Here is a 71,402-nt window from a genome sequence, read left to right on the forward strand (position 1 = left end):
AATAAAGTAAAGTAAGCAATTGTCTCTTAAAAGGTTCTCTGACACTGATTATTTGATTTTCAACAGCTGTGGCTACCAAACAAGAAATTCAATTTCTGGATAATGCAAATAACTTATGGAATTTACTTTTTCATATGAAGATATTTTCTGAAATATATTTTAGTGTCTCTTCAAATACTCTTTTTATTTCTTCTTAATGTCTTAGAGAAAAAAACAACAATATTTCTGGGGAAACAGAGCAAGAAAACTTCTATAGGTAGCCTTCTCAACAACAATGTTCTTTCATTATTATCTCCTAATCAATTGCTGAATTTGTCTACATCAGAATTACTACATTTGAATTACCTGGAAAAAAATAGTGGGAAATGTACACCATATATCTGATTTGGATAATTAAGTAATGATGTCTTTTCCATTGAATAGTTGTAATGGAAAAACATCATGATCGTTTGTAAATGTGGCATAGGTATTTGATACTTTTACTTATGTATTTAAATAATACACATATATTAAAATACAACATGCACAATGTATTAGCACATCCAAGTAATGTTACCTTCAAATATATCCAACATTTTTCATTTCACATATTCTCCACCACTACTAAGACCAAAGCACCTTCATCTCTTGCTGAGACTATTGAAACAGCCTCCTAATTGGTCTCTCTGCTTCTCCTTTTGCCCATCTGCAGGTGTGCCTCCACATAGAGGTTAGAATTTTTTTTTTAAAATGTAAGTCTTATTAATCCTCTTCTCAGCTCAAAGCCTCTAATGGATTTCTAATTTACTCTAAGTTAAATTCAGAGTGTCATAGATTACATGCCTCGATGTGACCAAACTTCCATCTCATAGCTCTGACTTCATGTCATGTTACTGTCAAGGATAACACAACTGGACATTTGTTAAAGCAAGCAATGAAAACTGATTATATTTATTAACTACTGATAGTAGGGGAAAGGGCTGAGCTTCATTCTCATGTGTGCAGAGATGATGGGGGTGTCTAAAGGGAGAATCAAGAGAGGCAGGGGCAAGAGTAGAGTAAGGAGAGTGAAAATAAACTACAAAAAGGAGAATGGGGGTTGATGGATTTGAAACCAGTCTGGGTTTGCTAATTGGCATTGCTGAAGTTAAGCTGGTATTCTTCCATCCCATCAAAGCAGGGAGACGGGAGCCATATCTTCAGGTATGGCTTGAACAAACAGGAAACGTTTTTACAAACTTGCGTTTTCTCAAGCAGGGACTTTAAGTGGTAGAATGTGTGAGAAAGAGAGGGGTTTTCTGGACTGATTCTAGTAAACTATGTCAGTGTTTGTTTTAGTCTTTAGAAGCCAAGATTAAGGCTTAGTTGAGACAAGGGTTGAAAGGAGCCTGGTTAATGTTTGGTGAAGAAGAGAATTTTAGTCACTAATCTTCCTATCCTCTTTCACCCACACTGGCCTCTGGCTATTCCTCCAACAAGCCAACCACACTACTTTGCCCCAGGTATGTCTCAGAGGGCTTTTGCATTTTCTTCCACCTGGAATACTCTACTCATATAGAACCACATGGTTTTTCCCACTCTCATTCAAGTTTCTGCTAATTTTTCATCTTCTGAAGTAGGAACCTTGACTATGCCAGAGTCATACCTTGCATATATCTTTGGTTACACACTGAACTTTTACACTCACACCTGCCTCAACCCATGATCAAGCCAACCTGGTCTCTTTCTGTAAATGAGATATGTTCACACTCTTCCCCCTCATTTTCTCACTCTCCCTTCTTATTCGCATTGCATAATTGCCTTCTGACTATATTGCATCTTTTTACTTCATTTTATTTTTTAATTGACAAATAATAATTATACATACTTATGGGGCACATAGTGATGTTTTGATACATAAGTGTATATAATGTATAGTGATCAGGTAAGGGTAATTAGCATATCCATCATCTCAAATATTTGTCATTTATTTTGGGAGAAACTTTCAATATCCTCCTTCAAGTTATTTGAAATGCTATCATTTGTTATTGTTAACTAGAGTCATCCTACAGTGGCTTAGAACACTAGAACCTATTCCCTTCTATCTAGCTGTAATTGTGTAATTCTTATTAATTGTGATTCCGATAGTACCACATTTTTGTCTTCCTTGACACACTCAGTCAGTGTGAAAATTTTTTAATTAATTTAGAATTTTATTTGATTAAAATTTACTCTATTTTTCTCATGTAAAATTCATGAGTGTATGATCTTAACTGATTTCCTCTCATAGAGTCCTTGTACACAACTGAAAACATGCTTTTAAGAAAGTAATTAATGACTAAATAGGCCTAAATGATTTTATCTAGTTATCATACTTACAATATCAAATACCCATCTCTTATTGGGTGTGTGATCAGGAAATATAAAAGGTTTTAGAATGGCCTAAGCATTCTAACAAAAATAACAAAAGTTAGACACACATATGTGGGTGTGGTTAGTGTGTATATATTGAAATATATTCTAGTTCTTATTATTATTATGATTATTATGGTTTAATTATATCTGATCTATCATTTTTAAATGTACTTAAGAAAATATGCTACTTTGAAAGTGCTATATGTAATTAACTAACAAAATGTTAGCACAGTAGTATATAGATTTAGTTTTATGCAATAAGAAAACAATAAAGACATCAAATGGTTCTGACTGTCATCATTTACTTTGAAAGGCAGTGGCTTCCTGAGATCCAGTCATCTTGCAACTTTCTACCTTGATTTTTCTCATAGGAAAAAAAAAATGTCATCGTGCCGTGATAATTGGCCTTCCCTGTCTTATCAAATTAATTCTAGTATGTGCCTGAGGCATTGCTACACTTTTCCTTTTCTCAGCCAATAGAAGGCATATGTAGATTTTTGCCCAAAATAGGCAGGAAGTAATAGATCCAGAGAAAGAAATGGGACATTGTATGAAACTAGAGCTTTTTATTTTTATTTTTTTCAAATTAACTCTTAGTGGTATCAAAATCCATGGAATATACTACAATACTGTAAGATTACATATGCCTCAAATGATGCCCAAATGAATATAGTATTGGCAAACTAAAATGGTTTAAAATTGATGGGACTAGACAGTCAACCAATTCCCCCACTTAACATAATGACTTCAAAGCCTCAGTTTTGACAGAGGGCAAGTAGACAAGAGCCTGGCACTGCAACAAGAGCATGGGGATCAGCTTAATTTTACTCTCTAACCAGGGATAGAGAAATAATTTTCCTAAAGATCCAGCATGACAAGGAGGAAACACAGTATCACAAGCTAGGAAAAGCCAAAGGCTTCTGTTTTGATCGCCTTGCCCAATTATTTTCATTGTTATAGTTTATGAACTTTTACTGTGGGTGCAAGCACCAGCTCTGGAGCCTGCTTTGTGAACTTGGGCAAATCTCTTAATCTTGATGTACATCTGCCTCTTCATTTATAAAATAAGTATAATGACATTAAAGTAGTTCTACCTTATTCATAAGAAATACCTTCCAAAGCTTCCAGTAGATGCCTGAAAGTAGTGATAATACCAAACCCTACATATATTTTATTTATTTTTTCCTGTACACATATACCAACGATAAAGGTTAATTTATAAATTAGGCCCAGTAAGAGATTCACGACAATAAGTTTGAAAATATTAAAAAATATATAATTTTAAAATATAACAATTATAAAATATACCACAATAAAAGTTATGTGAATGTGGAATCTCTCTCTCATTCTCAAAATGTCTTATTATACTGTGCCTCCAGTAACTGAAACTATAGGAAGCAAAACTGTAGGTAAGGAATCACTGCTGTACTTAATTCACTACATTGTTGTAAATATTAAAAGAAAAAAATATAGAATTGGTTTCTGGCTTAACATATATAAAGCACTTAGATTGGTGTATGGAAGCATCTTAAGTTTGTAGAAGAGTTCGCTGTTACGATTATTAGTCTCAAAATGTGTAATCATAGCAAAGATGCATATGATTGTATAGAGTGTCCAGTCAATATTCTCTCCTCAGGTTTCCTCATTTTCTAGGTCCAAAAATACAGTTTAATAATAATAAATTCATGTTTTTAATTAAAATAGCTCAATCTCTTGATCTTAAGCACTTCAGTAACAAAAATAAATAAATAATGGAGAAGCAGCAGCAGCAGCAGCCAAACTAACTGAGACTGAGGGAAATAAAATAGGAATTTTTTTTTCCTAAAGCAAATTTTAAAGTAAAATAGAACATGAAAAAGAAGCAAACAAATGCATAGCAAATGACACAAGAAAACAATATTTATTTTCTTATTTTTTAATTTTACGATGTGGGGTACAATTCAGGATGACCTATTACAAGTGGTTGTCGTACAGGTAAAGTTTGGACCTCCTTTTGGTCCCCACTTCACCTTATTGATGTCACAACCCTCACCCCCCTCCAGAGTATCACTACTGCCAATCCCTTTCTTATAGTATTATGGTAAATGTTCAGGATTCACTTATGAGTGAGAACATGTGGGACTCAATACTTTGGTTCTGTGATAGATCACTGAGTCTGATAGACTCTAAATCCATTCAAGTTGCGGTGAAGTTCATCTATTTGTCTTTCTTTTTGGCTGCATAATATTCTATTGTGTATATGTATCACATTTTTTTAAATACAGTCCAATTTCAACATAGGAGATTCCCTTATAGGAAAAGGAGTAGGCAACCAATTTCTGATCAAAGCCTCAAGCGCCCATGCCATAAGAGATAAGATAGACAAGTGGGACCTCATTAAACTGTAAAGCTTCTACAGAGCAAGAGAAACCATCAAGAGAGTGGGGAGACAGCCCACAGAATGGGAAAAAATACTTACCAACTGTGTATCTGACAAAGGCATAACATCCAGGATCTACAAGGAACTCAAATGTGCCAAACGAAAAAAAAAAAGCCTCATTAAAAAGTGGACAAAAAATATGAATACACACTTCTCAAAAGAAAACATATGAGCAACCAACAGACACATTCAAAATTGCTCATCCTCACTAATCAGAGAAATACAAATCAAATCCACAGTGAGATACCACCTAACCCCAGTAAAAATGACCATCATTAATAAAACAAAAAACAACAGATGCTGGTGAGGATTCAGGGAAAAGGGAAAGCTTCTTTCCACACCGCTGATGGGTATGCAAACTAGTTCTACCTCTATGGAAAATAGAGTGGTGATTTCTAAAAGAACTCGAAAATGACCTTCCATATGACCCAGCAGACCCCCTACTGGGAATATATGTGGAGGAACTCGAATCATTCTACCAAAAAGATACCTGCACACACAAGTTTATTACAGCACTATTCATAGAAGAAAACAATATTTCTTTTCAAAGGGAACCTTCCTAGAAATAACGTCAGATCTGATAGTTACATTTTCAGCTTCAGTATCATCAGAAAAAATTAAAGCAGAAGGTGTCAATATTCTGGTGTTTGCAAATGTCTAAGTGATAAATTTATTTGATAAAAATAAGAGGACATTAAGTAAAATGTCCCCTTTATCTAATACATGACAACGCTACCTTTGAGAGGAGAAAGGTCAACAATCAATTCTTAATTGATTTTAATTAAAATTAAACCTACTAAACAAACTTATGGTTTACTGGAGATACTATGGTTAAAAAATACACTATACTTGAGGTTTAGTATAGTTTTTGGCTACAAAGAATGCTATCATATAGACATAATGAATATGAGACACTGAAATATGAAATAAAATATGACAACTAAAAGAAGATATCTTCTTTACATAATGTCTTAACTTTAAAAAAATCTTTTTTCCTATTCTTCTAAAACTGAAAAGGCTTTTTAAAAAAGAATTTTTTTTTAATTTTTAAATTTTATTAAAGATGCAGGGTACGATGCAGGATTAGGTATACAAGTGGTGATCATACAGGTAAAGTTTGGGCCTCCCTTTGGTCCCCACTTCATCTGATTCGATATCAGTTACACTTATTGATGTTGTGTACCCTTCCCCTCCCTGGCAGCATCCCACTACTGCCAATTCCTTTCTTTTGGTATTATAGCACATATTCAGGGTCTACTTATGAGTGATTCAGGGTCTATTTATGAGTGAGAATATGTGGTACTCAGTTCTTTGTTTCTGTGACAGATCACTGAGTATTATAGACTCTAAGTCCATCCATTGCTGCACAGTCCATAGGTTTGTTCTTCTTTATGGCTGTGTAATATTCCATTGTGTATATGTACCACATTATTTTTTTATTTTTTTATTTTTTGAGTTTGAGTTTGAGTCATACTCCATCGCTCAAGCTAGAGTGCAGTGGCACACTAACGGTCATCCCAGCGTCGACCTGCTGGACTCCAGGGATCCTTCCACCTCAGCCTTCCAAGCAGCCGGAACTACAGGCATGCACTACCATGCCCAGCTAATTTTTTGATTTATTGTAGAGATGTGGTCTCGCCAAGCTTCCGAGATGGTCTCGAACCCGCAGTCTCAGACAATCCACTCAGCTCAGCCTCCCAATATGCTGGGATTACAGGCTGAGCCACTGAGTCCAGCTGTACCACATTCTTTTTACCCAGTTCAATTTCGATAGGCAGCACAATTGGTTCCATGTTTTTGCTATTGTGAATAGTGTTACAATAAATATGCATGTGCAGTTATCTTTTTTTATAGAATGATTCGAGTTCCTCCAAGTATATTCCAGTAGTGGGAATGCTGGGTCACATGGAAGGTCAATGTCTAGTTCTTTTAGAAATCATCACACTGTTTTCCAAAGAGGTTGCACTAGTTTGCATTCCCACCAGTAGTGTAGAAGTGTTCCTTTTTCTCCTCTTCCTCACCAGCATCTGTTGTTTGTTTTATTAATGATGGTCATTCTTAATGGAGTTATGTGGTATCTTTTGAGAAGTATGTATTCATGTCTTTTGCCCACTATTTAATGGGGCTTTTTTTTTTCCTTTTGGCACATTTGTGTTCCTCGTAGATCCTGGATGTTAGGCCCTTGTCAGATAAACAGTTGGCAAATATTTTTTCCCATTCTGTGGGCTGTCTCCTCGCTCTCTTGATAGTTTCTTTTGCTTTGCAGAAGCAAAAGTTTAATGAGGTCGCACTTGTCTATCTTATTTCTTATGGCATGGGCACTTGAGGTTTCCATCAAGAATTGGTTGCCAGTTCCAATTTCCAAAAGAGTATATCCTGCATTTTCTAAGGTTCTTATAGTTTGCAAAATATGTATTTGTTTTTCATTATAGAAATTTAGAATTCGATGAATTCTAACCACCTTCTAGTCTAAACTTTTATCTTTACACAATAGTTGAAGAAACTGAGGGCAACAGATATTAACAGATGTACACACTACACACTATAGTAGGAATGGACATAAGACAAAAATCCAAGTCTGTTGACGCAAATGTCAAGTTTTGTAGCATCCTACACTGGCTTACAGTATGTTTTAAGAGGTTGTTTTAGTACATTGTAAGCAGTTCAATGACAGTGAGAAAATATTAATAAGACACAAATCATTTAAAATACTATTAATTGGGAAATATGATAATAGAAGTGGTAATATAAAAGAATTGATTACAAGTTTATCACTTACTAGAAAATTTTTTAAAAAATTTTTCTGTTTAATCTAAAAATATTTAGAATATCAACAGCTTCTCTCATTAACAATAGCAACACCACCTACCAATGTTATTTCTAACTCTTTTGATATTATTCAAACTGAGGGTTCACTGTGTAAGGTGAAAATACAAAAAAATTGACAAAATTATGACAAGCTGTTTTATGTTTATTGCTATTACAGTAGGGGTATTTGTCAATATTTTTTCCTTAAAAAATTTATGGACATTTAGTTTCACATTATGTTTTTATTATTCTTAATATTAACAAGGATTTTTAGTATTAAAACAACTCTCACTGATACCTTAATTATCTAAAGATCAGTATCACTTTTAATTATTGTGTCCAACCATAGGCTGAGATCTGGTTTCACAGTTCTGCATCCATAAAAGCTTTAGAAAGGAGCATCCTAGCAGCCACTGCATGGGGCACTATGGTTTTGAACTTCTCAAAAAGTTCTACTCTCACCGAATTGTTGTTATTTTACATGTCTAGCAACACCCTATAAAACTCAGACTAATATTTCTATAAATAAAGTCACCAAAATCACCAACAAAATTCTTCCAAACTGAACCCAGAGAACATAGCAAAAGATTTATAAACCTCAACAAGCAGAATATTTCTTGGAAATGCAAAGTTTATTTAACGTTATTTAAAAAAAAATCAGTGTAATATACCATATTGTATTATAAAGGACAAAAACCATATGATTTCATCAATAAACACAAAAAAGTATTTTGCAAAATCCAATACACTTCCATGATTTAAAAAAAAACTCCAATAAATTCAGAACAGAAGGAACTTTCTCAACTTTATAACGAACTTTTAAAAATCCATAGCCAACATCATATTTAATAGTTAAAGACTGAATACATTATGATCAAGAACAATACAAAGGTGTCTGCTCTTTTCACTTCTATTTGAGATTGCAATGGCGATTCTAGGCAGGACAATGTAGAAGAAAATTTCAGGTTGCGTACCTCTTATCCAAAATATTTTGCACTAGAAATGTTTCTGATTTTGGAGGTTTTTCAATTTTGAAATTTTTGCATTTGCATACTAGGATATCTAGGGAATATCCTAGACATGTCAAGTCTAAACATGAACTTCATTTATGTTTTATATACACCTCATACACACAGTATAAAGACAATTTTACACAACACTTTAAATAATTTTTTGCATGAAACAAAGTTTGTATACATTGAACAACAAAAAGTAAAGGTACCACAATCTCAGCCACCCATGTGGACAATCTGGTTGCTTGACACCACCATCATTCCTGACTCTGAATGTATTTACCACCAATAAGAAATTATCTTCTTACATTTATTCACACATAAATACTTAATAGTAAAACGTATGACACACCATTAATACAGTGAAAAAATACAGTGTTCAGGGTAAGTAATCATCACAATAGCAATACCAGAATACCTGTAGCAGCTGTTAAACAACAGCAACCAAAAAATCTGGTTTTCTTTTTTCCTATCTACAATGTTATGTTTAGATTAAAAGGATAGTGCACATTGTAATTTTTTAGATCAGAGAAAATATTAGAAGCAGGCAAGGGACCACACAATGGGTCCTCTAGGAATGGGGAAACATTCTGCTGTATAGCTTTTAAAAAATATTTCCTTCAGGGTCATTTGCCTCATTAACAATATTTTTCATCTTAGAAATCTCTCTTTGATTTTATTAACTAGCATAATATCTCATTCTGTTATGAATGAATGTTCTAGTCCTTCAATAAGCTCATCACACATCTTCACAATGTAGCCTATAGGCACTATTTTTGCAGTGTTAACATCTCCTTCATCGTCACTGTTATCACAATGGCCTTGATGCAGAATCATTTCAGCTATTTCATCAATATTGATGTTAAAAATTTCTTTAATATCCACTTCTTCCCACTCACTGATAGACTATGAAGGTATAGTTTTTGAATATGTGAAGAAGTCAAACATCATTTTTTCCTTATTTGACTTATGGAATCCTTTAAAGTCACCATCGTGTTTATCATCATAAGTGAATGTAGTCTCATGTCAGAGGTTGAACCAGGCACGCACAACTGTTTTCAATTACTGTGTCATAAGCATTAGCAACAACATATATAACATCCTTCATACTAAACTCCTTTCAAAAACCTTCAATACACAGGCCTTGGTTTGTTTCTGCTAGCATACTTTTCCCCAAAAAAGTGTTTTCATATTTACTTTTCATTAATCTAAGGTCTCAATGCTAAATTAATGAAGTCACATTTGAGGGAAAATATATGGCATAGATGTTGTTTTTGAAGAGACTATCAACTGGAGAATAAGTAGAGCACTTGTGAAAAGATAAAACTTTACTATCCTCATCCATCCTCTATGAGTCACTGGCAAAAAATGTATGAAATCAATTAGAATAGATGGCCCTGGTGATACATCTTTATACTCATTATGTCTTTTTGTTAGCATAATAATGGACTAGTAAGTTCTTCTTGAAAGCAGAGAAGTTACCAGATTTTGCCTATTATAGCAATTTTACACTTATATGTGCCTGCTTCATTTACTATATCCCACCAGTTATTCTATCCTTGGTATCCAAAATTCCTGTAGGGGCTATTTTATCAGCTGTAGCCTATGTTTTTCTGGGCAATAATGTCAAAACAGTGATGTTTTATCAGCATTATAGAGATGCTTTGGCATCAAATTTTTATCAATAATAACCTCGACAAACACATCAATAAATTTATCTGCTGCTTCATGATCAGCAGATGCACATCTTTAAAAATGCACATCTTTAAAAATGTGATACCGTGTATTAGTTAAATTTCTGCATGTAGGCTGTTGAATATTCACAATTTTCTTCCATTTTCAGTTTATTGTGATAGATCTTTGCTTGCTTCACGATCAGCATACCGTCAAGCAGCATATGTTTACTACAAAGCTGACAGATCCACTCTTTCAACACACAATCAACATCTTCATGTTTAACTTCATGCAGTGTTTTTCCTATTTTTCATTAGCTTATGTTCATCATTTTCAGGACAGAGCTTCAACTGTTCATCCTTTTTTTTCTTCAGATCATATATAGTCATCATTTCTATACCACATTCTTCTGCAAAATGTTTCATGTTTACCTTATGCTCCAATTTCTCCAACAACTTGATTTTCTGTGCTAAAGATAAACATAAATGCTTCTTTTTCTTATCATTGATACCTATAGAAGTATCTGCAGGCAATTTCAATAACATCTTTACATCATAAAGATAAGAATAAGCACTAATGCTCAGTGAGTAATACATGTGGGTGTTGGTCCCATGTGGAGCATTGTGGGGAAGCTGCCATTGACACTTCCGGCTTGTATATGCGCCACTTTATTACTCTTTGTGAGTGTGCTTGCGTGGAGGAATATTGTTGTGCCTGGAAAAGACATATCACACCTGAAGGGAACTTGGAGGGTCTTTTTTCCCTTGCAGATGTTGAATAATCTGTGTGTAGTGTGCCTGTTTTTACTGTGACTCATCACATGTGGCAAACTGTGGAAATTTCCACTTGTGGCATGACAGTGCCCCAAAAACTTCAGATTTTGAAGCATTTTGGATTTTGTCGTTTTGGATTAGTAATAAACTGTAAAAAGATAATAAAGTTGGACAATTCCTTCACACCATACACAAAAAAATTAACTCAAAACAGAATACAGATCGAAATTTAAGAGTTGAAACTACAAAACCCTTAAAAGAAAAAAAGAGTAGTATATTTTTCTTACCTTGAATTAGCCAATGGTTTCTTATGTATGGCATCTAAAAGCACAAGCCATAAGAGAAAAAAATAATTATAATGAGATTTCATATGTTATAAATGGTTTGCTTCAAAGGATACCATCTAGAAAATGAAAAGACAAATGACAGAATGGTATAAAATATTTATAATCATAAATTTGATAAAAAGAACTAGTATCCAAAATACATAAAGAACCTGAAATGTTAACAATTAAAAAATTACACTTTTTTGAAGAATTTGGATAGACATTTCTCCAAAAATATATACAAATGGTCAGCAGACCCATTTATATTCAGTGGTCAATAAAACACCATTCATCATTAGGGAAATGTAAATTAAAACCACAGTGAGAAACTACTTCTTATTCACAGGATAACGATGCTAAAAAAACAAAAAGAAAGCGTGTGGGCAAATATGTGGAGTAATTATAATTCTCACGCACCATCGTAGGAATGTAAAATAGTGCAGATGTATTAGAAAGCTGTCATTTTCTCAAGCACTTAAAAGTAGTTACTATATGACCCAGCAATTTTATTACTAAGTACATACCAAAGAAAAATAAAACTGTATGTCCTCGCAAAAATTTGTACATAAATGTTCACAATAGCAGCATTATTTATAAAAGCAAAAAAGTAGAAAAAATGAAATGTCCATCAATTGCTAAATGAATAAACAAAAGTACTCTAGTCATGCAATGGAATATTATTCTTCCATGAAAGAAAAGTACTGGTGCATGATAAAACATGAATAAACCTTGAAAATATAATGCTAAGTGAATGAAGCCATTCACAATGGACTCAATATTATTTGACTTCTTTTATATGAAATGTTCAGAATAAGCAAAACCATAGGGACATAAAGTTGATTAGTGATTTCCACGTGTTGGGAATTGGATGATAAGAAATAGAGATTAACTGCAAATGGATTTGGGCTTCCCTTTTTGGATGATGAAAAACTTCTAAATGTATATAACGGTAATGGTTGCGCTGGATTTGTATGGTTCAAAAGAGTGAATTTTAGGGCATGTAAATTATATCTAAATAAGTTACATGTATATTAATTACATGAAATATAGCTTCTTTTAAAAGCTATAATGTTTTATTAGTGGAAAATATCAGAGCTTGAATCTAAACACAAGCCAATATGATTCTAAAGTATTCCAGATTCACAGCACCAAATCATCTTCTTGGGCGTGTAAGATAAATATAAAAGCCAAGTGATAATCTATCAGCCCAAATAATAAATAATACATCACGTAAAAGTAGTCACAGTATTTGTGCATATGCATCCACATTCCTCAACAACTATTAGTACTTGACAAAAAAAGTATTCCAAATAATAGTATTAATAATGGGAAATAAAAAGAAAGTTAAAGCCGGGCTCGGTGGCTCAGCCTGTAATCCTGCGCCTTTGGGAGGCTGAGGTGAGTGGATTGCCTGAGCCCGCGGGTTCGAGACCCGCCTGGGCAGCGAGACCTCATCTCTACAAAAAATCAGCCGGGCGTGGTAGCGCATGCCTGTAATTCCGGCTACTTGGAAGGCTGAGGCGGAAGGATCGCCAGAGCCCAGCAGGTCGAGGCTGCGGTGGCCGGGAGCAGCCACTGCACTCCAGTCTGGGTGACAGAGTGAGACTTCCACTCAAAAAAAAAAAAAAAAAAAAGAAAGTTTAAAAAAAAAACACACATATCGAAGGAGTAAAATAAAAACTATGAGACAATTCCTGTTTCCTTACTTGAATCTAGTATAGACTAGCAAACTTTGAAATAAAGATAAATAGTTTGAATCAAATATATTACATTGCCTGGCTTGATAATTGTCTTTATTAAATATCTCTAATGCTGATCACATTTTAAAGGATAATTTACATCTTTCTTCAATCAGTCTCTTATTTTTTTCTTTTTTCCTTTCTTGCATCTGCACATGTGCACAGAGACAGTCGAAAAAGAATTTTTAGATTCATTATTTTGTTATATATTTTAATTAAAATGTATACACATTCTAATAACAATTGTTTGACATTTTGTATTTGATAAGACTCCAAATTTTTAAAAAGTGAAAAAATAATTTGCATAGGCATTTACTGAGATTGCAGGAAAGGATGAAAAAGATCAGAAGTTTATATATTGATAAGTTTAATGTAAAACAGTGGTCCCTTTTTGAAAAAAAAAATGTAAGCAACATTTAGCTGTAAGATTAGAACTCTAAACTGAACAGATATAGAGGCAATTTTTGCCATCATTATCTTTAGTACATTTCTCTAATAAAGTGTTTGGTTTAATAAAAAAGTTGTCGAATAGCTACCCAATTTCAAATTTATATGAGAATAAAAGGCTGAACCTAACTCCATTCTCAGAAAATAGCCTATGCAAATAATTAGCTGTCTGTTCAAAAAGACCTATATGTCCCAAGCCACTGACTTTTCACTTACCAGAAGGCTGTCTTAGAAGATAAATGTTCACACAGGGGACCTGGAATCAAATATTTTGGCATTTCAACCATAGATAAAATTAGAAGATTTAAAAACTTAAGGAAAAAAAGTAAGCCATTTTGGAGACATCTCACAATATAATACCCAGAACAGGTAAAATAAAAGCAAATATGCTGCTTCTTCAACTTAAAAATGCAATAATATAAAGATCTGTAACTGTATCCTTTAGTTAAAGATAGTTGCATAAATTGTCTTATCATTTTGTCTTAAAATTTGTTTCAGTTTTTGGCACACATTGAAAACATGCTACCAGTAATTTATTAAGGAAATTGATAACTACAAGCTTTGCCCAAGAATCATTTTTTGGAGAAGTTGTCTGGTTGGTTTAAAGAACTTTATAATTATTTATGTTTCTTTTTGTGTATTTCAATGTGTTGATTCATTTTTTGCTTATTGAAATAAAAATAAGCTAAGCCATGACTTAATAAGTGAACTGTTACAATTGCTTCTATCAAAAATATATGTATGTAATTTTATAATTACATTTACTTAAAAACAATTTTAGCAACAGTTATTCTTGCAATTATTGCAATTACACTTCAAACAAGTTACAAGTGTACAAGATAAAAGCATAAATAGACAAAAAATGGAAATTCACCAAATATATAAGAAGTAGATTTTAGAATTAGAATGTGTATCCTTAGACCAGCCTACCAACAAGATTAGAAGGAGGATATTGTGTAATTGAGAAAACAGATGTTATATGGAAGGCTCATAGTAGTAAAATGAAGATATTTAATGGTGGCATGGCCTTTATTTAATCTTGAGTATACATTTTCTTGTGGATCTTATTTTTTCCAATTTAGAAAACCAACTTCATAGAATCTTGTTAAATAATACCAGGTAAAATATCATTAGTGAAAGTCCACAAGATACCTCACCACAGAGGAAGTATCCCAGGGGTAAAAATTCTGAGAGTCTAACACTGCATTATAAACTCTTTAATAAAAATTTAGACTTTGCTAAGTAAAAAGTTGTTTCTCCCATTAAAATTTTACTTGTAAGCCTTTAGGACAATCTGCTTTTATTTTCCTTAACTATATTACAAGAAGAAAATAAATGACAAATTAAATTATTGTTAAAGTTAAAATGCATATTGTTTTGTTATGATGGATTATGGGGTTGTTCTTTTTTACAGATGGAAGAAATATGTATAAAATCACTAAATTTGAAAGTTTTAGTTATGTCTAAACCGTGAAACCAACTAAAAAGTTTACTTTAACTTCATATCTGAATATTTCCCTTTCTTCCTTATAATTTTATTTCATGAAGAACTATTACAACAGATTCAGATGAGTAGCCATTGTTCCACAGTTTTTAGCTTGACATATATAGAGAGTGTTAAGCAAAGCAGACTGACTTCATTGGAGATGTTCATTCTAACATGTCTGTATTATTTACAAATATGATAAAATTTTGAGTAGTAAATAGTATCCATATAGAGAATTGCTACAACTTAAACAACAACAACAACAACAAAAACCACTGGAATCTTTACTTAGGTGATCAGTCTAAAGAAATAATCACAAGAAAAATTATTTTTAAAAAACACTTCTAATTGGTAAAATGTTGCATCCAATGTTTAACACTTTAATGTACTCTTTTAAAACTATGATTGCATTTACCTTCTAAATCTCACACATATTTTACCCATTATGTAGCTTCATCAGATGATTACTATGGAGAAGATAAGAGGAAGGATAAAATTGTGGAAAGAGTGTAGAACTACTATTAAAAATAACTGGGTTTCTATCTTTACAAAATATTTGGCCATATGGCTGAGTCCATCTGCGCTTGGGCTGATTTGTTAGTTGTTCTTCAAATAGTCTTTACAATCCTTTTCCAGAGATGTCTATATTCTACACAAATAATTCAAAACTCCAGGTGCAATTCCCAATAGAAAAGATATGCAGTCAACATAAGTACCAACCAACAGGGGAATTGGTTATGGTGTTAGCGCGCGCACACACACACGCGCACACACACACACACACACACACACACACACACACACAGCCATAAAAAATAACAAAATCGTATCTTTTTCAGCAACATGAATGGAGCTGGAGATCATTATCTAAGTGAAATAACTCAGAAGTCACATGCTGCATGTTCTCACTAGTAAATGGGAGCTAAGCAATGGGCACACATGGACATATGGACTGAAATAATTGAGGACTACGAAGGTGACAAGGTGGGAGGGTGGATGAGGGCTGAAAAATTACTTAATGGTTACAGTTTTCACTATTCAGGCGACAGGCACACTAAAGTCCAGACTTCACCACTACTCAATAGATGTATGTAAACAGCCTACATTTGTACCCTCTAAATATGTAAAAAAAAAAAAATTTAAATCAATAAATAAGAAAAAAAAGTGCAGCCTTCAAAGTTAACACTATGGTCATAGTTTCATACTCAGCTTCCGGAGCCCCGGCGACATATATCTTCTCTTACATGTCTCAGAACACAAGGAATTCTCAGCCATCTTAAATTTGCATATAATGTCCCTCAGCATAAACCATTCTTCTTTCTTCTCTGTCCTACAATTTTTTTTTTAACCTAAAGGTTCAGATTCCCTCTGCCCTGAATTCCTTCACAAGCCCAATCTAAGCAGAATTCACTGCTACCTTTCTTTATACACCCATCACACTATCAGAGGTGAGTGGGAACCAGTTTAAACCCACTTGTGAGAGTTGATTATTAAATATTCAAGAATTTCAAGTCTTTTTTTAAACTGCCAGCAGCTTGAAATCAGCCATGGAAAGTGTTTACAACACAGACAATTTTATTTATTTATTTTTTTTGAGTTGGAGTCTCACTCCGTCACCCAGACTGGAGTGCAGCGGCCGCTCCCGGCCACCGCAGCCTCGACCTGCTCGGCTCCGGCGATCCTTCTGCCTCAGCCTTCCAAGTAGCTGGAACTACAGGCCCACGCTACCGCGCTTGGCTAATTTTTTTTGATTTATTGTAGAGATGAGGTCTCGCCAAACTGCCCAGGCAGGTCTCGAACCCGCGGGCTCAGGCAATCCGCTCACCTTGGCCTCCCAAAGCGCGGGATTACAGGCTGAGCCACCGAGCCCGGCTACAACACAGAAATTTAAAAATCAGTCCTCTTTCCCTCAACCTCCCAGAAAACCAATTTTTCAACACACCATTGCTTTGCACATAATTTTATCATAGTTCATGTCCTCTTCCCATTTATATTACAGTGAAAAAGTTCATCTCCCCTGTGAAGTTGTGAGCTCACTGAGGGCAGAGTCAATATCTTTATTCATTTTTCTACCTCCCAAAACTTTGAAAACTATTTGGCAAATGGAAGATGATCAATAAACAACCCTTAAATTAAAAGTAAAAATAAAAATAAAAAAGCTAAGTTGTTATTCGGACTCATTTTTAATGAGAAATTAGGCTCATGACATAACCACTTTGGAAATGTTTCCAATTCTGCAATAGACAGAGAAATATACCTATGTTAACCAGGTTCTGTAAAAATGAAATGAGATGATGGCTAAAAAATTGACTCATAAATAATGAAAATCTGTTTTTAAAAAACTAGGAGTTATTGGTATTATGACTGTGATTGAGGTATTTTCTCAGGTACTATTAATATCTCCACAGTATAAAAATCCACAAAAGGTACTCAGAAAATTATATGAATAGGAAAGATTAAAATTAATAACTTTTTAATTACATGTCCCTTAATAAAAATAATCAACTTATTTATTTATGACCAGAGAAACACTATTTTAGGCCAATGGTTTTGAAATTGAACTCCTCAAATTCTGTGGATTATGTAGAAGCACTTTGGACCACTAAGTGAAGAGGTACTGTTTTAGAGGGAGGAAGTCAGGATGATCGTGTGGTACTCTTACAGCATTTGAGTCTGGACAAGTTCAGTTTCATCTACTTTTTAAACAGACTTTTTTTTTTTTTTTTCATGGACGAAAAAAACCACTGCAAATATTCTTTTTTTTTTTTTGAGTTGGAGTCTCACTCTGTAGCCCAGACTGGAGTGCAGTGGCCGCTCCCGGCCCCCGCTGCCTCGACCTGCTGGGCTCTGGTGATCCTTTCGCCTCAGCCTTCCAAGTAGCTGGAACTATAGGCGCACACTACCACACCCGGCTAATTTTTGACTTATTGTAGTGATGAGGTCTCGCCAAGTTGCGCAGGCAGGTCTCGAACACTCGGGCTCAGGCAATCCACTCACTTCAGCCGCCCAAAGCGCAGGGATTACAGGCTGAGCCACCGAGCCCGGTTTAAACAGACATGTATATGGGATTTCCTTCAACTACTGTTTTCCACAGCCAAATTAAAATTTTTAAAGTTTAAAACAGTGTCAACTTGCACATCAGTTATAATATCACTTTATTATATTATGCTGTATATTTTAAATCACTGCAAATAAATAGCATATCTTAAGACTTGATTGGGAGTGATGTTATAGTAAATTTGGGTTTTTCTACTTTGGAAATGTCTATTTTGAATTTACAATCAAATTAGAAATCACAATTTCAATGTCTGTTATAAAACATGAATTAATAAGTTTATTCAATATGAAACCAAAATTTAGTGAAGAGTAGAACTTTCTTTTTTTAAAAACTTTTCATTGATAGTTTGTTAAATTAGGACACGCCTACTGTCATAAGGAAACATCTCTGTCTTTTTACGTGGCAAATATAAAGACTGAAAAATTGATACTTCAAATTTATAAATAAAGCAGGGAAAAGTTAGGCAATAATGAGGAGTAACAAATATTAAACATGAATTAATTGATGTGATCTTATCTAATAACTAGTTTTTTTCTGACCGAAATTTTTAAAACTATATATTTTAGGCCGTTGAGTTAAAGAATCATTTAGATCTGTATATGTTTTTAATACTTCACCAATTTCTATTAGTTACTTTTTAAAAATATCACATGTGACAAAGAATAGGAAAACTGAATTCAGAGTAAAATCTTAAAACCGTGTGATGTTCATGGTACATATTAAAGCAATAATATAGCTATAGCTCAAACAGAAGAGAGACAAAGTCAATACAAGAAAACTCATTAAATCCTAAGTTAAATTAATTTTTCTGCATGGAAGAGGAACAATTAAGAGCAGTTTAACAATTCTGTGAGTTGAACCTTATAAATACTTATTGATCTGCTGCAAAAGCATTTTTACATTTTAGACTTAGGTGCTATGGGAATGAGAGAATGGAAGAAAATGACAAAATGAATCTACGTAAATAAAATTGATTTTTAACATGAACAATAGATTTAGAGCAGTGTGATTTTTCACTAAAGCATTAATTCATAACATGAAAATTATGGACTCTTTTTCCTTAAGCATGTACACAAAATCAATATTGCTCATAAATGTCAGAGAATCCCCTCCTGGACCTGGTTTCCAAATGACCTAAATGGGTTTACAAAAGACTAGAATCAGGAACCTCCAACATTCTGTTTCAGAAAAACAATGCTGCTGACCTGTGTTTTTTTCTTCCACAGAAGCTGAGAATCTACGTTTTTTTATGGGCAGCATTTTGATTTTTAATTGTGGCAACTAAAACAAACATCTGTATGAGGCCACTCTGCCCCCCACTTTTGTGTATAACACTTTTTGAAATAAAAGCAAAGATTGTTTACATTTTGCTGGAAAATGCTACCCAAGGCTCAGAAGAGTTGCTGCCCAGGCTCCCTTCACTGTCCAGGTCCAGGAAGACTCTGGTTCATAAATTGTCTCTTCACAAAGGAAATCCACCACTTGCTGGGTGGATCATTCTGAGGGTCAAACCCTTTCTCACAAAGTCTCAGTTCAGTCTCTTGCCTTCGTTGTTGCAAGCAGGCTCACATCACTTCATCCTTTGTTTGTTTGCAGGTTTGGCATAAATTCCATTAAGTGGAAAACCAGGCTCTCCAGGAATGGAAAAATTAATGATTCGTATATATTCCTTTGTCATCTTGGCTTGTGGAATTGCACTTGTGGGGTTTCTCTGGATGCTCTGAAATGTAGAGAATTATATATATCAAGGTCCTGTCAGCTTGATTCTAAATTCATAGTTTTTGAAAAAGACGTTGGCCTTGAATTAATAGATGACTTCGTCCACTATGTAGGTCATCTTTTGTCTCTTTAGGGGTAGATCCATTGAACCAACTTCTGATAGGTACAGTGCCGTGTTTCCAATGAGTTTGATGTCGTGAGAGAAAAGTGGTAAGTCAACATCTTGATGAAACCAAGTGAGCAGGAACGGGTTAGAGCATGCAGCATGAGGCTAAATAATTTACTCATTTTATATTTCTTTTTACATTAGCTTTTTTTTCCTGAGGAAATAATTTCTGACTTCAAGTATGGCTAGGTCTTAGGCTGTTAAACACCAGTCCTTATTTATGTATTTATTTATTCATCTACTCACTTATATTCTCAGTTAAAAAAGAATATAAATAAAAGACAAATTAGTAGCAAAATAAATAAACAGGTAAAAATATAACTATGTGCTGAACAACATTCTCAGCTTCTCTACCTAGAATAATTTAGATTAAACAAAACAAACAAAACCAGAATCTCTTATATGTGGTCCTAGTTATAAAGTTTTCTTTTATATATAGATATATATATATAGATAGATAGATATATAGATATATATATATAGAGAGAGAGAGAGAGAACACGTTACTCCTTCTTACCTAGAGACATCTAAAATATCCTATCAGTTAGACATTATCAGGAGACTAAGGGTCTTAAGAATGCCTAAGAAATAAACTAACTCTAAAAATTCTTTTGTAAAAATCAGTTAGAAATAAATCTTAAGTGCACATTTTTCACTTATACTATTGATGAAAAAAACATTGAAATTAATCTGAAGGGCAAAATGACATATTTAAATATGTTTTTAAATCAGTTTAAATAAGAGAACTTTTCAACAAACTTTACCTGAATTTTACCAATTTTAACCAAGTTAGTTGTATATAACATAGGAGAGATGTAATGGGAGATTTAAACAGCTTTTTATTTCTCCCCATACCTGTGTGGAGCCCAAGAAATTTAATAAAATATTGTTGTTGCAGCTGCTGTTTTTTAACCTTATCTCACTGCTTTGAATAGCTATTTCTCCAAAGATTCCACTCTTTATGTCTTTGGTCGGATCATAAAGACCATAAAAAAGATCAATAACTACACAGTTACTAATATTGAGACAATTTCAGGAATATTCAAAACATTTTAAGACATAAAAATATTCCACAATGATTATTTAAAATGTTTACTGTGTTTTCTATGTATTGGCTCTGCTTTTGGAAATTGACCTAATATATTTTAAATTGTATTTTAACTTTACATTGGAAGCAATTTCTTAAAAATAATAAAGATAATAGTATGGATAGAATGTTTTTGTTCCCTCCAAATTTTGTGTTGAAACTCAATCCCCTCCAAAATGTAGGTGTTTCCAATAAGATAATATTAAGAAGTGGAACATTTAAGAAAAGATCGGGCCATGGGAACAACTGTCTAGTTAATAGGATTCAGGCCCTTCTAAAAGAGGCGTTATGCAATGTATGAGGAGCTTGCCTTTCTGCACTCTGCCATGGGAGGACACTGCAAGAAGAACCTCACCAGATGCTACTGTTGATTTTAGACTTCCCAGCCTCCAGAACTGTGGGAAATAGAGTTTGTTTCCATAAATTATCCAGTCTTAAGTATTTTGTTGCAGCTTCCTGAACAGATTAAGACATATCTATTTGTTTTTGGCATTTCTGAAAAAATTTAAATATTTTAGATATACCATTAGTCTAAAATAAAATGATATTTCTGGGTGGACCTGCCCTTCTGACTAGTAAGATTAGCTTACTACATAGAGTATAAGTCCCCTTCACACAAACAAGTTTCATTCAAGAGTGCATTAGTGAGTCCATTTTATTTGTAAGTCCAACAACGTTAGCCTAGGTACCCAATTTACACAATCAGCTATACACTACCAGCTACATAGCTGCTGCTTTTACATTTGTTCTGGACTTCTGGGCTTGAAATAAAGACACTGTACTACTGTGCTCTATATAATACAGTACAGTACATACACAAAAGCACAGTCACTGGTAGAGGATACGCACATGTGACAATGTATGCCAGGCACGCAAATTAACTTATGTGATAGGACATGTAAAAACATAGCCATATCTTTGAAAGTTTGCAACTTGAAGATTATATGTAGGGGACTTACTGTATACACATTAGGTTGTATTTGATTTTCTTTCAACAAAATGAGGTAAAGTTTTCTTTGTAAAATATTGATTTGTTGAATATTATAAGAAATTTTACTGAGAAACTAATAATACATTTTAAATAAAATTTAATTTTACCTTTTTATCATATATTAAATGTGAAGGACTTCTCACACATTATAATTTTAAATAAACTTTTAATTTTAAAATAAGTTTAGATTTACAGAAAAGTAGTAAACAAAATTGATAGTTCCCATAAACCTCACAACCAGTACCCCTTATTGATAGCATCATTTATGATAGTTAATAAAAATACTGATACATTACTATTCAATGAAGATTATGCTTCATTCATATTTTCTTAGTTTTACCCAATATCTTTTTCCTCTTCCAGGACACCATTCAGGATACCATACTACTTTTAGCCATTATGTCTAACCGAACCTCCTTTAGGCTGTGACAGTTTCTCAGAATTTTTTTTTCTTGATGTGCTGGATAGTTTTGAAGAATACTGGCTAGGTATTTTGTATAACTTTTTTCATTTGAGATTTCCCTAATGTTTTTCTAGTAATTTTACAGTGATTATGGGTTTGGGGAAGGAAAAACCCAGCAGTAACACATCATTTTCATCATATTGAATCAAAAGTACACACTATCAACATGACTTATCACAATCTATGTAATCATTGATCATCTAGCTAAGATAGTGTCTATCAGGTTTCCCAGTTGTAAGTTTCTTTTTCTTTCACTCTTTACTTACCATAACTTGTGGAAGCCTTGACCATTGGGTGCCCTGTCAGCTCCTATATTCCTTTCCCTGCCTCCCATAACTGTGAGTGTCTGTGTGTTTGAACATTTCCTTCCTTTCTGACATTACAGAATGTTCCAGGCTCATCTTATGTATTTCCTGCCCTAGTTCTAAAATCAGTCATTTCTCTAAGAATCTCTTTTGTCCTGTAATTGGAAAATGGTATTAGAAACCAAGTACTGGATTGTAGGTTTGCTTTTTGCTGCTTTGGTTTGACAGCTTCTAAGTCCTCTCAGCTGACAGAGCAAAGAAATATGTGCTTGTATACTAACCACCATGTATACACATACCTATAAATAGGTGTATATATGTGTATAACCATCTGTATCTATATTAAGCTGAACATGATTTACACTGATGTCTCCAACTCAAATCCATTACCACATGGATCATTCTGATCTTTTTGCTTGCTTAGTTGTAACTTTTCTTGACCTCCCATTCTGGCTTTCATCATCTGCCATCCATTTAATTATTCAGTTCATTTTACATGTATAGTGGTTTCAGAGTTGCAAACACGTTTGCTCATGGAAAACAACCTTAGCAACTATAGTACAATCATTATGTACAGTTTCTTTTGCCTTTAGACATATATACTATTTACTTTTATTGTGAATCTTGTTATTTTTTAAAAATTTTAGATTAAGGGGGTACAAGTGCATGTTTGTTACATGGGCATTTTGCATACTGGTAGGAATTGAGTTTCTGGTGTTTCCATTTCCCAAATAGTAAACATTTTACCTGATAGATCATTTCTGAACCCTCATCCTCTTTTCTACCTCTCCTTTTTTGGTGTCCTCAGTGTGGATTTTTTCCATCTTTATGTCCATTTAACTCCCACATTTAAGTGAGAACATGCAGTGCTTGGTTTTCTGTTTCTGAATTAGTTTTTTTAGAACAGTGACCTCTGGATCCATCCATGGTGCTTCACAGAACATGATTTCATTCTTTATTATGACTGCGTAGTATTCCATGACTTATATACACCACATTTAAAAAAATATTTCAGTGAGTTTCTTTTTAACAACAAATAGTGGGAGTTTTAAAACATTTTTATCCACTCTGACAAGCTCTGTTTTTTAATTTGCATACTTAGAGCTTTCACATTTAAAACTGTTTATTGATATGGTTAGATTAATATGTACCATATTTGAAAATGTTTTCTATTTATTACATTTGTTCTTGGTTTCCTTATTTTCCACTTGTTTTCTGTCTTCTTCAGTTTTAATTGAGGACTTTATAGAATTATATTTTATTTTTAGCATAATTAGACATTTAAAGTATTTTAGTGGTCATTCTACAGTTTACAATATATATTTTTCATTCATCTAAATCCATCTTCAAATAACACTACATCACTTTTCATGTCATGCATGTACCTTGTGACAGAGTATTTCCAATTCCTCCATCTTATCTCTTGTAAGATCACTGTTCGTCCTTCATTTCACTTATTAATATATTCTAATCACTTAAAACATTGTGGCTATTGCTATTTTGTCTCAAACTGTTATCTTTCATATCAAATAAGAATATGAAAAATAAAAGACCTTGCTTTATATTCATTTATTCCTTTTTTGATATTATTGCTTTCTGTAGATTTAAGTTCTGATTATTTTTTGATCATTCTTTTTGCTTGAAGATGTTCTTTCTCAAAATTTACTTATATTGTACATTGAAAAATTATAGTTATGGGGCATAAAGTGATATCATGATTTATTAATACAATGTAGAATGATTAAATCAAGCTAATTAGCATAGCCTTAACCTCAAACACGTACCCATTTTATAGTGAGAACATTTAAAATTGACACAGTGATTTTGAAGTGTACATGTGAATATACAGTTTTCACAACACCATTTATTGAATACACTATACTTTTCACCTTGTGTATTCTTGGCATCTTTGTCAAAACTCAAAGGACATGATTGGATTCATTGCTGGACTCTGTTCCGTTTCATTGTTCTAACCATCAGGTTTTGGACTTTTCTTTGATAGAAGGTTTTTTTAATTACTGATTTAATCTCCTTACTCATTATTGGTCTTTGCAGATTTTCTATTTCTTCGTGATTTAGTTTTGGAAGGTTGTACGTTTAAAAGAATTTCTCTGCTTCTAAGTATATTTATGCTATCATTAAGCTGTTTTAATTACTATTGCTTTGTAGTATTTTTGAAATCAGTGTGATGCCTCCAGCTTCACTCTTTTTGCTCATAATTGTCTTATCTATTAGGAAATTTTTGTGGCTCCATATAAATTTTAGGGTTGTTTTTTCCTACATCTATGAAGAATAACACTGGAATTTTGATAGGAATTGCACTGAATCCATGGATTGCTTTGGGTAATATGAGCATTAACAGTATTAACACAGAATATCTTTTCACTCACTTGTATATTCAGTTTATTCAATTGATTTTTTGTAGTGTTCATTGTATAGATTTTTTTATGCCCTTTGCTATGTTTATTCATAAATATCATTTTTATGTAGCTATTATGAATGAAATTTGTTTTATTACTTAATTGATTTAAAAGTTCATTGTTAGTGTATAGAAATGCTACTGTTTTTAATGTGTTGATTTTGTATACTGCAATTTAACTGAATTTTATTTCTAACAGATTTTTGTTAAAATCTTTAGGGTTTTTATATGTAAAACTATGCTTACAGCAGACAGTGACAATTTCACTTTTTCCTTTTCTATTCAAATATATTCTATTTATTTCTCTTGCCTAATTGTTCTGGTAAGGACTTTTAGTACTATATGGAATAGAAGTGATGAGAGTGGGTGTTCTTAGTTTATTCCAGATCTTAGAGAAAAGAGTCACAATATTGCACCATTGATTATAATGTTAGCTGTGAGCTTATCACATATAGCCTTTATTGTGTTTAAGTACATTACTTCTATATCTAATTTGTTGAGAAAGTTTATTATGTGAGCATGTTGAAATTGGTTAATGTTTTTCCTGTATCTAAAGAGGTGATCATATGGTATTTGTTCTTTTTTCTGTTAAAGTAATGTAGCACAGTTATTGATTTGCTTATGTTGAACCATCCTTGCATCCCTGAAATAAATTCTATTTTATCATGGTGAATAATCCTTTTAATGCATTGTTGAATTCAGTTTGTTAGTATCTTCTTGATCATTTAAAATCTATGTTCATTAAGGATATTGGTGTAGTTTTGTTTTGTTTTTTATGTAGTTTTGTTTACCTGTACTGCCCTTGTCTGGCTTTGGTATCAGGGTAATATTAGCCTCATAAAGAGGTTCTGGAAGAATTTTCACTTCTTAAATGTTTTGGAAATATTTGTGGAGTATTGGCATCAGTTCTTCTTTAAATGTTTGGCACAATTCAGCAGTGCAGATATCAGGTTCTGGTCTTTTCTTTGATGGGAGACATGTTATTATTGATTTAATCTCCTTATTATTAATTTGTTAATATTTTCTATTTCTTTATGATTTAGTCTTGGTAGGTTGTATGTGTCTAGGAATTTATTAATTTATTTCATATTATTCAACTTTGAGACATATAATTGTTCATAATAGTCTTTCATATTCCTTTACATTTCTTTGATATCAGTTGTAATGTCTCCTCTTTCCTTCAGATTTTATTTATTTCAGTCTTCTTTTCTTCTTAGTCTATCCAAAGGTTAGAAATTATTTTAATTTTTAAAAAAGCAATTTAGCTTTATCGATCTTTTATATTTTACACCTAGTCTCTATTTCATTTGTTTCTGTTCTTATCTTTATTTATTTTTTCTTCTAACACTGGACTTAGTTTTTCCTTCTTTTTCTATTTCCTCAACCATAACTTTATGTTGTTTCTTAGAGGTCTTTCCTCATTTTTTTCATATAGGAATTTATTGCTATAAACTTCTTTCTTACAGCTGCTTTTGTTGTTTTTCATACATTTTGGTATGTCAAGTTTTCATTTCACTTGCCTCAAAACATTTGTAAATGCTGTTTAATTTCCATGTATTTTTGAATTTTTAAAAATGTCACCTCTTATGGATTTTTTGTTTTATACTATTATGGTCAGAAATGCCACTTGATATGATTTTAGTCTTTAAAATTTTGCTAGGACTTGTCTTGTGGACTAACATATAATCTATTCTGGAAAATGGTTTGTGTACATTTGAGAAGAATGTATATTCTTTTGCCATTGGATGGAATATCCTATTCATGTCTGTTAGTACCATATGATCTAAAGTGCTGTTTAATGCTATGCTTGATCATTAATTTTTTTCTCTGAATGATTTGTTTATTATTAAAAACATGGTAATAAAGTCACCTACTATTATTGTATTGCAAACTATACCTCTCTTCAGATCTTTTTTTCAGTAGTCATTGTGTTCTCCATCTGTAAGATTTTTTAAAAATTTCTTTGTCAAACATCTCATTTTGTTCATGTATTATTTTCCAAGTTCATTTAATTTGTAATTATATGTTCTTATAATTTACTGAACTTCTTTAAGAGGATTATTCTAATTTTTTTCTGTCATTTCTTAGGGTCTATTGTTGAAGATTCTTAGTATTCTATGGGGATGTCATGATATTTAAAATCTTTGTAATTCTTGTATCCTTGCATTTTTATCTGTGCATTTGAGGAGACAGTCACTTTTTCTGACTTTTACAGGTGCTGATCAGGTTTACAAGGATAGAGCTGCACTATTTATTCTGCCTATAATTCACGATGGGACCCTGGACAGACAGTGCTTACTTTCAGGTTCACTAGGTGGCTGAATTGCTGCTTTTGCTCTGAGGTGGGGTGGGATAACTCTCTGAACTTTAATCTGGCAAGACCACTGGCTTAGCTCTGCAATCAGGCTGAGCTGCTGGATGCACACTACAATTACCTCTGATCAGTCTAGACCACAGTGTATTCCCTGTCCAGAAAGTACTGCTATTTGTGTTCAGTAGTTGGACAGGATTGCAAGTGGAGCCCTGAGCTTAGGTGGAGTTGCCGGTCAAGATGCATGGGATCAGCTGCCCTACTCAATAGAAAATGTTTGAGGTTTGCCTCACTACCAAGGTAGGGAGGGGCTTCCAGATTGGATTGAAAACTTTAAACTCCTGGGTGTGACAGGTCTGGCTCTTACTGTTTGCCAGAATTCATTATGGCAGTCATTTCCTTTCCTGGGTTGGAGGGTGATCTTTGAGGCCACTCTGAATGCAATTAAACTCCCAGATATAGTCGAATGATTCCTTGCTCTTTGTTAAGATTCACTGCTGTGGTCATTTCTGTCTTTGGATGGGATTAAAGGATGTGCTTTGAGATTGTGCCAAGCACTGGTTAAACTCCTGATGTGGAGAAATTAGCCCCTACTTTTTGCTAAAATTTGCTGTAGTGGTCATTTTTCTCTCTAGATGAGCATTAGGTTAAAATCTGAGGCGGTTCTGCAGGCTGGTCATTTAGAAATTCCAGCCAGGTAGAACCCTTCACCACTTCTGAAAGCAAGCAGGTAGGCTTTGTGGGTGATCTATGCTGTAGTACCTTTGATTAAGCACCACCACTAATAGGTATACATAGCTACCATCAAAAACTGTGTTTTGGTCTCTAAGGGCTCTACCTTTTGCTTTGTTTCTACCTAATGCCACCCAGGTACTCTAACCTTGCTGTTATCTTTTTTCTTTTTTTTTATAATCAATTTTTTATTATGATATTGTGGGGTACAGTTAAGGGTTAGGTATACAAATATGCTTCATTCAGGCACCCTTGTTGATAAGAGGTGTCTCCCACCCCCAGACAGATGTTTACTACCATTAATCCTATCTCCTTTCCCCTCCTCCCCTCATAGTTTCCCACCACTGTCAGTCATTTTCTTATAGTATTACGTTGGATGTTCAAGGTCCACTATATGAGTGAGAACACGAGATTCTCAGATCTTATTTTCTGTGAGAGGTCACTCAGTATTATAGACTCTATTTCCATCCAGGTTGCTGTGAAATTCATGATTTTGTTCTTTTTTATGGCTGCATAGTATTCCATCATGTATATGTACCACATTTTTAAATCCAGTCCTCTTTTGATGGACAGCATGGTTGCTTCCAGGTTCTTGCTATTGTGAACAATGCTGTGATAAACATATGTGTGCAGATATCTTTTTTATAGAGTGATTTGAGTTCTTCAGGGTATATTCCCAGTAGGGGGATTGCAGGGTCATATGGGAGGTCGATATTTAGAGCTTTTAGGAATCGCCATACTGTTTTCCACAGAGGTTGCACTAGTTTGCAGTCCCACCAACAGTGTAGAAATGTTCACTTTTCACTACACCCTCTCCAGCAACTATTATTTTTTGATTTATTGATAATTGCCATTCTGACTGGAGTTAGGTGGTATCTCAGTGTGGTTTTGATTTACATCTCCCTGATTATTAGTGAGGTTGAACATTTCTTCATGTGTCTATTGGCTGCTCAGATGTCTTCCTTTGAGAACTGTCTGTTCATATCTTTTGCCCATTTTATAATGGAGTTGTTTGTTTTTTTCTTTTCAGCACAAATGACCAAGAATAGCCAGAACAATCCTCAGCAAAAAAAAACAAAGTAGGTGGTATCACGTTACCAGACTTCAAACTTTACTATAAAGCTACAATAATCAAAATAGCTTGGTATTGGTACAGGAACAGGCATATAGACCAATGGATTAGAATTGAGATTCCAGAAGCAAAACCTCAATTTCTCAACCAACTCATCTTCGATAAAGCCTCCCCCACCTACCACTGAGGAGAGGAGAACCTATTCAGTATATGGTCCTGGGAAAACTGACTGACCACATGCTGAAGATTGGAACAGGACCCCTATCTATCCCCATAAACAAAAATTAACTCTAAATGGGTCAGAGACCTAAATGTAAAACCTCAAACCATAAGAACCTTAGAAAATGAAGGACATACCCTCATGCAAATTGGAACTGGCATTCAATTCCTGAACAAAACCCAAAACCCACAGGCCGTAAGAGAGAAGATAGACAAGTGGGACCTCATTAAACTGACAAGCTTCTGCAAAGTCAAAGAGACCATCAAGAGAGCAGGGAGACAGCCTACAGACTGGGAAAAAGTATTTGCCATGCTGTTTTCCCCAACAAAATGGACTTCCTGAGAAGGCACTTAAAATGCTAAGGAAGCTAGATGTCTATCTCTCATTCTCTTTTCCCACTGTAGAAATCTTGGACCCTGGACAGTCTTCTCTGTAGGACACTGGGCCAACTTGGCAGGGGATGGGGAGGTAAGGACCAACACAAAGTGAGATTATTTCTCTTACCCTTTCAATGTATTATGTTTTTAGGTCAGGGTTTCACTCTTGCCTAAGCTGGAATGCAATACCATGACCAAAATTTGCTGCAACCTTGAACTGCTGGGCTCAAGTGATTCTTCCACCTTAGTCTCCCAAGTAGCTTGGACTACTAGATACTCCTGGCTAATATTTTCATTTTGATTTTTTAGTAGAACTAGGTTATTGGTATGTTGTCCAAGTTGATCTCAAACTCCTAGCCTCAAATAATTTCCCTCCTCAGTCTCCCAAAGTGATAGGATTACATGTGTGGGCTACTGCACCCAACCAAAGCACTTTTTATTTATTTCCTTGGACCTTGCACGTGACTTAGGCTTATTCTTAAGTTTGGGGATTTTAACAAATGTGTTCTTGTCTGTAAGTAGCAACTAGTTGATTTTTTTTTTTTTATGGAAGGTAGTGAAACCCACGATCTTGTATTCTACTTTCTTGCCAATATCCCTTAAAGTCCTTCTTTCAAAATTCTTGGAGGCAGCTATGCTAGAAATGAATTTCCTCAGTAAATATTTTTCTGAAGATATACTATTTCCGTACTTCGGAAGGATAATTTTACCAGTTTGGTTAGTGTTTTGGTTTGTTTTTCAAAAAACTTTAAATATTTTGCTTATTATTTTCTTGCTTGTATGACATCTAACAAGATACCAGCTATAATTTTTACCTTTGTTCTACTGATAAGGTATATTTTCCACCTGACTTCTTCTAAGACTGTCTTTAATACTTTGCATTTTGAATATTATATATCTAGATGTGTTGTTTTTGTTGTTTGTGTATTTTGTGTTTTCCTGCTTAGTGTTTTCTCTAGTTTTCTAAATCTATGACTGGGGGATCATTAATTTGGAAGATTCTCTGCCATTACTACTTCAAATATTTATTCTGCTTTGCTCTCTTTTCTTCTTTTATATTCTAATTCTGCATGTTTTACATATTTTAAAATTGTCTTACAGTTATTTTATATTCTGCTAGTATTTTTAGCTTCATTTTTTAATGTCAATTGACCGATCTTCAAACTTATTGATTTTTTTCTTCATCTATGTCACATTTACTGATGAGCCCATCAAAGACACTTCTAATCTTTGTTACAGAGGTTGATTTTTTTTTTTCAATTTCTAGCATTTTCTTTTTATTCTCTCTTAGAGTTGTCATACCCCTGCTTATACTGCCCATCTGTTCTGTGATTTCTACTTTTTTCAGTAGAACCCTTAACATATTAATCATGGTTATTTTAATTCCTTGTTTGATACTTTCAACATCCGTGTTATAATTGAATTTGATTATGATGATTCAGTTTTCTTTACAGACTTTGTTTTTGTTTTTTGATATATCTTGTAATTATTTTGTTGAAAGCCAGACATGTTCTACCAGGCAATATTATTGAAGCATCTGGGTCTTTATTTTGAAATTTTATGGTAATCTGTCTTGGAGATGAGCTGTGTTTAATATTTGTTGTAGCCGTAGTTGACAGAGATTTTATAATCTTTCACTTTCCCTATTTTTATCTATTCTCTTGACTTTGATTTTTCCTAAGTACAGCTCCTCAAGGAGAATCTATTCATATGTCTTGTAGCCCTTTCAGATATAACCTGCTGCTACTGTACTGAAGTTCTGGGTGCGATGCTATAGTATGGGCAAGGGAGTTCATTTTATAACTTGATTAAATCTCAGTCTGTTAGGTAACTAGTGCCCTTGGACTGTGGCCTCCCCAGTTGTTTCTCCAGTGCTATGGTTTTTCCTTTCTTTTCCCTATACCCTTCCCTCATTGTGGTATTCTCAAGTATATCCAATCTATTTCCTTGAAGCTTTAACCTTTGTTATGTTTAGTTTTGTTTTTGTTTTTGTTGTTGTTGTTGTTGTTTCCAATTTAGGTGGTACCAGAAGACTGGGGGCAACCGGAAGGGAGAAATTCTCTTTCCCCAGTTGAGCAAAACCGAGGCAAAATCGTTTCCCTTGGAGAGTATATATGTGTTACTAAGAAGACTTTGGAGGTATTTCACAATGGTTAATTTTCCTTTTTCTTCTAATAGATTCATGAGGGAATCTTTCTTGCATATTTATCATGAGAACCAGGTGTAGTTCCTGTATAAGTAAAACTCATACAAGTAAGATGTATCTCACTGCAACCTCTCACTCTCAAGTTAAATCACACTCAGTCTGCAGCAATTAGGCAAAATTACTATTCAAGTGTATCTATCACTTTAGCTCTCCAGGGACTTCTGATCCAGATTAGCAGATTATGATTTCTTTCAACAGATGGATCTGTCATTGCAAGCTTCAGGGTGGCCTTTTGCCCTGCAATTTCAGTTCTCTGATGGTACAAGAAAAGTCATCGATTAGGCTGCTTGTCTAACTTTTTTATGTCTCTTGTTTTAAAGATAAAAAATAATGACTCTCAAGTTCTTTTACAAGTTGGAGCTTAAAATGATAAAAAGGATTACTTTTTGCATATAAAATCTTACTAAAAATTTTGTGGGTCACTCACTCTACATTTATTGATGAAAGCAAACATATAAGATTAGGTTATTTCCCAAGTGAAAATGTAACAAATAGAAATATAAATTTAATAAAATACCTCCTATGACTATTAGAATTATAAGGGAGGATTTTTTTTTTCTGAAAAGGCAGCACATTTTTGAATACCTGCTGATAAAAAGAGAACATTTTCTTATATAATTGATGCATTTATTTCAGAAGCATGTAAACATATTTTTATTCACATAATGTCAACCTATAGAATTCTCCACACCTAGAGAATATTGAGTCTGATAACTTCTATACCAATTAGATTTATACTTAGGCTAAGGAAAGGACAATTCAATTTTAGCTTTTAGGACATTCACTGATTTATTCAGAGGTCAAAATAGGAATGTTTCCCTGAAAAGCAATGAATCGACTCAGTGCATTCCATATACCATATATTACTTTTTATAGCTAAGGAGTCCTTGATATTTTTAGGATTGCCAATAGTTTTTATGTGTATGTCTCCCTACTTTAGAAATTAGCCAAGAAATATATGATACTTGGCACTTTAGCCATTTGTCGTGTGTATGTGTGTGTATATACTACATATATTTTGCAACTACTCTTTCAAGATTTAAAAGGATTTCTCATAATGTTTCTGCAACATCAGTAAAATAGGTCAGACAATATGTGAGCTCAAATGAAAATAACTAAGAAAGACTTCCCATAGACTTATTCCTCTTTTTTTTTTTTTTGGCTTTCTAAATGTGTCTACCTTGCTGAATAGAGATTTTCAATAGGAAAATGAAAATACAGGCTATTGTGTAGGTGTTTAAATTGTGTGCACTGACCTAAACCAAAATTGTTAACATAATTCAGAGTCATAAGCTTTGGCAGATGAGTGTGTGAATGAAAAATGCACACTATGTGGAATACAGAGTGACATTTTTTTTTTTCTCAACTGACTAGTTAATGCAGCTGTGTCCTGTCTGTCCTATATAAGTCTGTTTAAAATTTTTTGAAGGAGACAGTTCCTTATAGCAACATAAAATATCTTTTGGAATAATATGACTTGATCTTGTATTAGAATATTAATGTTTACCTTATACTTTGTATGACTTTAGAGATAAAATAAGATGGAATACATTATGGGTTAAGTTGATTAATAATGACTTGCATACTTTAAACATTGTGTAACTGGCTTTAAAAAATGAACAGTTAATAGAGGAAAGAAAACACAGTTACGAAATGGAGCACGAAGATTAGTTAAAGGAAATATTTACAACAATACAAATTTAGGACTAAAATTTATAATCTTATGATTATGTCTTTCCAGACTATATATTTTGGAGAGTTGAACATTTATATAAGGAATCTGACTGTAAAAGTAGGATTTGGATCAATCAGTCAGTGAAATGTGCTTGACTTTACATTCAGGGGCAGGAAAACTTTATAAATTACTCAAATTCTTCAAAAGCCCTCATTTTCAGTGCCATTTGGTCTCCTTGTTCATCTTTAAGTTCAATTTACAGTGTGCAAGAAATGGCATATATCCTTGTTGCTGTATAAAGGTCACAATTAGGAAATAAGCATTTTTAATACTGATTTTTTTTTCCCTTCTCTTCCAAATAGAAATTTAGAAGAGGTTTGTGGGGAAAACTCTGGCTTCCTAACTCAAAGAAGAGATTAGACTCTGAGGAGGTGAGAAGCTACAAAAAGAAAAAAAAAGAAAAAAGAAAAAAAGGCTTATAATGCATTCTTGGTGCTTAAACCAGTCAGCAATCTAAAATGGAAAGGAATCTAAAAGATAATTAAACTAAATCATATCCTGAAGTCATTAAATATTTTCCCTAAGATTTAGAACTTGTGATTTTAATTTTTTAAAATCACTTCTATGATGCATGACATTTAGCCAAATGTTTAAGAGAAAAAACATAACTGACAGTAAAAAAAAATAGCTGAAATGTTCTCTGGACATGGAGGAATGCAAATGAGAGGATGCAATTGTAAAGCAGTGCACATCAAAAACACCATGGAGAGAAATAACCAGACTGAGTGACTTTCAAACCAGGAAACTAGGTCAAAAATGAGATAAAGTGTGTATCTGTAACAGCAGCATTTTGTATCTAAATTATTCAAGTTTTGATACTGAGTTTTAATATGTTTACTTTTAACTATATGAGGCTCAAAAATTTACTTACATGTTAAACTTTTTTCCTAAAATAACATAAAGTAAGTTGATAGCCCAAATAAGCAGTAGTTTCTAGTCACAACTTAATCTAACATTATTCTCACTAGATAATCATCAGAGTTCAGATGCTTATTTCAGAGTCTTTCCTTTAAATTTTAAAGGGGTTTTTTTGAGACTTCACAAATAGCCTAATAGTGCTAGAGATTCTAAGGGTAGAAGGAATAAAGGGTTAAGGAAAAATTTGCTAAAGAACAAGCTAGATAAAAGGAATAATTTCTAGTGCTCTATTGAACTGTAGGATGACTATAGTTGGCAATAACATATTATAGAGTTTCAAATAGCCAGAAGGAGAGCATTGAATATTCCCAACAAAAAGAATTAATAAATCTTTTGGATGATAGACTCATTACTCTGATCTGATCACGATACATTATGTATGGAAACATCACTGTGTACTTCATGTGTATGTACAATTATTATTTGTCAAACTAAATAAATGAAATTAAACTTAAAAAATAAAAATATCAGGAAAGTGTAAACAATAAGTCCAGGCACAGTGGCTCACACCTGTAACTCCAGCACTTTGGGAGGCCAAGGAGAGGATTTCCTGAGCCCAGGAGTTTGAGACTGGACTGAGCAACATGATGAGACCTTATCTCTACGAAAAAAACAAAAAAACAAAAACCAAAAAAACAAATAGCTGGGTGTGGTCATGCACCTAGAGTCCCAGTTACCTGGAAGGTTAAGGTGAAAGATTGCCTGAGTCCAGCTCTTCAAGGCTGTAGTAGCTGTAATAGTGCTACTGCACTGCAGCCTGGATGACAGAGTAAGACTCTGACTCAAAATATTAATAATAATGATGATGATGATGATGATAAATTAAAAAGATAAAGTATAAAGGTAGCCTAATAAAATGCAGGCAGCCAGGAGGACTGTCAACATAAAACATTGTCCATCTACTCTAACCTTAGTTGATAGTAAATCCCTATCAAAAGGATGCTTGGTAAAAGCTTATACTGGAACCAGAAAAGACCAGTGACTTCAGGAAGACACAGTGCTGGGGTGGAGGGAAGCCAAGTTCATAAGAGAAGTTAGTAACTGAGAAATATATATGCATAGTACTTACATCATGAGCTTATAGGTACACATTACTAAATACGGTAGAAGTAACCTTCAATTTCCAATATTTATTATTCAGGATTAGTCTGAGTCACAAACATTGAAATATTCTATACACCATTCATCCCAGATTTTTCCAGAACCAATAAGAATTTACATAGTCTTTTCTATTTCCTCTTTTCATTATGCCCTTGCCCTTTTACATGCGATTGGCTGTGAAATCTGATGCTCTCTGTGCCCAGTCATCTCAGTTTATCAGTGCTGCCCTGTTCCCCCAGTGAATCCATTGCTCCTGAGTCTTAGAATTATCTTGCTTCAAACTCTGTCTTATGGCATTTTTGCATTGGTCCTCTTGTGGTGTACGAAAACACTTTAGACTCTACTGTGACTTTCTAAACTAAGATTTCTCTTTCCATAGTGCCTTCTTCCTTGAATTCTGTTTTTATTTTTATTTTTTCACTCTTTTGACTGGAACTAGCACTTACAGACTTGGTCAACAAACATTTGCTCTTCTAGCCTCTTTTATTAGAAATCTTCATCAGTGTTCTCCTTTTAAACTCCATCTTTAGTCTTCTATCTACCACTCATATACCAATTAAAGACATCAATAGAACATAATTCACACACATGTTCATAGAGATCAAATTGTCTTGGATTTTTATTTGAAACATATTATCTTTCATAATTTGAGGATTTTGCAGACATAAAATGAACCACTTAGATCTTCCACTGTGAGAAGCATAATTGTCAGCCCTGTCATTTTTAAGCTGAGGCCCTGTTCCTGCAACCAACTCTCAGTCAGACCTGAGTATGGGGTCTATTCTTGCAAAATGAGAAAACTTGGTTCAAGTACTCACTCATCTATCTGCTTCCATAAACCTCTCTTGGAGCTATGTTGTGGTTGAGACTTTTATTTTCCTCTCTCTTTCTGAGGAGTCAGACCTGTATCAGATCAAAAGATCACCCAAATTCTTCCTTCTTATACTTCACAGGTATTCACTCCATCAGTCTTTTACATATTTAATCCAGGCTAGTGTTTCTTCTTGGAGGACACAAGCTGGTACAAGAGTGACACCCCTATGGTCTTTTTTCTCCCCAAATATCATGTCTATTAGTGGATTTTAATGTAAAGTAGTAAACAATCTTATGGCTACTGGTGTTGGAAGCATCTGGAATAAAGTGCTAATTCTGTCGAGGATGAGTTGTATGATTTTAAGCTATCATTTCAAGTCTCAGTTTTTTACTTTGTAAAATAAAAATAACAATAACTATCTCATGTTGGGTTATGGTGTGGAGGAAGATTCTGACATATAGCAAAAATCCATTCAGTGATAGCTTTAAAAGTCATGGATAAAAAGTCAGAAATCATCAGGGAATTCATATTGAAAACTCGAAAGAATGAGCATTGAAATTGAATTTTTATATTTCTCTCTGGGACCAGAAATGTGTCAGTCTGAGTAGAGCAGGTGAAAGATTGACATGGTCAATGGGATCTCCTGCAATCACCTCTCCAGAGCTAAAGCTTTCCAGAAAGCTTTGGGTGGCTGAAGTCTTGACATGCTCTCAGGGATTTCAGTTGGTCTCATTTTTTTGATAGAAAACAGTCATAATCTCTGGAAAATTTAGCATTAGGATCCCTACAGACTTTTAGAATCTGACCTTTTGAAATTTAAACCTTAACAATGCTTTCTTTGCTTGCACTTAAAGGATTATAGAAATGAACTCCTTATTTCTAAGTATCCCGTATCATAAGCATGGGCATTTAGGTAATTAGTGCTGTGTTCTCAGACTGTTTAATTCTTAACTTGACTAAAGTAAATGAAAAAAGTAAATATATATGATTCAGGATCTCTAAAATGTTTAACTATAATGAGAACAGGATCAAAGGAGATTACAGGTGTTTGGGATAAAATGTTGATTTGCAACCCTCTACTTTGTGAAAGAATTCATAAGGTCAGATTTTATTGTTTTATTAAGGCAGAACCAAGGATATATAGAACTTTACTGTATGATGCAAAAAAGAATCACATTTTGCAAATTTTCAGTTATGTGCCTTAAGAATGAGACTTATTAAACATAAAACATTCTCCTAGTTTAAAAGCACCATGTCATGCATGACAGAAGAAAGGTTATGAGGTCAAATCTGCCATAACGTAACTTTTCTAAAGATCGGACGCTAACACAGGCCAGTGATAAGAAAATTATGAATCATATTTCTTCAGACAATAAGTTAATGCTTCAAAAACCAGTTTGACTTTTTATAAAAAGTGTCCAAGCATATGAACACTTTGATTGTGAGTTAAAAACAAGATGTCATCTCCTGTATTACTGGTGCAAGAAGATAGTTCATAAATGGAAAACACTTTGTATACCAAAAAGAAAATAGCCCAACAGAAATTCTTTAACAGATATATTTTTTTCATTACATTCTAAGAAATTATATACAGGCAGTAATGCTGTATGAGTAAATGCATGTCACTTTAATAGGTTTAATAAATAAGAAATTATCTTGAGGATTGGAGAAATCAGTTCCAATGGAGTAAAGAGCATGAAATTTCTGAAAAATTGACTAATAGCATGACCATGCTACATATGCATGCACAAAACAATTGGCAAGTTAAAGGAATAGACAGAAATAATGACAGAGAGAAAATAAAATAATATTTTTTTATTTTAAAAAATTACAAAGCCATAATCAAATAGTGTATTTGCTGAGGATAATATTGACAACTTAGAAGGGCTTTTTATCCATTAACCATGGGTAGGCATACTTTTCTGTAGAATACCAAAGAGTAAATAATTTAGAGTTTTCAAGCCACTTTTGGACTCTGCCTCAACTATTTTTCTTTTTTGAAGAATGTTTAAAGTGTTTAAATTTTTCTTAGCTGAGGGTAAGGGATATATAAACAGGCCAGGGTCATAATTGGCCAAAGGACTGTAGTTTGCTTACTTCTGGTTAGTGTTCGAAAAATAAAGATGTCTACACCTGCATAGAGGGATGTAGCAGATAAAATGGCATATATGAAGTCTCCTGATAAGATAATGGGTCTAAAAGAACAGAAAACCCAATCACCAGATTCTAGGATATCACACATCTCTTAAAGAGGAATGAAATCCTTGTAAATGAGAAACTTACCTGATTGAGCTATCATATGTAAATGCAATCAATACTGTACCGTCTTTTCTACATTCTACGGATACGTTTGATTTTAGGTTTTTGTTCTTTCTTTTGCATTCTTGCCCATTTCTCTTCTATAGAGGATAATGGCCTGTGATTTTTAACAGAGATACTGAGTATCTTTCCTTCTAGCCTATTAACATAACAGATTAAGGAAAAGTTGGTAAAGAATTTATAGTTATGTTGTGATTTATATTTGTCATTTTCCATAGAGAATTATTTGGCATGGCTTAAATTGAATATAATAAAAATTCCCACACTAACTTGTAATTAAAACACTGCTTGCTGTGTAGTATTTTAACAAAGGTAGAATCATTTACATTATATCTATAGAAAAGAAGGCAAAGGGCTCAAATGCTTTTAGCATTTCTACCCCACAAATCAGATGAAAGATTTATAGAGAATAAAGAACATATTTTTGTGGCATCTGAAATATCCCTAATTGGAAGGCTAATTATAATCAGCACATACATTACAATGTTTCATCTGAAAAGTAATATATTTCACTTTTGACCTTATAGCCTTCTAAGATGTCCTTTTGCAGAACTCACATTTCAGTCACAAAGGTAGTTAGAAGGAAAGTTCATTGATGGATGTTAAGAGCTTCCTGTGACTGCACACCATGATACTTTTTTATCACTCTGAGTAAGACATTTTATGCAAGATGCTCCACTTAAATACATGTGATTCTTATCCTCAAACGTTTGCAATTTCCGAATGAACTAAGGAAGAAAGAAACAAAGAAAGTGGATATGACATAGACAAAGTGCAAAAGATAATTAAATTAAAACTTCTACAAGAAAGAGGAAACAAAAAGAAGTGAGAGGTGAGATAAATTTTAGAATACATAAAATAAACATTAACAATAGAAAACTGATATAAAATGACAAAGGAAGAAGAAACAAAGTATGGAAAAGAGCAACTTAAATTTTTTGTTTATCTGAAGAATTTATTTTATAATTCCCTGCGATTTGAGAGTAGCAACAACAGTTGAATTGAACCTATATGTTCAACAAACACACATGGACATTTTTGACATTTTAGCCATTTTTGTATTGCACTAAAATGACCAGTGTTGAAATATATAATAGAATCATCTAAAACTGTGCTGATCAATACATCAGTACAGTACATTTCACTTTAATCATTATTGTGTAAGATAGCATTGTTCTCGTAGTACCTGTGTTGAGCACAAGCATTATTTCCATATTACACACTAATATATGACTAATTTGATGAGTGTCAACAAATTAATTAAATTCCATCTTTTATGCACAAATGTAACACTGCAATATATTTTTAAAATACTTAATGGAGACAGCATGAGTTACAGTGATAGCTACATAAATTGCAATCATAATTAAATTGAAGTATTGATTAATTATAATTAAATTATTTTTCAGACAAAAATAGCTATGAACAAACTTCACAATTTTTTAAAAAGGCATATTACTGAAACAGAACAGACTAGAGCTTGAACTAAAAGTATCAAAAATAAAGAAAATAATAATAATAATAAAGCTGGTAGGACATAAATTCCTCCAAATTCCCTGAATGGTAGCAATTGTAACTTGCTACTGCAGTGTAAAGTGAAAAAGTTGTGTGTTTCTTGAATAAAAAAATATTATAAATCCCAAGATATACAAAAGCAACAGACATTTTCACCAAATAGATGAATTTCTTCAGACATTTTCTTACAACAGTAAAAAACAGTTCATTGTACTCTCGATGTGATTTAAAGCAAGTTAAAAAACAATTTGTTTTTATGTCTTATAACGTTTTACATATTATAAATATACATCATATGCATATATAAAGAGGGACCCTCAAAAAAAAAACCAGATTGCTTGTTTGGAGGGTGGTCCCCTTGTAGTACAAACTTTCTATGCTAGCACAAGTTCTAGGAACCCGTCAGCATCAATGTACCAGTAACATGGTTGTGAAAAGCTGCATTTGGTTGCAGTGAATTTTTTGGAGGGTAGATTCCTTCAGCATGTTTGCCCATTTCATGATGGGTGACTTACAAGTGCACCTACCCACACTGTACTAAATGTTCAGCAGTTTTTGACCAAAAAAAAAGAAAAAAATGGCATGACCTCCATGACCCACCCTCCCTATTCACCCAATCTCACCCAAAGCCACTTTCCTTTTGTTCCCCCCAAACGAAAAATGTCCTCAAAGGAAACATTTTGTTGACATGGAAGAGGTGAAACAAAAAGTTGTAGAAGTACTAAAAGGCATCAAAATTGAGAAATTCAAAATCTGTGCTAAGCAGCAGAAAAAGTGTCTCAATAGGTATATTGCAGCAAATGGAGAGTACTTTGAAGATGACTGAAGTTTAAATAGATAATAATAAATAAACATTTTTCATCAATAATTTTCTGGTTTTTTTGTGTCCCTCTTGTATCTTAAAATATAGACATTATTTCCTCATTTGGTAGAGTATAGAATTTTATTCTGTGTTTTATTTTTATTTTCAATAAACTTTAGATGAAGAAGTTATTAAAGTTCAAAAACAACTCCACATGTATTTTCATAATAAGTTTAGTAGTTATTATATTCATATCAACCCACTAATACACATATACATAATAAGCATTTACAGTGTGGTGTTTTGTTATTACAAATATTTTAAGGCTTATACATCTAAATGTCATTATATTTATAAAATGTAGTCAATATAAAAAAGTTCTCCAATAGCCAGACATGGTGGCTCATGCCTGTAATCCCAGCACTTTGGGAGGTGAAGTTGAGAGTATTACCCAAGCCCAGGGGTTCAAGACCAACCTGGGCAACTTGGAGAGACCTTGTTTCCAAATTTTAAAAAATAGCCAGATGTGGTAACAAATGCCTGTAGTTCCAGCTATTTGGAAGGTTGAGGTGGAAGGATCACTTGAGTCCCACAGGTCAAGGCTGCTGTGACCGTGAGCATGCCACTGTACTCTGGCCTGGGCAACAGATTGAGACTCCAACTCAAAAAAAATTTTTTTACAATTAAAAAATTAGGAACTGCTCCCCAAACTTTCAACAATAATAGCACATAATCTTACTTTTTTTTTTTTTTTTTTTTTTTGTAGACCCTGGAAAGAACTGACCTTGCTTATATTTTACCAACAGAGTTTTACCTTCACTTTAGGATTCCAAACACTAGCTAATAATAATTAATCTTTACTCAACAGTGTGTCTGGAAATCAGCAGGCTATGGTGCACTAATAGGCTCAAGGAAATTCCAAATCAATGCAAATCTCTAGGACACAAGTCAAGGTGACACCCTGTGGATTTCAATTTGACTGCTCTTCTTGTAGTCTTGATTAGTACATTGAACATATCACCTACACCACAGTTTACATTGTATTCTGATCTGAGTCAGCTAGTCTTAAGCTTTAGACCAAGTGTAACCAGTGATGTTTGCTCATATAATACATGAATCTGTTGTTTTTATCAACAGTCACAAAGACTAACATATCACTTTCACTGCCTTTATACAAGACATCCATTTATCCATGAAATGTTAGTGAGTCTCAACAATACGGAGAAATGAGGAGTCATTTGGAGTAAAAATACAGAAACTTGAAACCTGGGTTCTGATCCTCACTCGGCCAATTCTGTTTGACCTAGTTGTTGTGAAGATCAAGTAATATATTATGTGAGTAGCAGTTGTAGTATTTATAAAAGTTTATCTCTATGTGAACTTAAGACAGGTTTGCAGCATCATTGTTTTACTAAGGGAGTTTATTAGGCTATATAAGTAAAATGAATCTTTTTGGTTACATCTGAGTTAAATTTTAACACACTCTTTTACAGGCAGGGACTTTTTGGGCAAGTTGCTTCTTCTATTGGCCTATACAAAAATAAATAATAATCATAACACTATAATAATAACTATAGTCTGTTTGTGCTTTCTTAAATAAGCCTAAACATAAAATGAAAATAGTATATACATACACACACACTCAATAGGAAAGAGCAAACTATTTTCTTTTAAATGAAATATTCTACAACAACAAAGAAATTTCTGATAGAGAAATCAAGAAATAATTTTATTTACAATAGCTACAAAAAATACTTAGGAATAAATTTAACTAAGGAAGTAAAAGACTTGTACACTGGAAACTAAAAAAAGTTAATGAAAGAAATTGAAGAAGATACAAATAAATAGAAAGTTGTTCCATGTTCATGAAACAGAAAAATTAATATTGTTAAAATGCCTACTCAAAGCAAACTACAAATTTAATGCAACTCCTATAAAAATTTCAATGTAATTTCTCATAGGTAGAAAGAAAAAAATTCTAAAATTCATATGGTACCACATACACAATCACACACACATACACATACACACACATAAATAATTTAGGCAATTGTGAGCAAGGGAAACAAAGCTGGAGGTATCACTATTTGATTGCAAATTATTCTACAAAGTGATAGAAATTAAAGCAGCATGGTACTGGCATAAATACAGACGCACAGACAAATGAAACAGAATAGACAGCCTGGAAAATCACCCTTGGTAAACAGATTTTTGACAAAAGTACAAAGAATGCACAATGGTAAAAGAACAGTATCTTCAATAAATAATATCTAGGAAACTGTATATACATATACAAAAAAAATGAAATCAGACCCTTATCTTATCCCAGCTAAAAAAAATCAACTCAAAAGAGATTAAAGAGGTCAGGCATGGTGACGCACACCTTGATCCCAGCACTTTGAGAGACTGAGGAGACTTTCTTTGAGCCCAGGAGTTCGAGACCAGTCTGGGCAATATCTCTCTCTCTCTTTTTAAAAAATTTTTTGTAGAGATGAGATCTTGCTAAATATATGTATATTCAGGTGTATTACTGCATACCTGTAGTCCTAGCTACTCAGAAGGGTGAGACAGACGATTGCCTGAGTCCAGAAGGTTAAGGTTTAAGAGAGCCAGGATCATAACACTGCATTCCAGCTTGAGCAAGAGAGTGAGACTTCGACAAAAACAAACAAAATTAAATTTAAGAATTAAATATAAGACTTGAAACTGTAAAAATCCTAGAAGACAATGTAGGGGAAAATCTACATGACATTGTTTTGGTCAATTATTTTTTAACATTGATCCCAAAAGCACAGACAACAAAAGCAAAACAAAAACAAAAAAAAACAAATGGCATTTCAACAAAATCGAAAGCTTCTGCACAATGAAGGAAACAACAGAGTGAAAAGACTATCGAATGATTGGGAAAAATATTTGTAAGCCATAGATCTGATAAGGGATTAATATTTGAAAAATAAAGAACCATTGAAAGAAAATAAATAAGCTGATTAGGAAATGGGCAAGGAATCTGAATAGACATTTCTCAAAAGAAGACATATAAATGGCTAACGGAAACCTTAAACAGTGCTCAGCATTACTAATCATCAGAATAATGCAAAATAAAATCCCAATGAAATATTACCTCACCCCTGTTAGAATAGCTATTACCACCACCACCAACAACAAAAAAGATAACAAGTGTTAGTGAGAATGTGAAGAAAAGATAACACTTATATGTTTTTGGTGGTATGAAAGTTTCTCAAAAAACTAGAAATAGAGGTACCATATAACCCAGCAATCCCACCTTTGGTTATGGACCCGAAGGGTTTGAAATCAATATGTTGAAGGGATGTCTGCACTATCATATTCCTTGCAACACTATTCATCATAGCCGAGTTATGGAATCAATCTAAGTGTCCATCAATGAATGAATAAAGAAAATGTGGCATATATACAAGAGGGGATGCAAAAAATAATGTACTTATAAATAATTGTGTTGCATTCTTCCATGTTTAAACTTTAGTCACCTTCACAGTACTCTCCATTTGGTGCAACACCCCTTTTACCACTGCACAAAACAGTTTCTGAACTTGTCGATTTTTATACTTTTCAGTGCTTCTGCCATTTTTGATTTCACCTCTTCCACATCTCCAAAACGTTTTCCTTTTGAGAAATTTTTTCATCCAGGGAAACAAAAAATGGTTACTTGGGGAGCGATCAAGTGAATAGGGAGGATGGGGCATGGGGGTCATTCCGTTTTTGGTCAAAAAACTCCTGAAAAATCAGCATGGTGTGGGACAGGTATATTATCATGGCAGAAGACCCGGTCACCCGTTTGCAACAACTCAGGATGCTTCTTCTGCAAATCATGATGAAACATCCTCAAAACTTTCATCTAAAAACATTGGTTGACCATTTCATCTGGAGGAACTAAATCTGAGACTACTAAAAGGGACCCACCCTCCCAAAGATGATTCTGTTTTGGGGGGATATCCCATGTGCAACAAAATACTACTCTACCTGAAAAATAAATTCTGTCATTAGCACCAACGTGAATGGGATTGAAGGACATTATCCTTAGTGGAATAAGACAAACACAGAAAGACAAACACCACACATTCTCACTTATAGGAGGCCTGACAATTAAGTGTGCAAACTCAGCCTAGAAAAAGTACCACATACCTCACTCTGAATATCACTATGGTCCCTTTTGAAGGACTCCCCGTAGGAAGCTATGCACCCACACCAGCACCTAGTTCACTCATCAAAGTAATTTTGGAGCTCTTTTTCTGGAATGGTCATTAGAGCTTTTGCCTAATTACTCTTGATGTCTTGAATGTCATCAAAATGTTTTCCTTTTAATATTTCCTTGGGTAAATGAAAACGTCACCGGTGGCCAGATCAGGTGAGTAGAGAGCGTGTTTCAATATAGTTATTTGTATACTCGCTAAAAAGTCCTTCACAGATGTCCTGTGTGAGCTGGTGTATTGTCGTGATGCAAGAGTTCTTCAGGACCATTTTTGCACACACCTGTCTCATGCCAACATTCTCAGTTAAGATTTTTCTTTCTGTTTCTCTATCAATGTTTACATGGTCTGCTATGCTTCCCACAGTCAGCCGATGATTTGACACACAATTTGAAGAATTTTTTGCAATATTTTCATCAGTTCTGCTTGTTACTGGCTACCCTAACCTCTCTTCATCAGTGATGCTTTCTCTCCCCTCAGAAAAACATTTTATCCATTTGTATACTGCCATTTTATTCATGGCATTGTCTTCATAAACTTGGACTAAGATGTCCCCAATTTCACTTCCATTCTTGCTAAGTTTAACAAGAAAGTTAATGTGTGTTTGTTGCTCTAATTCAAACTCCGATATTCATTTGGTAGCACACAAAAACAGGCAACAACAGTAATGAATGCCACACATCATCACAAACACAACTGTGAGACACCAAAGTTATGAAACCTTACTGAGTTGTTTGCACACTACTGTGAACATAAACTCACGGTGACAAGTTTGTGAACTTAATTGTCAGACCCCTCATGTAGAATTGAAAAGAATTGAATTCATGAAAACAGAGTAGAAAAGTGGTTACCAGAGTTTGATGGAAGTGGGATGGAGAGATGATAACCAAATGGCACAAAACCTCAGTTAGGGAGAATAAGTATAATTTTTTTTTAAATAGATCAATTTCAGGGCATGGTAAAAATAGCTAATAATTGAGTACTAACATTTAAATTATGCTAAGAGAGTAGTACATTTCACATGTTCTTATTATAAAATTGTTAAATCTTTGAGGTGTTAAATATTTTAATTAGTTTAATTTAGCTATTTCACATTGCAGTAAAAAATCATATTACTACTTTGTGCTCCATAAATACATGTATCTATAGGTTTGTCAATTAAAAATGGAAGAAACATTTTTAAAAAGTAAACATTCAAAAAATTCTAATACTAGCTAAAATACAGTTGTGCTTCTGTATTCATGGAGGATTGTTTCAGGACCTCTGCAGACACTAAAATTTGAGGATGCTTAAGTCCCTTATATAAAATGGCATAGCATTTGCTTATAACCTATACATATTCTCCTGAGTACTTTAAACTGTCTTTATATTATTTGCAATACTTAATACTATGTAAATAGTTTTGATATTGTATTACTTTTTGTTTGTATTATCTTTTATTGTTGTAGTGTTGTTTTTAATTTTTTTTAAAAAAATATTTTTGGGCTGCGGTTGGATCCACAGATGTGAAACTCATAAATGTGGAGGTCCAACTGTTTATTATTTACTGAATACTTTCCATGTGTCAGATGCTGTGAAAATCTTAATGAATTGTGCCTGGAAATACTTACAGGCTCAGAAAAGCTCAGAAAGTTTAAATAACTTTCACAAAGCCCCTCTTCAACTAAAGTTACTGCTTTGACTTTAGTCAAAGGTTAGAAGTGGAAAACGTCACACTCCTCTTCTGCCTTGCTCATTAGCTAAGTATTTTCTTTGTTGACTTTTTGCTTGTTTAATATGGGCTTGGCTTTCATAAGGCAGAAATTATGATGCAATCCAAAAAAATTTTTGACAGTTCAGTTCCTGTACTCACTGACTGGCAAGTTCAAGGTGCAGATGGCTTGCTCATTTCCTTCACTGAAGGAAGAAATAGTAGATCACACTGAACCTCATTTTAAAGTGCAAAAACTACGTAATTGCATTATGTTTTTAGCATTATATTAAACCAAATGTGGCTGTGCAATTATGTAGCTCTCTAACAAAAGTGAGATTTTTAAAAAATCCTTTACTCATTTTGTTGAAGCTGTTCAATATCATGCTATCCAGATCATTAAAGTAGATTAAAGAAGCAGAATACTGCTTAGTTTTGTTTTTTGCACAATATAAGCAGTAAACACATACAATACCTCAAATAGACTGTCCATGACTAATAAATAATTATGCCAACAGCTTTCTTTTTCAACATAAAGCCAAATTATTTTTGAAATTCTTAACAAAGTTGAAAACAAGTGTAACCCTGAATAATGATTTTTCACTTAAAAAAATCACAAATGTATTTGACCTAAACATTATGCATTCTTCCAAATATATTATACATTTTCTTATAAAACATTTGTCTGAGAAGCCATTTCTTGCACTGGAGAGAAGTGCTAAGAAAATTCAATAAGAGTTTATATAATAAAATAGAAGATTTCTGTCAAATTTATATATGAATCATTTAGTTTTTCTTATTTTCTTCTTCGTATCATTTAGGACATTTATTTCCTTACAGTCACATAAATCTTCAAGTCTTTTTTTTTATTATAAAGCTGTGGGGTACAATTCAGGGTTAAGTATACAAATGCTGATTATGCAGAGACCCTTGCTAATGAGATATGCCCCTCCCTCCCCTAGCAGTTTCCCTCAACTGCCAATCCCATCCCCCTCCCCTGACAGTTTCCCACTACTTCCAATCCCTTTCTTATAATCTCCAAGTCTTAAAATACTGAATTGCGCTTTATTTCATTAATTTCACATTTTTTAATTATAATTTTCCTCCTACAAACTATATTTTTTCTTTGCATATCTTGTTCTGAATGTCTCTTCTGAGTCTAAATTCTTCAGTAACAATAACAGATTTGCTAAAAAAAAAAAAAAAAAAAATTCTCCTTCCTAAGTTTTGTGGAATGCTAATGTTGGGATATCAGTTTAATTGCCTTTTAAAAATATGCGGAGGGGGCATGTTTGAAAGGGAAACACTTAAGGACACTGGCTCAAAAACACTAGGATTCTTTGCCTTTATGAGAAGATAAGGAATAACAATAACACAAAGTTGGGAACAAATGCTCAACAGAGATGAAATTTTCCTAACACACTGGAACAGCTCTTTGTATGAAGCAAGTAGAGACTCAGAAAGAAGTCACTGCTCTCTTGGGAGCATAAGCGTTTTTTTAACATGAGAAATCCTGTGGCACTTTTAGAGAAGCAAAAGGAGGAGATCATGAACCTCTTATTATTTCCTGGCCCTTGTACCTTTTTTTGTTTCTCTGTTAAATATTCAGTGCAGTCAGCAGCTGCCCCCCTGTCACTCTTCAAGACATGTCCTTTGTTTATAAGATGAGCTTCCAGAGAAAAATTAAACATGCCTTTCTTTTGCCCATTAATTGTATTGTTTAGTGTACTAAGAGTTTATAATACCTTTGCTAGATAGTATAAAGGGACAAAAATACATACCTTTAGAGAGATGACATAAATAGATAATCTCTATTTCTATTCGTATCTATACTCCAGCATTTAAAGACTTAAAAACAGAAGTGAATTAGGATAATTATACAGAATTATACCTGTGTTGCATAGCTCTTTTCTCCCTTTGACTAAACAGGCACTCAGATATGATTATAGGATATTTTTGTAGATCATTAATTTTGCAATTGAGAACACTATTATTGACAGATAATAGTAATGAATCTAAAATCCATGTGGTTCATCACACATAACCAAAGAATAAAATTTGGATTTGTCCTTGTAATGTAAACTTTAAATTTTCTAACTTTGTTCAATTAAATTTGAAAACCTAATGTTGCATTAACTTTGACTTAAGCTAATTCTTACCTCTTTTTCTCATTAGTATTTAAAAAAAAGCTCTTAGTGTTGAAAGTCTATCCCTATTAAGTAAATCTCTTCCAATAAAACTACTTCCTTGAATTGGATTGTTTGCCATACAGTACTTCATTTTCTCTTTCTAAATATTTGATAAACATTATCTGGAACCAATTAGCACATTGATCATTTCAATGTTTATTAAAACCTTCTTAATGACTTTTAAAGAAAAAACATGGTTGTATTTACAAACATTATGTAGTGCATTAATCTAGGACATCACGCAGAGCGAAAAAGACATTGAAGGTATAATTCATTGGTTGTATAAAACAGGGTTTTGTTAGTAGTTTGGTGAAATATTCTCAAGATGCTGTTATAAATATAATAACAATTTTCTGGTAGAGAAGTCAAGACAGCTTAGGGAATTGGTAAGGAGTTATGGGAGAAATTCTCAAAGGGTGCTAAAGAGGCCCCAAGAAAGGGCTTAAATGCACTGGACCGAGGTAAGCAGCTGCAATTGATTTAGCAAGTAATAATGCAGAACACCAGGAAGAAAAGAGCAGGGGAACATGAAGCACTCCTGTCCTGGCTTCAGTGTTTTTCTGAAGGCCAAGGGGCATAATTCTGCCTAACTTTTGAATTTTTTTTAATTCCTTAAAGGTATCATTTTACTTTCTGACTACTAAGTTCATGTCAGTTTTAATATAACCATTTCAGTGCTGCTCTCTAAGAAGGACATGAGAGAGAGACTGTCTTGTTTAAAAGGAAACTCAAAATTTGCCTCTCCTTTTCTCTGCCATACGTTAAGATTTTCATCCCTCACCTTCTCAAGGGTGAAGGTGCTGAAGTCAACCGTTTTGTTCAGGAGCTTCTGAATGGATCTTGATGGTGACAGGACTAGAAAGAAGTCGTGATACATAGTGTAGTTAATGCTCTTACCTTTGCTCTTGGAGACAGTGATAACTGGTATATCTGACAACACGCAGCATTACTTTAAAGTCCCATATGCTAAGGATGATGTTATGCAGTCATCTAAGCAGAACCTCCTGTGGCTGTTGGGAACTCAGCAGGGATTGTTGCAGGGACTGGAAAGTCACAGTTCCTCTGGTTCAGACAGCTACACTGACCTCTTCAAATGCCTCACAAAGATTAGCCTGTCACACCTTGTCAGGTGGTCTATACTTTTAGAGATTTATCCTTCTGAAAGACATAAAGTGTTCTCATTGCTATAGAATTGCTTCCAGTTTTAATTTCCACCCCTCTCATCTCCTAAGCCTTTTCCCCATCCAAGCAGAAATTGTCACTATTTGTAGACCACCCCTCCAGCATCTCTGTTCATACCATCTTCTCAAATAGGAATATTTCAAACCCATACCAACTTCACATCCATTTCAGCTCACTGAAATCTTGTTTATCATTCCAAGTTCAATTCCTTCACATTTAAAAAAAATACTATTAGGAACCTACAACTAATTCTAATTGTATTAGGCATATTATATCAGATTTCTTTTTCATATGTATAAATTCAAGGAAGGAACACATCACCGTGTTTAGGTTGGGGTCTAGAATCCAGTCACAGGCATTCAAACCCAGGCTGCTAAACTTCGTGGCCATATGATCTTGAACAAGTGATCTGCATCTGCACTTCAACTTCCTCATGTGCAAATCAGAATAGTAATATCTAGCATAGAATATTTAAGGTGATTAAACTGATTACCTGGAAGCATGTTTGGCATGCTCTCAGTGCTAGGTAGTGTTAGAAATCAATACCACTGTTATTAGAATTACAGTCATGAATGTTCTGATGACTTAGATATAATGTACTTAGCCATCATATAAGGGTCTAAGAAGGAAGAATTCTATTGTCTTAATTTGTGTATCTCATACAACACTCAATATATTTCTTGGTATACACTGGTCCTTCAACAAGCACTTGTTAAATTCAGTACATTGTGGTACAGGCACAGGTAGTTTAATGTTGAGTTCTTTAGGAGTAGAAACGATCTTTTCTTCTCTATAACCCCCTATATATGTTTAACCATAAATAAGCAATAAATAGTGTTTAAATGAATGACTGGAAGTCTTAAAGAATGAAGAAATCTTGCTATCCATTTTTTAAGAATATGCTTATTTACATGCCTTCTTTTTGTTCCAGCACATCTGTCTTGCAAAAATATAGCATGTAAATGCAAACATAACAGTATTCAGTGTCAAGTTGACCCAGTGTTTGGAGAGGTAAATAAGGGACCATCTGTGCTTTCAAAGAAAAATCTTCTATTGAATCAATGGAATTGATGGGGTCTGAAGAAATAGAGGCTTGGAGATATGTATCATGGTCTAATTATTAATCAATAAGCATTCTATATGCTTTAGATTATCTAGAAAAAATGAATTTTTACATTTCTTGGGAGTCTTTAATATTTTCAAACTGAGAAATTTAAAATGAAATTGAATACAAAGAAATCAAATTCAGGCAATAAGAAGAAAAAGCAGCATCATTTAATAAGAAGCTAATGGTGATGCCTGGTTGTTTACAGGGTTACAGGAAGAATAAAGTCATATATTTTATACTTAGCCCTGCAGGACAAGTTTCATTGCTCTGATTTCACAGATGAGAACATTGTATTCAAGAAGATCATGTCAAGGTAATCTGATTACAAGTGACATCATAGGAACAGCATAGGTTGTCAAATCAGAGTATTGGCTGCCATCAAAGCCCACACAATTTTCTGCTATGTCACTGTTAGAAATAACTTATAGAAAGTGCTTAGGCCCATAAGCATGATTTAAGTCAAGAAAATTTAGAGCACATGTTGTCTATGCTACTCCAATTCATTTGAACTAACCATTTTACAGCAGCGATTCTAGTAATAGTGAAATATAGCAACAGCAATAGTGGGTCTTTTGAGGGTAGAAAATACCACCCAAACGGCTCTTTCTCAAAATGAAGGTTTGGGGCTTGAAACTTCATAAATTCTACTACAAACTCTCTCATTGCTCAGATGTGCTAAAGGTTATTCTGTTTTGAGACTCTCTTAATAGCTTTACCTGTTCTTAGCAAGTAGTAATAATTACTGTTTAAGAATGCATTAACTCCATGTAATGAATAATTATTGTGACACACAGGGAGCCGCTACAGCTAACATTTAACACATCAACACAGTTTATTCTAGTATACACTTCTGCACTGTGGTTAAACAAATTACAAATTCAGAAAGAGAGAAGAGAGAGGAGTTGCAGCAGGAAGAAGGAGCAAGGAGAAAGGAAGATTGCTAGAACAGGTAAGAGAGGTTGGGGGGTCAGGCTCTAGTTTTTAAAAAAAAGAGGCAGGAGGACATTGGAGAAAAAGAGATGGGAAAGATTCTAAAATCTTTCTGAGCACTTTTAAAAGAACTTCCAGGTCATGGAGGCTCTCCTATCACTGGAAGTCATTGCAGTCAAAGCTATATTTTCCCATGTGAAAGATGTTGTGATTATCAGACCAAGAGCTATTCTCTAAGAATTCTGTGCTAGCCCACTGTTTAGTCAGCATACTTTTTATTAGATAACTTAGATTTTGAGAGCAACAGAGATCTCTTTAAAGTTATCTTGGGGATGGGGTGTATTGTAAAGAAACATAGGGAGGAAGTGTCTTCGTAGTTGTAAAGTGGTGGAATCTCGGAGACTGGAAAGACAATCTGACAGAATTGGGAATTTTTCAGTTCCTTCTTCTACCTCCTGTCTTACCTGCTTCTTCAAATTTCTTTTTCTTTCCCTGTTTGCTGCTTTCTCAGATTTCTCACAAGCTCCACTGCTTCTGCTTACCGCCTTCTCTGTGGTGCCTCTCTTCTCTTGCCTTTAGAACTATTTTAGTTTTGTATCTTTCCCTGTTTGTCTAATACTTGAAAATCCCATAGAACAGAGCGTCCACAAAAGGTAGACATTCCCTGCCTAGATATAAAGCCAAAGAGTTAGCACTGAAAGGATACTGAAGATAATTGTGTCTTTTTCTGATGGGTGAAAAGACACTTCAGGGTCTTGAAGTACCACAGAGTCATCTTTGAATGTATTAATTATCTTTCCTATTATTTGTAATTTCTTTCTTTCTCATAAAAGTCAAGTGGGAAAATAAATTACTGAGTTGAGCTTTCCAGTAACTCAGACTCCAGATAAATGAAAATGTGTTGTAATTGAAGTAAAAATCATTTCCTCAGATATAAGATTAGAGTAAATGACCTTTAACTCTCTGTCTAATTCCAATTGTAAGAGTTCTATGATCCACAAAAATACAGTTCAGAGTTTCTCGGAACTTTTTGATGCTTGTTTTCCTATGGTCACATTAAAAACTTAGATGTCCTCTCCTGTATTAAATACCTGGGTTAATCAAGCACTTGAAAGATGATTCTGACATTTTTTATTCATATAATAGTAAGTCTGAAGGATTTTGTTTAAACTTTGGTGAATCCTTGAGGACTCTGCAATCTCCAGAAGAACATGTTAAGTCTAATTTCTGTGTCTATTATAGTAACCAAAGTATTTCCAACTACACATACTATATGTATTTTTTTCTTCCCAGATTTTATTTGAAGAGTGCTATCAGGCTACTGATGTGTAAATAACGAAAGCATTTTACAGAAAATAGAAACAAGTCATAGTTTCAGTTAATTTTAGAATATGATTTAATTACTTAATCAGTATCTTTTTTTTTCTCTCTCTCTCTCTCCTAGGTGTACACAGCACTGTTCTAGGTCCTTGGGATATAGTAGTAAACAAAACATTTAAAAAAATCCCTGTCTTTAAGGAGTTTATATTTTGGGTATCTTCATGATATTATAGAGTCTTTGAAATAAGCAAATATTTTATTTCTAGGCCATTACATTTCAGAGGTTCTTTCATAATGTTGTTTGTTTTGTTTTTGTTTTTGTTTTCACATTTTTGAGTCAAGTATCATGAAAAATATTTGGATTGCTTACTAGAAATAATTGGAATATTTCACCTACTTTATGAAAACCACTGAACCTTGGGCCCTTTAAATCTGTAAGTAAACCAAAGCGGGCAAAATAGCAATATGTAAAATTTTATGCTGTTTTCAAATTTAATATTTACTTAATGAATAAAGGGAGTAGTATAGAGAAAGCTTTTCAAAGCAATTTTCAGATTAGTTGAGAGATTACAAAATAGCTGCTATACAATGAACTAAGAACAAATAAATAAACTATTTACACTGGCCATTATAAGAGAAATAAAACCTTTTTGCCTTCTCACTGGAAAAAAGTAAGTACATGGCAAGCATTTGTAGTTAGGTGTAATTGATTTCACTTGAGGGCAAAGACCTTTATAACTCACTTGTGGCTTTAGTTGAAGCTGAATTATACGGTTTTTCCATTGCTTACATAAAGCACTTGATACTCTACCAATGATTTGTCTTTCAAATGTGTGCACATTCGCTGCTGACCCTGCTATGGTAAACTACATTTATTCTGGCCACATATTAAATGTTGAAGAATTGTGCCTCTGCCTTGTAGAATTCTTAACCTAAGACACATGTAATTAGATTTCTCTAAACCACAGTTTTTTTCTCAAGTGGCAATACACATAATTAACTAGGCATAATCTACTACTAGTGGCCAAGCTACTACTTAATTTGGCCTATGTCAAGACAAAACTTATTGTAAGTTTAATGTTAAGCAACAAGGCCTTTCCATTAATAATGACAGAAAATAATTTTCCTCTTCCAAAGGTAAAGTTAAGAGAATTCCTCTCCCTTCATCTTTGCACATTTTTAAATCTAGGCAACTCAGTAAGACATAAATACTGATTTGAAAGCCTAATGAATTTGTTCCTGTTAGTGATATCAATGTGATTTTTCGAAATTTTTTTAAAGAAATATTCTCTTTTGTTACCACCACAAAATATCCATTACCTAGCAAATTAGATAAAGAGACTTCAATAAAACAGTACAGTACTAATGTACTAAGCATGTACCTACCCAATTAGTTTTGAAAATATTAAGAAAAACCAACAATCTTAGAAAACATATAAATGTAATTTTGCCACTATCAACAACTTATATTTTTGTATGTCCTAACATTCTGACAGACTGATGTATGCAATTAATCAGGATGAGAATAATGACCATAGTCCATCAACGTTTTTTTCCCAATCTCTTCTCAATACCAGGTCACTGATTTGAACAGATGCTTATGACTCTTGTTAATTACTGTACATACACAAGCCTACATATGTTTTGGGTGAATTAAGGGTTTTGTTTTCAGTAAAAATATTGACTATTCAGCAACTGTTTCCAAATCATTACTACACAATGACTGAGAAAGCTCAATCTCAGCCAACTGAAATTTCTTCCTGTCCCACCGGCTAATTGATATGATTAGTAACCATTTGATTAATAGAGCAGTTCCAATCTAACCAATGCTTTTTAAAATAATATTTGGATTTAAATTTTCTTGGGACCTAAATGAGGGGATCTTAAAAATTAAAAATTGTCAATTAAATCTTTACTCTTTCCTTTGGATTATATTTCTCACCAATACTGCAAAGTTGAAACTAATGTTTCTAAATGTGCTCTCTTGTGGAAGCTTTACTACAAAGGAAACTTTAAATAGTCAATAAACATGCTGGAACCACTGCTGTAACTGACCTGACTACTCAACATCGACTAATTATTTAATTAAAGGATTACATCTGTAGCATGAGGTGGCTACGGAAGATCTAAGTGGTAAAGTTCAGTAAGTAACCAAAGGGTCAATAAATCAATCTTGTTTTGAAATACAACTCTCAGAATCATAGACACATACATGAGTATTGAAGTTATTAGGATGGATAAAATGTCCAAGGTTGTATTGAGGAATAAGCTGAGTTTTAAGACCATGGAATTATGCTTCATTAGTCTGTTTCTTAGTAGTGCTTCATAGTCTACAGTCAACAGATTAAACAGTTGGATTAAGGCAGAGTTAGACTTTTCCCAGGTGGTTCTTGTGAAATGATGTGAAGAATCAGTAATGAGGGAGGAGTGATTGAGGTAATGAACATTTCAGAGAAAAATGTGAAGATTAAATGAGATTGTTAAAAGAAGAAGAAAGTATAGTAGGTCCTCAAATTATGCTGTTTCATTCAACATCAGTTAGTTACAACGTGGAGGAATATGAAAAAATAATAATTCCCAGGCAGGGTTTCTGCCTATGTGGAGATTTCATGTTCTTCGTGTCGCCATGGTTTTTCTCTAGGTATTCCATGGATTTCCTCTCACATCCCAGAGATATGCACATTTGGTTCATTGGAGTGTCTACATGGTCACAGGCTGAGCGTGGGTGTGTGTGAGGGCCCTCTGCGATGGGATAGTGTCCCATCCAGTGTGGGTTCCCGCCGTCTAGCCTGAGCTGCCAGGCAAGTTCGAGCCACCTATAGAGCCTAAACAGGGCTAATGAAGTAAACCATTACCTTTTATTAATTTTGTTAAATGTACATATAGCTCACATTTGTTTCAATGTTGAGTAGTAGAGGCGGTTGGTATTTATTTAGAAGTGTGGAGATGTGTTTGTAACCAGAAATGTGCCATTGGACTCAACTCTTTTTTATGTCAATTAGCCTGTGATAAAATTGGTCTCCTTATACGATGTTTTACTTAAAGTTGTCACAGTTTCCGAGAGCCTATCCATGATGGTAAGTAAGGATTTATGTAACGATGTCAGTGATTTCACAGACCAGGTGTTTTAAGATTAATTCCGTCAGAAAGTGAAAATTGTTTGAGGCTATAATCAGATTTTAGTCTATAAAATGTATAAAGTCAGAGGTGATACATGTAAGGGTGATGACAAAAACCAAGTAGAATTAATTGTTCTTGCTATTACAATTGGTGTTGTCATAATAGTTTGGATTTGGTTCTTCTCTAGCACTTGTTACATTGTACAGTAGTTGGTTCTATGTGCCTTTTCACTTGATGCCAATGGGAGTCACTGCAGAATGGGGGAAAAAACAGTCATATCTATTTCTAGGGCACAGAAAGATTTCTGGGACAGAGTAAATGCCCAGTATATGTTTGAATTGCCTGAGTTGAATTATCAATCCTTAAATTTAATGCTATATTGTGGGTGTAAGTGGGTGTATGTGTGTGCACCATTTTAATACTCAATATGACTGAATATAGCTAAATTTTTTTCTGTAAATATGGACCAATGTATTTACTCTTGGAGGAAGTCATCATATGCTTTCTAGAGCTAGATGAAAGGCACTTTAAACCATTGGGTGTTTAGTAGAAATTCCTGACACTCTTACATGCATTATTTTCTATATAAACTTATTCATTGCATAAAACCTTTTCTTCTTTTATTATTCTCTTGTATTTTCCAGATGGATAATTTTTTTTTCTAACTGTAAATTTTATATTTCATTCTCTATGCTCTCAAGCTTTTTCACTGAGGAAAAAATGACATTCTTTTTAGCTGTCATGCGTTTATTGAAAGAAAATTACATCTTATCCTCTGATTTTAACATACTCCATTGTCAATAGTATTATTAAATATGTCCACTATAAGCTAATTATTTTTTTGTAATTTAATATCAAAAGAGCATCTGTGAATGTGGCAAGTTTTATTTTAAATATATAAATTATAGTTTATCCCCTCTATAGGAAATAATCCAAACAAATAAAATATAACGGCAAAATAAGGTAAAATTTAAATTCTTCACATTTCATCCTTAATCAACCAACCTCTGATATTTCCAAAGTATAGAAAGCTGGAAAATATTTGAATATTTTGTTCTGCAATTTTCATGAGATAAATTATATTCAACATTGAAAGCTTAGCGAGAAGTGATTTTATAATTATCAACTTTAAAGATAAATTGATTATCTTATGTAACTAATAAGTTAAGTATCGAAACATTCTTTTATTTTCCAGGTTTTTCTGAATCTCCAGGACAGCAAACATCTGATTAATAGTGGAAAATTTAGCCAGTCAAGTGACTGGTCCTACCAGTGAAATAAATACGTGATTTCACCGGAGCAATGTATTTGTCATTTTGTGACTAAAAAGTTGATGTCTTGAAGGTTAAATCATAATTGGTTATTGACATAGTCATTTAAAGAACAATGTATAAGGATAAGTGTATTTGCATGACCCCTAAGTTGAACCTATATTAGTAGAAAATTCCTAAAATTGTGCATATTATTTGTGTCTGTTTTCTAATATTGGTTGAAAGTGGTAACAGTGAATAGCTAGGCTTTATTTATGATATCTGTGTTGGGATTTTATGCGTGGTTCCAAAATTTTAGACTATATAGGACAATAAATACATTATACATAATTTGCATTTTAAATAGACAATTTTTTTGCATCTAATACAGATTAGGCAGGAAAAGTGATTTTCAGAGAATAATTAAGGGGAAATATTGAGAAGTATTAGACGTAGACAAACAAGAAGACCGGGTGTGTGTGTGTGTGTGTGTGTGTGTGTGTGTGTGTGAAGAGAATCTATGGTTTACTGAGGTGATAATATTCATGCTTCGTCCAAAAGTTGGAAAATATAGTATGCATAATAATGATCTATGGAATAATGTAAAGTGGATAACTTTGCCCCAGAAGTATAGTGTAAGTCCAGTTTGCATAGTGTGTATATATCTTACAATGTGTTATAAAAGTTTGAATTCAGTATTGCCTGAACCTTAATATTGATCATCTTCTGTTTCTATTTGTCTTAACTAATGGGCTTCCTGTGATGGACTTTCCTTGATATTAATATTATCTATTGGGAAGTAAAAATTCTGGTTAATGCAATAACTGTGTTAAGGTACTGTTGAAGTAAACAATGCACACACTCTCTCAATCATTGCCTCTCTTCTTGTCTCTCTCTCTCTGTCTCTGTCTCTCTGTCTCTCTGTCTCTCTCTCCCTCTCTCTGGCAATCTTACCTATTTATATCCTAAAGGACCAAAAATGATAGTACCATGAAAAAATAATTTATCAGTCATTTAACACAAGTAGAGCTGTAGCAGAAGCTCAGGTGATAATGCAGAGTGCTTTATCCCGAGTTCTGTAGACATGTCATACATCTCTCTCTGCACATTCTCACCACTCTGATATTATATGAGTATTGATATGTGTCCAGAGATGGAACCCCTGTCATGCATTGCCTTTTTCTCAATTGTCAGTAACAGTGTTGGAGTTTCTCCCAGAGTTATGGAGAGTGGTCTTTGGCAGTGGATATCCTAAATGGAAAGAAAGAAGAGGGTAACACTACAATATATTGAAGTGTGATTACTTATAGAATGTAACTTTTGGATTCTCAGAGGTAATTGAAAGGTGTTTTCCAAAGAGGCAGTACAGAATCTAGTATGAGAAGACAGTGTGGTGACACTTCCATTGCATCAAAGAGTATTTCCCGCCATGCAGAAAATGTTCCTTGTTCCTAGTACTCTTATTGTTATCATCAATTTACATTTTGTGTTGGATGAGTCCACGCCAAGACATTTACATCCTTTGCGTTTTTCATATCTCCAATTTTCAAATGTGCAACTGCAACCTCATTTTTCCCCATCAACCTACACTACTTTATCTTTGACTAAACACCAGCTTCATAGGAAGGTAAAAGAAAAAGAAAATCCTCACCCCCAAATACATTCCCTTTATAAAGATAAGCATGTGCCAAAGCTCAATTTCCTTCTTGTATTGTTTTATCATTTAAAATGCCAAGTAACAAAAAAAAGTAAATGTTTGTTTTTTTAAATCTTAAAAATATAAGAATATGTGATTGGTTTATTTTTAACAGAAAGAACAGATTTTTTGAATATGCCTTACCATGCTAAAACATTTTAAGAAAATATAAGAGGTTTTACAAAGGCTTAGTTGAGTTGATGAGCTTATTTGCTGATGGAAATATGTCTGTGAATAGACCACAATTTAAATAGATCATTTTTGCATGGCAGAGAAAGGCAATGTAGTGGCTAAGCTGCTCTAAAAAAAAAACTCTGCTACTTCATATTATTTACACTTAAGTTTATGTTAGGAAAATAATGTAATCATTGTAACAGTATAAAAGAAAATACTGTTACTACTGAATCTGAATTGAGTTCTTCTGGAAGCAAGGAAAACATTTATATATTGTATACATAGTCTAATAACAATTTATGTGGATTTTGATAAATGTGCCCATTTTAGTTAACTTCTCAAATCTGAGGGACAAAATTGGATTTAACCGTATTAATAGTAAACTTTTGTGTTTGCTTATTACTATATTTTATGAAATACAAGCAGTGCCAGATAATTAGTTTAAAATCATTCAACAACACAAATATTCTTCTAAATATGATACATAATAGACCTCATTCAGCAAAGATTACTGTGCAGCTAGATCATTATTTCTGACATTCAGCAGTCAACATCCAACTTCATTGCCGAAGATGTTTTTCACAGTAGCTAAACACTTGAAAATAACAATTGTGGTATCAGAGCATTCATGAATAACACATGAAGCTGGAATTTACATTTCTCATTAGTAAAACTGCCTGTTTTCTTCTAAAGAATGTTGTTTATTTGGGTAAATAATACAAAGCCACGGCTTTTCTATGATTCCCGTACAATAGAAAAGTTTTAGTAATTAACTCCTTTGCCAGGGGATCTAAAAATTTAGCATCTCAGATTATCACCTGACAGCACACTTCCTTCTTCAAAAATTATGGTTGAAATGAAAAAGAACAAAAGGAAAGTTGCCTTCAGTCAATATTTTATAGAGATATATTTGTTGGCATGGACTTCACAAATGGCCCATTGAAATAGGCTTGCTCTTTCAACTCTTGCCCTTCTTAACGTGGTCGGTCACAAAAAGTACAAAATATTTTTTCATGGTGCCTGCTAGCTGTGTGTGTAATTAGAGAGATTCATGAATATTTATAAGTACAAATAATGAACAACAACAAAAAAAGTCACAACGCTTCAATGTTAATCTAAAATTTCATAATACTTTCTATGACATTTCCTTCCTTGCTTAACATTTTTCCATCAGAAACATTCACGAATTGTCTACCAAGACCAAACGTCATTCCAAGTTTGCCATTTAACCTTTTTGATGTTTTATAATAAAAACTGATTTTCCACTCTGAAGACCACTCTCAAGGTAAAAAAAAATAAACAATTTTCGAATAAGGCCACTGTGATAATATAGACTTGTGGGATTGAAGAAACTCACTTTTCCATATCAGTTTCCCTAATGTTTTAAAATATTCAAGGATACTTATCTTTCCCTTGATGGGACACAGTAAATGACTCCCTTTTCTTGCAAGATGGAACTGTGTCCCCCTAGTCTGTCATGTAAGGCTTTCTCCTCCACTTGACCCCAGTCTACATCTCGATCTTGTTTTTTGGTATTTCCCTCTATAATAATAAAAAATAGTGGCAATTGTTTAGAACTTACTCTATGCCAGGCATTTTTCTAGTGATTTGAATGTCTGAGTTCATTTTTGCTTACAATACACTAAGCAAAGTTTCTCACCCTTGGTACAATTGCCATTTTGGATAATGTTTGTTGTAAGTGAACTGTCCTGTGCATTGTAGGTATTTATTAGCGTCTATCTGATAAATGCCAGTAAAATCTTTCCCCAGCTTGTGACAACAAAAACATTTTCTTCCAGATAGAAAAATCACCCCCATTTGGAAACCGATAACTCAAAAAATAACAGTTGCTGGAGAGAATATGGCAAAAAGAGAACACTTCTACACTGTGAGTGGGAGTGTAAACTAGTACAACCTTTGTGGAAAACAGTGTGGTGATTCCTAAAAGTTCTAAAAATCGACTTTCCATATGACTCCACAATCCCCCTACTGGGAATATACCCAGAAGAACTCAAATCACTCTACAATAAAAAGACACCTGCACACATATGTTTATTGCAGTTTTGTTCACAGTAGCAAGAACATGGAAACAACTGTGTGCCCCTCAAAAGAGGACTGAATAAAAAGACATGGTACATATACACAATGAAATATTACACAGCCATAAAGAAGAACAAAATCATGAACTTCACAACAACCTGGATGGAGTATAATACTGAGTGATCTTTCACGTGTGATCTTTCACAGAAACAAAGAACTGAGTATCACATGTTCTCACTCATAAGCAAACACTGAAGAACTATCATAATAATATAAGAAAAGGGTTGACAGTAGCGGGAAACTACAGGGGTATGGGTGGGTCAGGAGGTGAGATTGGTAGTAGTGGAAATCTGCCTGGGGAAGGGAGGGCAGATTTCATCAGCAAGGGTACCTGCATAATGAATATTTGTACACCTAATCTTGAATTGTACCCCACATCTTTAAAATAAAAAATTTAAAAGTTAAAAAAAAAAACGTGGAGAATGAAAAAAAAGCGAAGTAACGTGGGACTGGTAGTAGTGAGAATCTGCCAGGGGAGGGGGGCACACCTCATCAACAAGGGTACCTGTATAATGAACATTTGTATACCTGACCCTGAATTGTCCCCCACATCTTTACAATTAAAAAATTAAAAGAAAAAGAAAAAAAAAGAAAACTACAGATCGACAGTAATAGATATACTCATACATATTTTTTGAGACCGGGTTTTACTCTTTCACCCAGACTGGAGTTCAGTGGTAGGATCAGGAACTCCTGGGTCAAGCCATTCTCCTGCCTCAGCCTCCTATGTAGCTGGGACTACAGGTACACACCATCATACCTGGCTAACTTCTCTATTTGTTGGGCAGAGATGGAATCTCACTTTATTACCCAGGCTGTTCTCAAACTTCTGGCTTCTAACAATCTTCCCATCTTGGCCTGCCAAATTGTTGTGATTACAGGTGTGAGCCAAAATGCCCAACCTACCTTAAAGTTATAGATATTATTATCATCCCCATTTTACATATGAGTAAACAGAAGGACAAAGATATTAATAACTTATTCATGGCCATCATGCAAGCAGAATTAAGACTTAAACCATGCTGTATGTCTTTGGAGTCTATTCTCTTAACTACTACTGTACTTTGATACTTCCAAATACAATGTGGGTGGATTATAATGTTGAAGAAAAGTTATAACATGGGTGGTTATAATGTTGTAGAAAATTCTGGGCTTTTGAACAAGTTTATTGGAAGTGACTTAAACAATTAACCTTTTTGGTCCAGGGAAAAAGTTAAATGTACACATTTCTTGGTTTGCAAATGAAAACTTAGATCCCACTAACTGTATTAGTTTAAAATCAATGAAAAAATATAAATGTTAAAATAAAAGAAAAATATGCCTACATACTTTGATTCCAAATTAGATAATTAGATACATATTAACTGCTTGTTGGAGTACAGGACACAAAATAACCACTCAGTGACTATTTACTCTGAATGCATGATTATCACTTTCTTCCTAGTTAAGTCTGTTTCCAGCTATCTCCTATGCTTCCTGTTCTCTCACACATTCCCCAAATTTATCCCAACGTGGGTGACCTTATTAATGAAGAGGAAGTCTAGCCTAGGGGACTACAATGCAGCCTTGAGCCAGACTGCTGAGTTTCAAAGCAGTTTTCTTCTTTACTGGCTGTATAACCATGCAAAAGTAACTTAAGCTGTTTCAACTCTTTTTAATTCTTTATTATCTGTATAGTGGAAAGAAAATCATATGCCAACCATAGGATTGTTATCAGGAATAAATTATTTTATATATCACATAGGAAGTCCCATATGAGTGTTTGTTAACATATATTATATATATGTTATATATATATATAATATATATATATTTCAGTTACATAGTTGTCTTTTAAGAATATCACGAGCTAGGATTTGTTCTTATTATATGAACTAAATATAATCAAACATAAATATAAAAACATAGACACACATATAAGTATAAACACGTATATGCATTTCAACTATGCCGTTAGATTATTTTATCTTTTAAGAATACCAGGCACATCATTATGTTAATATTTTCCTTAGGTAAACCTTGTTACTCTATTTCAAAACATTCAGAGGCTTTTTCAGTTCTCACAATCCCAGAAGGCATTCCCTTTTTTTGAGCTGATTTTGTTTCATTTCTTTTTTTTTTCATATCTTGAAAACTTTATTGTACTTTTACTTTATTTTATTTCCCCTTTTAATTTTTATTTTAGAACTGTGGGGTACAATTCAGGGTTAGGTATGCAAATATTCATTGTGCAGGTACCCTTGTTGATGAGGTGTGCCCCCACTTTCCCAGGCAGATTTCTGCTACTGTCAATCCCACCTCCCCCCTCCACCCCTTGCAGTTTCCAGCTACTGTCAATCCTTCTCTTATAGTGTTCCGATAGTTGTTCAAGGTCCACTTATGAGTGAGAACATGTGATACTCAGTTCTTTGTATCTGTGAGAGATCACTCAGTATTGTATGCTCAAATTCCATCCAGGTTGCTGTGAGGTTCATGATGTTGCTTTTTTTTATGGCTGCATAACATTCCATTGGGTATATGTACCATATTTTTTTATCCAGTCCTCTTTTGATGGGCAGCATGGTTGGTTCCATGTTCTTATTATTGTGAACAATGCTGCGATAAACATATGTGTGCAGGTATCTTTTATTTTATTTTATTTTATTTTTGAGGTGGAGTCTCACTCTGTTGCCCGGACGGGAGTGCAGTAGCCACTCCTGGCCACCGCAGCCTCGACTTGTAATGTATGAATGGTCTATATGCTCTATATTTTCATAATGCATAATTTCATACAAAATGTATCTGGCTATTCATTTTAAATAATATTCTCCTAAATTTTGAAGAAGTAATGTTTTTACTCTTCAAAATAATATTTTAAAAGTTATGTGTCTTTAGCATCAAAGGACATGATACTGCAGTTTCTAATCATAATGTTAATATTTAGCAGATATTTACTAAATAGTCCACCGTTCTAAGAACTTTATATGTGCTAAATCATTTAATCCTCACCATAATATCCAATATAAGTACCATTATTTTACCTTTTACTGAAGATGAAACTAAGGTGTAAATGTAAAATGACTTTCCAGTTTACAGAGCTAATGTATTAATTGGCTTTTGTGCATAATACAATATAACAAACATTTCAAATGTATCAGTGGCTTATACTACTTCATGCTTATTAATTTTATGCTCATGGCTTAGTAGGTTGGCCGCAGGTCCCCTGATCTGGGCTGGGTAAACTGGTCCAGCTGAGTTCTAAGCTTTGGATTTGGTTCATAACTGTTCCACATGTTTCTCCTTTAGGGACCCAGGAAAAAGGGGTGCTGTTTGAGTAAGATGTTCTTGAGTCGGAGGGATGGTGTTCTCAACAGTGCTAATGCCAACCTATCTTACCTCTAAAATCCTCAACTCATATTTTGTACCCGTATTTCACTGGTAAAAAAAAACTACATGACCAAGCTCAGCATCAGAGGGACAAGTGGGTATATACTTGAAACAAAGCAATGACAAGAGTGAAATACACATTTCTCCATCACTCTGCTGTATTTTTATTGTATTTTATTAGTATCAACAGATTTATTTATGTTGAACTGTTCCTACATTTTTTGAGATAAACACTAAATGATATTTTATACTACTTTGTTTAACATATCGCTTGAATCCTATGCTAATATTTTCATACCTATATTCATAAGTGAAATTCACCTATGTTTTTGTTTTCTCTGTTTTTTTTTAAAAAATTGATTTAGTTTCATCAAGGTCATGTTTCTGTCTAAAAAAAATCTGATAGTTCTATTTTTAAATAATATTTTGGAAAAAGTAAAATTTTATAGTTGCTTAAAAGATAAAAAACATGTGAAAGTATTATGTAAATTGTGTATGGTAATATAAGTACAAGTAACCATACTAAAAAATAACATTCAATGTGTAAGCAGTCTAGGAAAAATTGTACTAGTATTAAATATGTTCTCTTGTTTTCTCTTTTATAATTCAAATAATCCATTTCTTTTAATTATTTTTCCTGTTCAATTAATTTGTAACATTATACTTAGAAGTCATCTTCCCTGTGCTGATCTCTGATCAGATTTTTTAAGATGTCTGTAATTATATTTTCCTTGTCTTCATTTTCTGTGTTCATAAAATTGGAAAGTTGAAAAATTAAGAATGGAGCATCAGATCTAATGTGTATGCTTGTTTTGAATTTCAATATTTTTGTAATATAACCAATATTCTAGACTGCATTTAGCCATAGCCAAAACATTTACCTGAGAGCCTGGGACAAGAAGACATTGGGAGAAAATTATCTAATTCACCAGTTAATCTCACTTTTTAAAGCTAGATTGGTGTGTCAGAGATGGATTAAACTAGCTCCCAAGGGACTATTTACATACCTCTAATACTGCAACTAATAACAACATGTTGGTAGCTTGAAATTGGCTATGATAAGAGTAGTTACATAATAACCATCACTCTAAGTTAGTTGTCTCCCCTTACATACAAACTCCCTTGGGAGCCCATTTATCAGCATCTCACTGTTTCTAGGTCATTTTTCCAAGGAATCAATTATACTTACTCTAACTAAATTAGTACCTATTATGTTTTCCTTTTTTTTTCAATTCAAATCTCTTTTATCTAAAAAAGATACTTTCATTTATTCTTCAAGTTATTGTATACATCCATTGTGCCCACTGCAAAAGGGGAAATAAATAGATATAACCCAATTTTTTGTTATATACTGAATAAGGTCCATTCAATATTTACCGTGAACACATATAGAAGACACTTTGTCATGTATTAGTTGTATCAATAACTTCAACCCCAACATAATCTCACTTCCAAGTATTCAGGTTTCCGGGTTTTCTAATTACCATTTTTTAGTTTCTCATTATCTTATTGCCCCAAACTATTTGATAACACCTTGACCAATAACTGTAACCAGTTTCTAATGGTCATCACATAAAACCCCTCATGCTTTCATGCCTCATAATATAATTTGAATTATATAATTCATAATTAGAACTACCACATTATATAAGCTTAAACTCTCTCTTCTCTCAATTCATTCAGCTGGAATGGCAATTCACAATTTAAAAGGTGAATCAAACTCTAAGTCTACTATCGTATATAACCAGATAACTGGACTTGTCTGAAGAAAAGCACACAGCTTTAAATATATGATCATTTCTAACAAGAGATCTTAAATACTGTCTTTATTATTCTCACCATGTACAAAAAATTAAGAAAACCAGAAAAATAATGTATTACCAAGTAAAGAATATACATACAGAAATAGAAATATAAAAAAAGGACCTAATCGAAATTCTAAAGCTTAAAAATGCAATAACTGAAATTTTAAAATATTACTAGCCGGACTCAGTGGCTCAGCCTGTAATCCTGCGCCTTGGGAGGCTAAGGTGAGTGGATTGCCTGAGCCCGTGGGTTCGAGAACCCACCTGGGCAAATTGCTGAGACCTTATCTCTACAATAAATCAAAAAATTAGCCGGGCGTGGTAGCGCATGCCTGTAGTTCCAGCTACTTGGAAGCCTTAGGTGGAAGGATCACCGGAGTCCAGCAGGTCAAGGCTGCGGTGGCTGGGAGCAGCCACTGCACTCCAGTATGGGTGATAGAGTAAGACTCCAACTCAAAAAAAAAGAAAAAATATATATATATATATATTACTATAGCGCTATAGAGTTTCAGTAATTGATTTGAACAGGCAAAATAAAAAACTAATCAAGTCGATAATAAGGAAGCTAAGATTACCTGTCTGAGGAGAAGAAAACCTGTAAAAAATTAAAAAATTAACAAAGATTAAATGATAGATGGAACACTACCTACTGGGCCAAAATAGAAATGTTGTGAGAGTATCTGGAAGAGAAGAAAGGCAGAAAAAATATTTGTTAGAAAAATTGTTTAAAACTTTCAAAATTTGACATAAGACATTAATAACAAAAATAACTTTCCATAATGCAAACTCTCCATAATAGGAAATTTTTTTCTAAGCTTGATATAAGACATTAATTTACACATGCATGGAACTCAATGAACTCTATGCAGGAAATATTCAAAAAGATCCAGACAGACACATATTATAATCAGTCAAAAGACAAAGCAACCAAGAGAGAAGTTACTCATCCTATTAATCATGCTGGGGTATTCTTTTTTCTGTTAATCCTATTGAGAGATTGTCACTAAGTTTAACTGCCTATTTCTCATCAGAAACCATCATGGCTGGGAACCAGTGGGATGATATATTATGTCAACCCAAAATTCTGTATCTAGCAAAACTATTCTTCAACAATAAAGAATCAATTCGGGCATTTAAAGATAAACAAAAGCTCACCATTTATTACTTTTTTTCCCCTCTTTTAGTTTTTATTTTAAAATTGTGGAGTACAATTCAGGGTTAGGTATACAAATATTCATTGTGCAGGTACCCTTATTGATGAGGTGTGCTTCCCCTTTCCCAGGCAGATATCGACTACTGTCAATCCCAGCTTACCACCCTCCCACTCAGCCCTGCAGTTTCCCACTACTTTCAATCCTTTTCTTTTAATAGTATGGTAGTTGTACAAGGACTACTTATAAATGAGAAGATGTGATACTCAGCTTTGTTTCTGTGAGAGATCACTCAGTATTATAAACTCTAATTCCATTCGGGTTGTTGCGAAGTTCATGATTTTGTTCTTTATGGCTGCATAATATTCCATTCTGTATATGTACCACAATTTTTAAATCCAGTCCTCTTTTGATGGGCAGCATAGTTGGTTCCATGTTCTTGCTATTGTGAACAATGCTGCAACAAACATACATGTGCAGGTATCTCCCCAGTAGGGAGATTACGGGGTCATATGGAAGGTCGATTTTTAGAATTTTTAGGAATCACCACACTGATTTCCACAGAGGCTGTACTAGTTTACACTCCCACCAACAGTGTGGAAATGTTCCCATTTTACCACACTGCTACCTCAGCAGCATCTGTTATTTTTTGAGTTATTGATGATGGCCATTCTGACTGGAGTTAGGTGGTATCTCAGTATAGCTTTAATTTGCATCTCCTTGATGACTAGTGAGGCTGAATATGTTTTCATGTATCTGTTGGCTGCTCATATGTCTTCTTTTGAGAAGTGTCTATTCATATCTTTAGCTCACTTTGTAATGGGGCCTTTTGTTTTTTAGTTTTCAGCACATTTGAGTTCCTTGTAGATCCTTGATGTTAGGCCTTTGTCAGACATGGAGTTGGAAAATAATTTTCCCAGTCTGTGGGCTGTCTCCCTGCTCTCCTGATGGTTTCTTTGGCTTTCCAGAAGTTTAATGAGGTCCCACTTGTCTATCCTATCTCTTATGACCTGGGCACTTCAGGATTTGATCAGGAATTTGTTGCCAGTTCCGACTTTCATAAGTGTGTCTCCTGCATTTTCTAAGGTTCTTATAGTTTGAGGTTTTACATTTAGGTCTCTGATCCATTTAGAGTTGATTTTTGTTTATGGGGATAGGTAGGAGTCCTATTTCAATCTTCTGCATGTGGTCAGCCAGTTTTCCCAGCACCATTTACTGAATAGGTTCTCCTCTCCCCAGTAGTGGGTGGTGGAGGCTTTGTCAAAGATGAGTTTGTTGAGAAATTGAGGTTTTGTGTCTGGAATCTCAATTCTATTCCCATTGGTCTGTGTGCCTGTTCTTGTACCATTACCAGGCTGTTTTGATTATTGTAGCTTTATAATATAGTTTAAAGTCTGGGAGAATGATACCTCCTGCTTTGTTTTTGTTTGTTTGTTTGTTTGGCTAAGGATTGTTTTTGCTATTCATAGTCATTTATGTTTCCATATGAATTCCTGGATTGTTTGAGGAGAATGTTGCTGGTAATTTGATGCATTAAATCTGTAGATTGCCTTAGGTAAAATGGACATCTTAACAATGTTGATTCTTCCAATCCATGAGCATGGAATATTTTTCCACTTGTTTGTGTCAATTTTGATTTCTTTGAGCAGGGTTTTGTAGTTATCATTATAAAGGTATTTTATGTCTCTGGTTAGGAAGATGCCAAGGTATTTCATTTTGTTTGTGGATATTGTAAATGGAATTATGTTTTTTATTGGGATTTCTGTTTGTTTATTATTGGTATATAGAAATACGATTGTCTTTTGCACATTTATTTTATACCCTGAGATTTTGCCAAAGTCTTTTATCAGTGCAAGGAGGTTTTTGACAGATTCTCTTGAGTTTTCAAGGTATACAATCATGTCATCTGCAAAGAAAGATAACTTGACTTCCTCTTTTCCTATTTGGATACCCCTGATCACCTTCTCTTCTTTGATTGCTCTAGCTAGGACTTCCAAAACTATGTTAACCACGAAGGCTGAGAGTGGACATCCTTTTCTTGTCTTGTTCCACTTTTCAGGGGAAATATTTCCAATTTTTGTCTGTTTAGGAGTATGCTGGCTGTGGGTTTCTCATAGATGGCTTTTACTATTTTGAGGTATGTTCCACCTATGCCTAGATGTTCAAGGCTTTTTATCAAGAAGAAGTGCTAGATTTTATCAAAAGGTTTTCCTGCATCTAATGATATAATCATGGTTTTTTGTTTTTCCATCTGTTGATGTATTTAATTACATGTATGTTCTTATGAATGGTGAATAAGTCTTACACCATGGGGATGGAGCCTCCTTGGTTGTGTCCTTTCTAGTGAGATGAATCTCTTGGAGACGATATATTATTGCCTCATAATAACTTATCTAATTTGCCATTCTATGTCTTTTCAGTGGTGGATTTAGTCCATTTTCATTCAGGCTAATTATTGAAATGTGAGGGCTTATCCCTGTCATGGGGTTCTTATAGAGTTGTTGTTATACTTGTTTGGTTGTTGTCTTTCCTTTGGTTTTGGGGTTAATTCATGTGTGTTGTCAATCTTTTTCTTGTACTCTCGTGAAGAACATTGCCATTCTTTTTCCCTTTTCTTCTGTATTTAATACTTTCTTAAGTGTTTCTTGTAGAGGTGGTCTGGAGGCAGTGTAAGTTCTTAGGGATTGGATGTCTGGGAAAGATTTTA

At 33.7% G+C, this 71,402-nt stretch overlaps 1 pseudogene; it reads right to left on the reverse strand.

The window, feature by feature from the left end:
• Window positions 1-19,534: 19,534 nt before the first annotated feature.
• On the reverse strand, window positions 19,535-45,119 carry LOC103268755 (annotated as a pseudogene).
• Window positions 45,120-71,402: the final 26,283 nt, after the last annotated feature.

Source organism: Carlito syrichta, unplaced genomic scaffold (genome assembly GCF_000164805.1).
Source record: "Carlito syrichta isolate Samal-C Ts95f unplaced genomic scaffold, Tarsius_syrichta-2.0.1 Scaffold308891, whole genome shotgun sequence".
Lineage (NCBI taxonomy): Eukaryota > Metazoa > Chordata > Mammalia > Primates > Tarsiidae > Carlito > Carlito syrichta.